Source organism: Megascapheus bottae, unplaced genomic scaffold, assembly GCF_031878675.1.
Source record: "Megascapheus bottae isolate mThoBot1 unplaced genomic scaffold, mThoBot2.hap1 HAP1_SCAFFOLD_91, whole genome shotgun sequence".
NCBI classification, from domain to species: Eukaryota; Metazoa; Chordata; class Mammalia; order Rodentia; family Geomyidae; genus Megascapheus; species Megascapheus bottae.
The window spans coordinates 292580-364668 of NW_028327688.1; the positions used below are offsets into that span (position 1 = coordinate 292580).

A 72089-nucleotide genomic window follows, 5' to 3' on the forward strand; every position below is an offset into this window, starting at 1 on the left:
ATAGTTGTCTTGCCCATGGATTCATCCTCTAGTTTTCTGACCTACTTGGCACATGCCATTCTTTCTGTACAGTAACACTAACATTTTTTGGCCAGTCCTGGGCTTGAGGTCAGGGCCTGAATCCTGTCCTTGGATTTTCTCAAGTCTAGAGCTCTACCACTTGAGCCTCAGCACCATTTCTGGCTTTTTTTTTCTATGTGTGTGGTACTGAGGAATTGAAGCCAGATCTTCATGCATTCTAGGCAAGCACTCCACCACTAGGCCAAACTCCCATCCCAATGCTAATTTTTTGACAAATATGAATCCAGGGTTTATGAGTTGATGCATAGAGTATAGACATCATTTATCTTGGGCGAATCATTAAAGTCTTGGGATCAAGACATGATTTTAATTGCTGAAGTGAAGAGTGACTGGGTGTTCCAAAGAAATCACATACTCAACCAAAGAAATTATGGATTGTGTAACCTGTATGTGTGTGTGTGTGTTTGTGTGTGTGTGATATGTGTGTTTATGTGTATTCATATGATTATGCACTGGTATTATGACATGCCCCTCTGCTCTTGTGCTCTAATATAACGCATTATCACTCAAACTCCACATTTGTAGTCCAATGTTTTGCTGCAGGATTGGAAATAGCCATTCAAAGCCATTTCTACTCTGAGTGCCTTTCACTTGCTATCATCAGATCTTCCACGAAGTGTTATTCAGTGGTTCACCAGTCCATTCCTGGCCACGCTAAGAGAAAACAGAGGTTCACATGATGAGGCAGCATTGCCAAAACTCGAATCACTCCTATGCAGCTTCATCTAACCCAAGGTTCTGAAGTCAAACCTCAGTACTGCAGAGAGGCCTGGCAGGGATAGCAGAGGTGGAGGTAGAGCTCTAATATCAGATCCCATGCTTGGCATGGAGAAGACCATGGTTTCAATACCCAGCAATGAAGATATTTTTCTGTACTGTTCTGGCTCAATTTTTGTGTATGTGTTTGATTTCTTCACAGTGTGGAATCTGACACCCAGAGGGGAAATGTATCCCAGTCCTGGCCGGCCCTCAACATATGGTGAGTCCATGTACTTGTCAACTGAGTGATAAACAATGTAAAGTGTTGTAACCGTAGACAATATATATGACAGTCAATCAGTATCAGTACATCCTTGTTTTAAGTTTTGACATAAATAAGACTTTCTTTGAAAGTCAAGTAGTAGGATCTATAAAGGGAAATGAAGATGGTCACAGTTCATGTAGAAAACTCACACCAATTGAATGTATTGGAAACAGATTTCACATAAAAAAACACTAATGGAACCTGAATCACTTCTTCATACTCCACTCTCTGTTACCTTGAAAGGCATACTATCACATTGGATGGGAGCCTACAGATCTTTCTATCAATCAAGGAGGCTAGAAAGACAGCCAACAGTAGCACCAGCAAGTGGGAACTGAGGGAGTCATGGAAGCAGCAGTGTAGATGGTATATCAGGTTGATTTCCTGCATAGCAAGTGAAATGGAAAATATGGAAAGACACAAATCCACAATATATGTCCATAAGGAAAGAATTCTTTGTCAATCATTTTATAAAAGATTTCTTTACCAGAGGTCAACATTTCTTTGGACCAAGAACCTCATTTCTAGGAAATTCCCCCTTCCAAAAATAGTATATTTTGTGATTGCTTTTGATGAATTGTACCAAATTTGGGTGAAAAATAGTTTTAGGAATTTCCACAGTGTTTTACTGTGTATAATTTAATGATTCAAAGCAGATCACACGTATATCTAGAGAGGTTAGCATAAAAGGACAGATACCGGAATATGGATATACATGTGTACAAAGATGTTCAGAGACTGAGCACAAAGAATGTGGAGAACTACTGGAGTGTCACGGTAGTGCGATTTTGTCTGTGCCATTCCATCCTTCTGAAAATTGGGTGAAGGACTCAGACTCCAGAAGAAAGTGAATTCTCCCGGGCCTTGTGAACAGTGAAGGGAACTCTTAGAAAACTCTGATCAGACCACCTGGGCATGAGACACAGATCGAAGGGTTTGTACACATTTTCTAGGACTGCAGTAACAAAGGATCACAAAGGAAGAACTTGTGCACTAACAATTTACCTCCCACGACTGGGGATTATAGGTCTGAAAGTGGCTGTGAACATTTGTCTCTTGTTCGAGACAGTAGAAGGGAATGTCTCCACAAAGTCTCCCTTTTGGTTTGGACAATTGTTTGGCCCATCCACTCCTCCTTTAGATTTCTATCCTATTTGGCAGATGCCATGTTCTTCTGTACAGTTAATGCAACCTTTTTCATAAATGTGAATCGAAGGATTCTGACTCCATGAATAGTGCACAGACGTCATTTATTTGGGTAAAGCCTTAAAGTCTTGGCATCAAGACATGATTGTAATTGTTGAAATGAATGAACAATTGCTGGGTTTTCTCACAAGATCACATTCTTCATCAAGGAAATTACCAATTGTGTGTGTGTGTGTGTGTGTGTGTGTGTGTGTGTGTGTGTGTGTATGTTCCTGTGCCATGGGTGTTGCTTCCACTCTTGATCTGTAGATTCCCTCATCAGCATTTTGCTGCTGAACTGAATTAGCCTTTCAGACACATTCTTTTCCTTAGTGACTTTGTTTTTGTCATCTGTCTTCAGTTCTCTCAGTACATGATCCAGTAGATCACAGAGGTCTGACAGTGGTTCATCTACCCATGCCAGATCATCCTGAGAGCACAGCCAGCAAGGGATGATTGAGTCAGCATAGACAAAAGCAATCTTCTGTCCTCAGAAGCTTCATTCAGCACTGGGCCCAAACTTTAAGCTGCAGGTTCAGAGACAGGGATTGAAGCTATAAAACAGTTAGATACACAACTCAAATGCATATCTAGCGAAAACCATAGTTTAAACCCCCAACCTTTTAGGGAAATGCATTGTTTCTTCTCCCAGTGTCCCACTTAATTGTCTCTATGTTTTGTATTTTGTTATAGTGAGCACCACACATTAGAGGTCCTCCCATCTGAACTGAGCGCAAATGTTTGGTGAGTTGATTTGACATCTCAGTGTACAACCGTTTTGGAGTCTGAGGACAATACAGATTGTACAGACAGCCTAGGAATATCTTTATGAAGTCATTTTGAATATTGACACAAATAGAGGATGATTGAGTTGGTCAAAAAACACTGGTGGATTGGTTGCTCTGTAGTCTAGGAAGCAACCAAAATTTTCATAGTGTCAGTGCTTATATGTTGCTTTCTATTAGCCAACAGAGGTGACAATCCTACTCAGAAGTAACCCCATGGTGAAATGTTGTGTAGAGCTTAGTATTAAAGTTCTTATTGAGTGTGGATTGACCCTGCATTCTCCAGAATGGTGATACTGAAAAGCCCACCATTATATTGATGGAATTCCTGCTTCTGGCCTACTGTCCATTGTTCCTATCTGAGAGTTGAAATCAGTAAAGATATCCCAGATTATTGAAGGAATGGAGGAAGCAGAAAATTAGGGAATTCAGGGTTGAGTTCCTTTGACTTGCATTGAAAGTTACACAAGATGGAATTAGGCATTGTGGTAGATGTACTGAGAAAAATTCTTCCATCTTGGATGAAACCTTTAATTTTCTGAGGTCCATATTTAATATCCCCAAGAGATACAATTCCATTTCTATGGCAAAATGGAATACTGCTTTTCATTTAATAACATGCCTCTCAGTTTTGCACTGCAGTACCAGAGAAAATCACTCGAGGGAACACAAGAGCTGGAGATGTAGATGTAGCTCAAGTGACAGAACATTTTCCTAGCAGGAGCAAGGCCATGATTTCGATATCCAGCTTGTATAAAACATGTTTGAGTTCCTCTACATGGTCCAACTCAATTATCTGTTTCTAATTTTATTTCATTACTAGTGATGTCACGACGTTTCCAGCCACTGCGGGTTGTGACTCAAACATTGACATTTGGTGAGTTGTCTATCATCTGAAAGTTAAACTGATTTCAATGTAAGTACAATGCCCAATCAATATGGCAGCTTATCAGAGAGTTCTCATGTAATCCCTGTGTGTATTGAAATAGAGAATGATAGCATAAATGAACACACACTTGATCATGGTCTGCTTTGAAGTGAAACCTAGCAACCAAATCCTTATTTACATATCAGTGCCTGCATGCAGCTTTCACAGAGCCAACAGTGGTAAGAATCCCAGTTAGAAACAGTGAGAATGCAAAGCCATATAATGAATGATTGTTGTCCTTAATGTACTATGTTGTCTCTCATCTCCTTTGCTGTACCTTGGTTATCTCATATTGGTATAGTATCTCACTTTGTTATCTGATATATTGAAGTTATTTGTATTTGGATATTTGAAATTTGATAGGGAAGGGGGGAAAACCAAGACCGGTGGGGGGTGTGGGGGGGGAGGGAAATGGGTACCAAGACATGTGAAAGGGTATCAATGTATGTGAATTAATGCACCTTGTATCTAGCAAATATCATGTAACCCTTTTACTAATTACAATAAAAAAATAAAAAGAAGAAACAGTGAGAATGGTCTTAATGGTTTTTCAATGAAAAGAACAACAGATCTTTTTCATTCTCCAGAATTCTGATACCCACTATCAGAACTGATGAGAATCCTTCTTCTTAGGCTACCGTTCCTTGTCCATTTGTGAGAGGCAGTTAAAAAAACAACCAAATAAATGAAAGAACAGAGGCAGTAGAGTAGACTTAGAATGCAGAAAATTAGAAGTTCTAAAGCACTGAGTTCCTCTGAAGTGAGTTCCAACTAGCATTAAACTGCATAATATCAATAGCATTGTGCTAAGTTTACTAGGAAAGAAAAAGACTTTAATCATGCATAAGTTTTCTTTTACAAAAGAAATTAATTTTCCTTTCCAGGGAAAAATGGAAATACCTTTGTTCATTTTGCTAAGTTATGTATTATTTCTATTCCTATGAATTTATTTGTGTTAGGTAAACTGTAGCCAATTTGAATAAAAAACTAAGACTATGAGTTCACATGGCATTTGACTCTATCGTTTAATCCTCTAGCACGGATGGAAAAGATCCAACAGAAGTTGGGACAGAAGAATTGACAAAAAGGTCAGATATCTATATGTAGATAAACATATGTAAATATACATGGTTGTTAGACAGAGTGTTTCTGGGAATTATTTTCAAAATGTTCTCAGTGCAGCTTTTTCTGTAAAATTACTCCTTTTCCATGGCTGTTGAATAACTGAGAAACAAGTCTCACAAAAGTGTTTTGCTATTTTAGTAAGCAGTGAAGCAAAATTCCTAGACAATCCACACCTTGCTGATATATTAGATCCTACTAGAATTAAATTTGTTCCTTTGGTGTTACAGCAGTGACACACAATTCCATCCATTTGTTCTGATCGAATGAATTTTTTCAAGGTGAAGAAATAAAGTGTCATACCAAAGAGACTACAATTTTGTTTCGTTGTGAAACGGGTAAATAATCTCTTGTACAACTCTTTTCCATATTTTTGCTGGTTATGCCCAGTTCTCTGATGGGTGTGCTCTTTCTCTAGATCCAAAACTTAATTGATGCATAATATTTTCATTGTCCACTTTAAGTCACATTTTAAACTCTGTGGTTCTAAGGTTGGTGACACTATGAATATAGACAGCATTTATACTGGTGAAAGAGATGAATCCATGTCATTATGATTTTATTTTACTTCTTACTGCTCACATGTGAATACAGGGATCATGAAAAAATTCACATTTCAAATAAAAGAGTTTGGAGACAGATTGGGTCCACCAGCATGTGGGATGGGGGTACTCTGATACTATGGCTTCTAGTCAGGGCTTCAGGAATATTCTGCTTTCTTGCTTATACCTGAGGCTCTGCTTCTGGAACCACACATACAGTGCAACATTTTACTGGATCCTTGGAGATGGACAATTACAAAAATAAATTTCTACCCTGGATGTTTTCATATTGCTATCCTCTGATCTTTGTCACCTGTGTAGATATAATTATACATATGAACCAAAAGCATGCACATCCATCGTACATTGTGGTGAAAGCCCAAGTGGAAAGATCATTGATCAAGCAAGCCTAGGCACAAAGATTCACCATACCATGAACAAAGAGTATCACAGGTAGTGCTCTGAGTTCAGACCTGAGTACTGGAGATAAGGGGTGTTAGGGATAGAAAAGCTAGAGATACAGCTCCATTGGCAGATACTTGGGTGGCATACTCAAGGTCATAATTTCTATACCTAGTAGTGTCAGAAAAAATGTGTGATTTTTTTCCAACATGGTGCAACCTGATTTTTGTATATGTTTAATATGTCCACAGTGAAGACAATGACTTAACAGAGGTTGTTTTTCATTCTAATGAAGACAACAGTAATGGGTGAGTTGATTTTTTTTAGTAATATATCATTCTGGAGGATAATGTGTCTTCAGACTACACAGGACTGCCTGTCCATATCTGCAGGTAATCATGATCTGGTTTGAAACTTATTAGAAAATGATAGAGTAGATCAAAATACACTGGCTCATGGGGTGCTATGAAGTCAAGTACTAGCATCTCAAATCCTTAGATCACCACAGTGCCTGTCATCTAGTCACATGAGCCCAGGCAGTTGGGAATCCCTTTCTGAAACAAAAAAGTAATCCCAGCGGTCTATATGGCCCATAAAGGAAGACTATATCCTTCCTTCTATAGATGCCTGCAACCACAATCAATGGTAGCCCTGCTTCTAGACTTCTGTTCCTTGTTCCTATCTTAGAGGCAGGAAAGTCACCAGGGAATAGAGGACACCGAGAATACTGATATTTAGATGATATCTAAGTCTTGATTTCCATTGAAATTAGTTGAACTGAAACCAGAAGAGGTTATTCTCCATCAGATCAGGTAGATTTATTGGGTCATAATATTCTTAACTTTTAGGGAAAAGTCTTACCTTTTGCAAGTAGAAGAGTTTAATTTCTCTAAGATGCCTCCAATTGAGTTTCCTAGCATGTATGGATACTGAACATACCTATCCAGGTAGACAAATGTGGAGACTGAGAATTGCGATGTTCATGGAGGTTTCCAGCACTAGAGAACACCATTAACCTAGTTTCTATCTGATCTGAATACAGTGTGTACAGGAGTCTTTCTAACTTTGTTTCTTTGGATAAAACAGAAACTTATCTGGATAAAAGAGAAACATGTCAGGAAAGCAATGTTTCGTGTCCCTGTTGTGTTTAAGACACTGTAAAAACACCCACACAATCTAAAAGAACATTTCATTCAAAATGCTTTGGTATGAGATTTTTCAGATTGGGTGAAGGACAAAAGAATCCTGAAAGAGCAAGAAACAAAGAATTTGGAAAGAGCCAGGAACAGGCTGCAATTGGCAGGGCGTAGAGGAACCTTCACCAGCAGGTGAAGCTGGTTCTACAAGTACCCACTCATCATCACTGTTGATGGAACCCGCCTCACATTTATACGTGTTTCATGTTTATTCTGGTGGATATGGATGGATGTAAGAAGTTAGTCTAGGGACTTAATCAGGAATTTCTTGGTTGCAATGAAGATGTGTCCCTCTAGAGTGTAATTGTACTTAAAAAAGGGGACTAGGGACTATGCATTGGTATTAAGATGATAGGTCCTTCAATATGAATCCATCAGCTTTTCCTTTGCAGAAGTGTAATGTTCAGGTCACTATCACAGGAAAACTCATTTCTAGTTAAAGATGTTAGATATGAATTAGGATGATATAGATGAACATTCATGGTCAGTTATTACCAGACTCATCAAAGAAATGCAGTGATTGGCTTTTCCAAAGTTATATTTAATAACAGTATCTATGTACTTTTGTCCATATTGATAGCAGACACCTCAATCCCAGTGTACATTGTTCAGAGGCCCAGCTGCAGGTCTCTAGTTTATGGCCCTTGGGTTACAGCGTGAAGTCTCTTATGATGATGAACTTTCGGTGTTAGTGACAGACACTGGGATCAAGAACTTAAATAGTATACAAGAGATGTATACTAGGAGAACAAACTGAATCGGGAGGTAACAGAAACCATCACCAAATACTGTATCCTTTTTTGCATCTGAGAAGAAAGGCACCTATATGCAATAGGTGTTTAATAGATCATAAATTTATACAACTCAGTAAATTGTAAAGTCATATACAAACTTCCAAGTAATTGATTTACTTGGGCGTAAGGTTCCTGTAGCTATAAGCTTCAGAATCATTTTATACAATATTTAATTTAAGAATATATATCAGATCTGATATGTGATCAAATGTATGTTATCACAAGTGTGCATATATACATATATTTATAAGGAGTGAACACACAAAAACACATGAGTTAATGATAGCTAAGTGTGTAGAGCACATGATTGGAAGTGGGCAGGATGAAACAAGAGGGGAAAGGAAGAAGACATTCAAATTTGTAAAACGACCCTCTTGAGGGTTTGGAATTGCAGTGTCATTTTAACTGTGTCATGCTTGTCACTGATGTGTCAGGGGATGACATCTGTCTTCAGATGAAACTGGGTGAGGGAAGAACAGGTCATGAGCAATATGCTTCATCTACATTGCTCACATTAATAACATATTCCTTCAGAAAATATGAAGTATATTATCTATGGGTCTGTGTTGGGGTCCTTCTTGGACATCTAGGAGGGGGGTAAGATGGCGACGGAGCCCACAAATAATCCCGGGAACACAGACTCTGGAGACCAGGCTCCAGACTCTCGGTGCAGTTCGCTAAATACAGATGGAGTGGTGGCCGCCACATCAGCAAATGGGGACCTCCCTGTGTATGACCGTCAGCCAATGATGTCCTGAGACACGCCCCACTTGCTAGGAGTACCCGAGAACTCCTATTTCTGGTGGGAGGGGCCAGGTGCCCTCTGGCTCTGGACTGCTTGGGTCACTGAGTGTGTACATGCTGAAGCACAGGTGGCAAGCAGCGGGGCTCCTAAATCACTAGCTAGGAGTCCCAGCAGTTTCCCCTTTTTCTTTATTTGTGGATACTCATAACGGAATGTAGGATGGGGCCCAAACCTTGTGCAAAGATATTAGCTAGATGGCATCCAGGCAAGCCTGGATAAACTCAACCAACTTAGCTAAAGCAAACATGGGTCCTGCTGCTGTGGAAATGAGTGTGGTGGGCCAGAGAGAACTAGGGCTAGGTGGGTTTAAGATGGGACTGGCGTTAACGGGAGTCACAGCCCCCATTGACTCCCCAGCATGGTTTGAGGGAAGACAATAGGGTTGCAGTTCCTCTGATTGTATTGTTCATAATCATATCACGGTCCCATGCCAGGGTAGACATAGGATGAGGTAGCTTTGAGGAGAGTGTGGAGGCAGAGTCTGTGGCATCCACAGCCAGCAGAGCAGTCATCCGGGGTGGTTTTTCTGGATAGGTCGGTGTCCTAGGTCATACTGGTGAGGTCGCAAAGGTGGAGGCAGAACTCAGGTCAGCTGGCTGCGGCTGTGGCTGGCAGCCTTCTTCCAGGGGGGTGCTGGTCTCCTGAGTGGCCCCGGAGCTGAGGTGACTGAACCCTGGAGGCAACTCAGAATAGCGACCACGATGGGGAAGAAATGAGGCAAATCACCAATGTGCTCCCCTTTCTGACCTGCCGGACTACCCTTTCCCACATGGACTCATCCCGTATCCTACCTCCAATCCCTCACAGAGAGAGAGACAGAACAATTTCATAAACTTGCTCAAGCTGTCTATCAGAAAAGTGAAGGTGCCTGCTCTCCAAGATCCCTTTCCACATAATTGCTTATAGAGGTCCACTTACCTACTAGTTATGCCCCACGTCTGGGCACCAGTTTTTGGGGTCTTTCTCAGACTTCTAGGAGGGGGTAAATGGTGACAGAGCCCACGAATAATCCCAGGAACACAGAGTCTGGACACCAGACTCTCAGTGCAGATCTAAGTTTCTTTTGAAAACGCGATGGCTAAATACACATCAAGCGGTGGTTGTCATGTCATCAAATAGGGACCTCCCTGAATGCGACCATCAGCCAATGGTGTCCTGAGACAGCCCCCACTTGCCGGGAGTATCAGGGATCTCCTACTCCAGGGGGGAGGGACCAGGCACCCTCTGATTCTGGACTGCTTGCATCACTGAGACTGTACATGCTGAAGCACAGGTGGCAAGCAGCATGGCTCCTAAACCACTAGCTACAAGTCCCCACAGGTCTGCAGTAGATTGCAGAAAGAAACAGACATAGAGGCTAGTGAGCAGCAGAACTATTTGTATGAAAGATCAAGGTCATGTAAGTATCCCTTATAATATACAGCCCTGTCATCATGTGAAGCTAGTGTTTACAATGCCCCTGGGTCTAGCTGTGCCCCTCTGCCAGCTTGTTCTGATCCTAATCTCTAACAAACTGAAAAGACATTTACCCTCATACCACACTTTCTATTGTTTTATAACAATGTAGATATTTTTAATGGTGAATATAAGAAATTGCTATGAGAAGTGGAGAATCTGGAACTTAGCTGTGAGAAAAGAAGAAATTTGGAATGAGAAAACAGGGCCATTCGAAGCTAACAGCACTGCTTTTACTTAGTTGCAAATAATGAGCATAAAAGTTTTGTTGTATAGATATGGCTTTGTTGTGTGGAATTGTCCCAGACCAAATATGTCCCTTCCCAAACTACTCTCTCTTCTTTATATGGAAAGGTTGTTGCCAAGTCTCAAAGTGACTGGATTGATATGGTAATAATGTTCATTCTTGGCATCACATACTCTGAAGATTATCCCAACCTGTGAATGGAGGATATTGCAGTATCGTTCAGAGCAAGTAATGACTCCATGGTTACTTTCTCTCCTCTGTCTTCAGTTACTTGGGAAAACTGGAGGTTTTGATTACATGTGATGAAGATCATGGATAGATGACTACCCTGCCTTCTCCTTAGGAAGTTGTGGCCTAGTGTCTTGGTGACTCAATGAGTAATGTGTTCTCTTTATCTTTGGAGATGACCTTGCACCTGTCTTCTTTTCTGACCCAGTGAGCTAGATACACAATTACTTTAGAACGCTTATTGTTAATATTTTATCACCAAGTATATTTCTTTGATAATCTTAAACTGTAATGTTGTGCTGATTTGAAATCAAGTGTGAGAAGAAAATCTCAGTTATAGGGAAGAAGCATAGTCCACTGTTTTGTGACTTGCAAAATAATTTGACCCAGAATATGAAGTTTAATTATTCATGTGATATCTGACTATATGTGTTTTTTGTTCCTATAGTACATCTGCATTTGAATTTTGTTCAGCACACGATGATGACAGTGTGACTGAAAGGTAAGCTATAATCCAAGCCATATAATAGAGTGCTAGACAAATGTATATGTAGAAGTTTATGCACATATTTTATATGAATGTATGTACAGACACATGGACACATAAGTATCCACATTCATAAGGCTGGAGCTGAGCCCTTGTATTTGAAGAAATACAAACAGCATGAAAGGAGTGGTGACATGTGTGATGCAGTGCAATTCAGAAAGTGAAAGATTCTGTGTTGGATCACCAGTGCTGCTAGGAAAATGAAAGAAATATGCATCAGGAAGGGTCTGCCCATCACACTGACTGTGTGGTATGTGGAAATTGGAGGTGATCCTATGTAGAAGCCAGCATGGAAAACAAGTTATTGAGACCCTTATCTCAAGCAGTGAGCCTGTCCTAGGAGCTCACAGCTGTATTCCCTTCTCCCAGGAGCACAGATAACCAGGTGATGATCTGAGGCTACTTCCAGACCTAGACAGAAGGAAGACCTTCCTGGAAAGACATCTACAGCACCAAATGACTTAGGCCATTACTCAGGTGGTGGAGTGTTTGCCTAGCAGGCAAACAGAATGCCCTGTCATCACACTCCAGTGTGACAAAAAGGGGAAGCATTCAGTAACTTTCCAACAAGCTCCTACTGGGCTCTGTAAAACATTAGGTGTGACTCCTTCTGTGCTAATACACCACTGACTCTGTACCCACCTCCAAAACTCCCCACCCTGTGACTACTATTCTACCTCACACTTCTTGACTATCATGTTGAGCTGTCACATTAAAGTTAGTATGTTTTTCAATATCATCACTTTGTTTTCATTTGCTTCAAGACACTTTAAATTTCTTTCTTGGTTTATCAGTCCCCCGATCATTCAAGTGTCTATCAGTTAACTTTCCTGCGTTGTTTTTGTCCTCTCTCTTTTTGTATCTCTATTGCTTTGTAAAAATAAGGTACATTGGTATATCCAATTTTTGTTTCAGTTTCTTCTAACCTGGTTATTAGCTTAACATGTGATTTTCTGGTAGAATGTATATTCTTCAGTTAGAAAATGAAATGTTTTAAAGTGTCTTCTAGACAAATTTGAAATGTGATAAACTTTGATGTTTTGTGATTGACATTTTTGTCTGAACGATCCTTCCTTTCTAGCAATGGATATGATGCATGTAATATACTCTTCAAGTATATGTCTCCTTGTAGGTCTCATGATGTTGGTTTTATAGAAAAGCATTTTCCTGCACTATATACCTCTATCTTTACAATAACTATTCCTGGTTGTTTATTTGATGTATTTGCCATAATTTCCTGCTCTTCTTGACATCTTTTTCCAGTGATTGCTGTAGTCTGTGTTTTTTTTTACATATCAAGAACTGCTTGTTATTACTTTCATTTGATTTTTTCTAGACATACACTCTTCCTTTCCATCCTCACTCTTAAAAATGGGTATTCAGCAGCCAGCATATCATTGGGGCAGGGGTTTTCAAACTTACTCTACTACCATTGGCACTTTCATTGGATACAATAATGCATATTCCCCTAAGTTTCTGATTGATCAGAAGAGACATATTGCTCCCATTCTCATTTATTTCTGTCATATATCCTTTTTTCATTGCTTCTTTGTTATTTGGTGGCTGCCAACCCAGAGAAGGATTGATTCTCTTCTTCTTTGTGTATTAGCCTAAAATTGTACCCTGTATGACTGGCACTAAGTTGACTTAGTGAGTGTCAGTAAAGATATGATTAAAATACTTGATTATCATCAAAGTACATATTTATTTCAGCTTGAAATAAATGCTTTTGTGGGGTCTGTGGTAATATTAACAATCTATTGTTAAGTGAACGGTAGTTATACAATCAGTAAATGTTAATATATCATTTTATTATAATCAAAATGATGACCTAGTTTCATCTATCTTCTGATTTTATCTATCATTATGTATGGTATCCTATGAGGTAGCAATTTGCTATGAGCTATGAGTAGTGAAAATTGATCATTTGTATAAAGTAGATTGTTCTTTGACTGAACATGTATGCTAAAGTTATGTGTCATGCCTGCCTATATATTCCAATACACTTCTATCCTGAAAATTGGCTGTAGGACATAATGTGTGATCTAGGATGGAAATGTGAGTTAATATCCTTGAAGGCTCTCAATGATCTGATGGTATTTACATATATACATATCTATGCATATTCCTAATGTCAGAATGAAGGCAAGAAATATGTGCATACACAAACAGATGTCAACATGTTAAACAAGAAGTAGCAGAGCAATATGGTATAGGCATGAGATCCCAGCTGTGAGACATAGGTAAGAATACTATAGTCTGCTGTCAAACCTAAGCAGTGAAGGAAACTCTGTGGGAAATGTATGAGAGGTAAGAGATTTTTCCCCAAAATGAAGAACTGTCATCTGATACTACAACTGAACTTCCTGAAAGAAACAAAAATGAAGGGTAGGGTCTAAATATACATACACTCTCACCTATGTGTATCTATGCATATTTGCATGTTGGTAAGTCCAGACACACGTGAATGGATAGTTACAGAAAAGAAAGTGATAGAGATTAAAGAATTTAATTTTAAGTATTGATGACACTGCAGAGCCTTTGATATTTTTCTAAGATCCTTGGGCTCTAGTATCAGTAGAGACCTTTCTAAAATCTTAGGTATTTCCAAGAAGAAATACCATGAATTCTTCTCGTTCCTAATCTATTGTAGTGGCCAAAACCAATTCAGTGTTATGCTGTAAGACTCAGCAGGTTAAGAAATTTCTCTCTGGTGACTCCATTTTGTCTAGCTAGAGGATAAAGCAAGTTACAGGGGTTTTGTTGTCTGTCTGACTGACTGTCTCTGTTTCTCTCTCTCTGTCTATTCTCTGTGTCTCTCCCTGTCTCTCTCTATGTCTCAATGACTGAGAAAAGGTTGGTCATTAGGGGTTTTTAAATTTGATTTGTATTTTCCAGAAATGCCTTACTGTTAAGGTGTGTTTTCAGCCCCAAACAAAAATTTGCCTAATTATGTGCTGGATGTCTATCTCAAGAGATGATGATGAAAAGACCAGAGAATCTTTTCATGCCCATGATCATCCCTGATATGACTCATTTCATTGCTGTGGGAAGGAGGCTGGCTAAAATAGAATGACTTGCCTAGGATTTCACATGTTCTGGGGAAAACAGACAGCTGAAGACAGCTCCCTCATACCATTTGTGATATTTTTAGTGGATGAGAAGTCTCTTACCATCAAGTGATGGTTGGAATTTTATGTGAAAGGTAATACCCAAAGCATGTCTGTGTGTTTGTTTGCACATATATTCTGTAGATTAAGATAAATAACTCATGAACTACAAATCCTTTTATGAATCAGAGAGGCTGGACAGACAGAGGACAGTAGTGCTAGCAAGGAGGGGAGAGAGGAAGCAGAAATGTAGATGCTTGATCAGCTCCATTTTCTTCATAGCAAGGGATATGGAACATAAGGAAACCCACAAAATCACTGCAAAAGGTGGTTTAGGGTCATGTGAAAAAAACTCCTTTTACACCATGCATAAACCTTTGTTTATCACATTTCATTGGAGAGAGAGGCCTCATTTCTAGGAAAACACAGGAAATAACCCCTAGCATATAAAGAGTATTTAGAGTTAGTATTCAGCTAGTTATAGCTGTTTGGAAAGAAAAAGTAGTTTTAGGAATTTCCATAGTATTTGACTGCGCAGAACTTAAGAGTTCATGTTGGTAATGAAGAGCAGAACACTCAGAGATCTACAGAGGACAGCCATAAGAGGTCAGATACCCAAATACAGTCAGACTTGTGTAGAAAGCTGTACCGAGATGAAGGAACATGTTAGTGGGAACCATTTGGAAGGTCAGGGAAGTGCAATTTTGTCTGTGCCATTCCATCATTTTGCAAATTGGGTGAAGGACTGAGACTCCAGTAAGGAGAGGGAGTTCTCACTGTCCTGGTGAGCAGTGAAGAGTTCTCTGCTTCTGGCCTGCCACCCATTGGTCCAATGTGACAGTAAGTCAATAAAGACATCCAGGATTACTGAAAGTAAGGAGGGAATAGAAGGAACAGAGGAAGCAGAATATTAGGTAGGACCTCAGGGTTGAGTTCCCTTGAACAACATCATATTGAAAGTCATACAAGATAGCATTAGGTCCAGTGTTAGGCTACTGGGAAAAATTCTTCTACCTTGGATTAAAACGGTCCATATTTAATTTCCTGAAGAGATTCAACTGCATTTCTGTGGTAAAATGAAAATACTGCTTTTCATTTGGTTCTGGTCTCTTAGTTCACCCCAGAGTACTCGAGCACAGTGCTAGATGGAACAAAAGAGCTGGAGATGGAGCTGCAGCTCAAGTGGCAAACATGATCCTAGCATGAACACAGACATGGTTTAAGTTCCCAGCCTCGTAGAAAAGTTTGATTTCTGCAGTATGTTCCAAATGAGTTTTCTGTGTCTTATTTTATTTTATTGTTTAGAGATGACACAACATTAACTGCAATTGCAGTTTGTGACTCAAGAATTAACATTTGGTAAGTTGTGTTATCTGTCATCTGAGTGTAAATTCATTTGCAGTGTGAGTTTAGTGTACAATCTATGTGACAGCTTATCAGTATCCTCATGTAATAGTTATTTTTGTACTGAAACTAAGTAGAAATTGATAGAGTCAATTAGTACATACTTGGTCATGGTCTGCCATGAAATGAAATTAGCAATCATATCCTTATTTACCTATTATCAGTGCCTACGTGCAACTTGCACTGAGCTAATAGAGACACGAATCCCAGTCAGGAACAATTAGGTTGTCTCAGTGGTTCTGAGGTGAAAAGAGTTGTTGGGCCTCTTTCCTTCTCCAGAAATCTGTTTCTTAGACAGGCCCACTGTCAGTTCTGATGAGAGTCCAATTTCTCGGCTGTTGTTCCTTGTATTTTGTTGATAAGCAGTTAAGAAAAGAGCCAAGTTAGTGAAAATAAGAAGGGAGTAGAGCAGACTTAGACAGCTGAAAATCAGATTGCATAAAGGATTGAGTTTCTCTGTAGTGAGTTGCATGTACAATTAAACTACATGATACCAATAAACATTTTGTTAATTTTAAGAAAGAAAATTTCTTTACTTGTGCATAGAAACTTTCTTTTGAAGAGATAACAGTGTCAATTCCCAAAGAAATTAATTTCCTTTCTAGGGAAATGTGGAGACAGATTTCTGATGTTCACGGAAAATTTTCCAACAAAGGAAATGACATTAACTAAGTTTCTATATGATCTCGATATTGTGTGCCTGGGAATCTTTCTAATTTTATTTGGACAAAACAGAAATATATAAAAGATATGTTTCATGTCCCTGTTGTGATTGAGATACTGCAAAAACACTAGCACAATCTAAAGGGCATTTTACAATCCTTGGACACACACTACCAAATCCCCACTGTTGACTACACTTCGGTCTTATACATCTGGAATATCAACTTGAGCTACCACATAAAAATTAGTGTGTTTTGCAATAGAATCATTTATTTTTCTATTTGCTTGAAGTAATTTTTACTTTCTTTCTTGGTTTATCAGACCTCTGATTGATCAAGTACTTATCAATTTACTTTCATGTCTTATCAAAATTCCTAAAGTCTTTGGGATATTTGTAGCTCTGTCTTTATAAAAATAAAAGATACATAGAGCCTGTATCCTAGCTACTGAAGAGTCTGAGAACTGTGGATCGTGGATCAGACACAGCCCTGGCACTAAAGACCTAGATATTCCTACCTCCCATTAACAACCGAAAAAAACCCAAAGCGGTGCTGGGGCTCAAGAAGTAGAGTGGTAGCTCTGAGCTGAAGAGCTCAGAGACAATGCCCAGGCTCAGAGTTCAAGCCCCTTGAATTATCAACCAAGTGATACAATCCTTTCTGGACGAAGCAGTGGAGATCTAATTAGTAATATCGGTGAGAAACTCTGGAATTCTTATCCAGTTAACTTCCTGAAAGCCAGAAGTATGGCTCAAGTGGTAGAGTACCTTCTTCAGAGAGAAAGCTAAGGGAGAGCACCCAGGCCGTAAGAGGAAGCCCAATAGTACCTGCACATAAACACAGTAAGAAAGAGAAAGAAGGAAGTCCACCTCCCTATCAGAGACAGTCACAGGCCTGATGTGAATGGATGGAAAGAGATATTCCAATATGGCACCCAAAAGGAAGCAAATGTTAATGTACTCCTATCTGGCAAAGAAAACTTGAAAGTATTACAACATGAAAGTCATTTCATTTTGCTAAAGACACTGCAATGATTAACAACAAAAAGGCAACTAATCCTCAATGCACCCAATTTGACACAACAGACATCGCTGAACATAAATGAGTAGATGGATCCCAACCATGTTAGATCCTTTCCAAAGAATCCGCAAGAAACCAGATTCAACTGAAGGCCAAGAGCCAAAGACAGCACATATCTGTAGAATATTCCACACAACATTCTCAGAATAAATATCATCCTAGCAACCCTCAAGCTTTCTACAAAGGAAATTAATATTTAGAGCATAGAGGCAGCATTATTCTCTTTTTCCCTTTCCCTTCCTCTAATATTCCTATAAAGTAAATATTCAAAGAGGTTTCTTGGCAGAGTATAAAGGAAGTCTTAACAATCACATATAAGAAAAGACAATGTTACTGTTTGCTATCATACTATGATGGAATTCAATTGGAAATAGACAAAAGATAAAAGACAGAAAATATTGAAATACATAGAAATGGAACAAAACGCTTTGAATGGTTAATTGATTATTGAAGAAAGAAAGGATGGATATGTATTCAAGTCTATAATAACCATTATAGAGTCTGACTATGACATTTGGTTTCATCCTATAGGGACACCTCATCCTATACCACAACCAAACTTGACGAAACAAACAACAATGAAGGGTAAGGTCTAAATATATATATACTCTCATCTATGTGCATCTATGCATAATAAAATGTATGTAAGTACAGTCATACATAAAAGGATAGTCACTGAAAAGAAAGTGATTAGGATTATTGAACTTTATTTTAGGCATTGATGACACTGCAGGGCCTTTGATATTTTTCTAAGATTTTTGGGCTGTAATATCAGTAGATAACTTTCTAAAATCTTAGGTGTTTCCAAGAAGAAATGTAAAGAGTTATTGTTCCTAATCTATTGTGGTGTTCAAAGGCAATTTAGTGTTTTGTTGTAAGGCTCAGCAATTTAAAAACTTCTCTCTGATAAATAGAGGATAAAACAAGTAACAGTTGCGAGCTCTCTCTCTCTCTCTGTCTCCTCCTCTCTCTCTGTCTGTCTCTCTCTGTCTCTCTCTCTGTCTCTCTCTCTCTGTCTCTCTCTCTGTCTCTCTCTCTCTGTCTCTCTCTCTCTGTCTCTCTGTATCTCTCCTTGTCTAATTATCTCCATGAATGTGAAAAGGCTGATTATTAGGGGATTTTTAATTTGATGTGTATTTTCCTAAAATGCCTTACTGCTAACGTGCGTTTTCTGCCCCAAACAAAAATTTGCCTAATTATGTGCTGGATGTCTATCTCAAGAGATGATGATGATGATGATAAAAAAGACCAGCGAATCTGTTCATGCCCATGTTCATCCCTGATGTGTCTTATTTCATTGCTGTGGGAAGGAGACTGTCTAATATAGAATGACTTGCCTAGGATTTCAGTTGTTCATGGGAGAAGTGGCAGCTGAAGAAACCTCCTCATACCATTTGTGATATATTTAGTGAATGAGAAGTTTTTTATCATCAAGTTAGGTTTGAAATATTATGTGAAAATCAAATATTCCTAAACAGCCAAAGCATGTCTGTGTTTTTGTTTCCACATATATTGTGTAGGTTAAGGTGAATAGGTCATGAACTAGAAATCCTTTTATGAATTAGAGAGGCTGGAAAGACAGAGGACAGTAGTGCCAGCAAGGAGGGGAGAGAGGAAGCAGAAATGTAGATGGTTGATGAGCTCAATTTCCTTCAAAGCAAGGGAAACGGAACATCAGGAAACCCACGAAAACAGTGTAAACAGTGCTTTAGGGTCATAGGAAAAGAACTCCTTGTGAATCTTGCATAAGTTTTTATTTAGCACAGGTAGTCATTTCATTGGAGAGAGAGGCCTCATTTCTAGGAAAGCACAGGAAATACCCCCTTCCATATATAGTATATGTAGAGTTTGTTTTCCGGGTATTATAGCAATTTGGGAAGAAAAAGTCTCTTTAGAAACTTCCATAGTATTTGACTGTTCATAATTTAATGGTTCATGTTGATAATGAGGAGCAGAACATACATAGATTGACAGAGGACAGCCATATGTGGTCAGATACCCAAGTATAGACAGAGTAGTGTCCAAAGCTGTACAGAGAACAAGCACCATATTTGTGGGAACAATTTAGAAGGTCAGGGAAGTGTAATTTTGTCTGTGCTATTCTGTCTTTTTTGCAAATTGAGTGAAGGTTTGAGACTCCAGTATGGAGAGGAAGTTCTCCTCGTCCTGCTGAGCAGTGAAGAGTTCTCTACTTCTGGCCTGCCACCCATTGGTCCAATGTGAGAGTAAGTCAGTAAAGACATCTAGGATTACTGAAAGTAATGAGGGAATTGAAGGAACAGAGGAAGCCGAGTATTAGCTATGACATCAGGTTGAGTTCCCTTGAAGAGTATTTTATTGAAATTCATACAAGATGTCAAGAGGTACTGTGGTAGGGGTACTGGGAAAATTCTTCTACCTTGCATGAAACCAGTCCATATTTAATTTCCTGAACAGATTCAACTGTATTTCTGTGGTAAAATGAAAATACTACTTTTCATTTGGTTCTGGTCTCTTAGTTCACACCGCAGTACCAGAGCAAAGAGATAGAGGGAACAGAAGAGCTGGAGATGGAGCTGTAGCGCAAATGGCAAACATGATCCTACATGAACAGAGTCATGGTTTTAGTATCCAGCCTTGTAGAAAAGTTTCATTTCCTCTGTATGTTCCAAATCAATTGTTTGTGTCTTACTTTATTTTTTAGAGATGAAACAACGTTAACTGCAATTTCAGTTTGTGACCCAACCATTAACATTTGGTAAGTTGTATTATCTCTCATCTGAGTGTAAATTCATTTGTAGTGTGAATTTATTACACAATCTATATGACAGCTTCTTAGTGTCCTCCTGTAATCATTTTGTTTGTATTGAAAGTAAAAGAAAATGATAGAGTCAGTTAGCACATACTTGGTCATGGTCTGCTATGAAGTGAAAAGTAGCAAGCATATCTTTATTTACCTATTATCAGGGCCTTCATGCCACTTGCACTGAGCCAATGGAGGTAAGAATCCCAATCAGGAGCAATGAGGTAGTCTCAGTGTTTCTGAGGTGAAAAGAGCCGGTGGGCCTCTTTCATACTTCAGAAATGTGATATTTGGACTCTCAGTTCTGATGACAGTCCAGCTTTTGGACTCTCTTTTGGTGAGAAGCAGTTAAGAAAACAACAAGTTAATGTAAGTACGGAGGGGTAGTGCAGACTTGGAAAGTTGAAAATCAGATTGCATAAAGGATTGAGTTCCTCTGTAGTGAGTTGTATGTACAATGAAAATACATGATACCAATAAACATTGTGTTAGGTTTACTAAGAAAGGAAATTTCTTTACTTGTGCACTAAAGCTTTCTTTTGAAGAGATAAAAATGTAAGTTTCCACAGAAATTAATTTCCTTTCTGGGTAATAGGAGAATTCCTCTGTTTATTTAGCTAAGTATGGAAAAATTTAAATTCTACAAATTCACTAGTGTTTGGTTAACTTGCTACCTTGAGTAAGACTATGAATGTACATGGTATTTGATTGAATATAATTTAATTCTCTAGCTTGGATAAAAATGATTCAACAGAATTTGGGACAGAAGAATTCAAGCAAAGGTCAGATATCTATCAATAGAAAAACGTACATAAATACATATGTTATGAAACAGACTGATCATTTCTGGGTAGTTTCCAAATACTTTCAGTGTACCTTCTGTCTGTCATATGACTCCTTTTCATTTTGATGAGTAAATGAGAAAGGAGGTGCACAAAGTGTTTTGCTATTTTAGAGAGCAGGAAAACCCCCCAAACCCTGCATATTGCCAGTGAATGAGAACCTACTACAATTGGTTATGTTCCTTTTTTCTGACGGCAATGATATACAATTCTATGTATTTATTTCCTGCCATAACAATTTCTTCACAGGTGAAGAAATACAAGTGTCAGTTCAAAGTGGCTATACAACTTTGTTTGATCTTTTCCGTAGTTTTTTGGCTATGTCTGATTCTTTGATGGGTATTCCCTTTCCCTAGGTCTGGACCTTAATTTTTACATATACCTTTCATTGTGCACTTAATGCCAACTTTTAAAAACTGTGGTTCTAAGTTTTGTGTAACTATAAACACTGTCTGGGTACCATTTATATTGGATAATCAGATGACTCGGTGACATGACAAGGTCCTTACTACTCACATCTGTGAATACATGGTTCATGAATAAATGTACATTTTCAATGAAAGAGCTACGACACAGAGAGTTAGAGAGAGAGAGTCCATACGTGTGTGGCTGAAGGAGGATACTCTGATATCCCTTCAAGTCAGGGCTCCAGGAATGTTTTCCTTTCTTACTTATCACTGAGGCTCTGCTTCTTGATACACACGTGCAGCACACCATTTTGCTGATTCATTGGAGATGGCATACCACAGAAAGGAATTTCTACCCTGGATGGCTTCATCTTGCCATCCTCTGGTGGTCTTCCCCCCACATCTACCACACCCCTGGAAAACAGAATCACATATGTGAAGAAAGGGCTTGCCCATCCATCTCGAGTTCTGGTGAAAGACTAAGTAAAAGTGTCATTAAACAGGCAAGCCTAGGCATGAAGGCTCACCAGGCCATGACTAAAGGTGTAGCAAGGACAGGGCTCTGAGTTGAGACTTCAGTACTGGATGAAGGTTTGGCAGAGACAGAAGAGCTAGAGACATAGTACATTTGACAGACGACCTATGTAGCACACACAAGGCCATAGTTTTCTAACCAAGAAGTGTCAGAAAAATGCATCGCTTCTTCCTACATTGCCCCACTTAATTTCTGTGTGTTTCAATATATCCACAGTGAGGACAGCAGCTTAACCAAAGTTGTTGTTCATTCAGATGAAGACATCAAGAGGGGGTGAGTTGACTAATTTTAAATTTTATTTTATTTTTGATTGTTGGGGTAATGCATAGAGGGGTTACAGTTACATCTGCCACATAGTAGATGCATTACTTGTCACACAATGATACCCGTTCTCATGTTATTGTGCCCATGTCCCTTCCCCCTCCCAATCATCTTGTTTTTTTCTACTTCCTTTTTCTATTTCAAACAAGGAAATAAACGTATATACTGTATGCTAGGTTACAAAGCCAGATACAGTAACAATACGAGATTAAACATAAGGGGGAAAAAAGAGAAGAGAAATAACATAGTACATTAAGAATAGCAATCACACAAGATAAAGCTCTTGTTTCCATATCCTAGAGTTCCTTTCATTTAGTGTGAGTTGAGTTTTTGGTCATCTAAATGATAAACCATTTTGGACAATGATGAATTTTCACAGTACACAGGACTACCTATCCATAGCGCATGGAATCATGATATGTTTTGAAACTAAGGAGAAATGATAGAGCAGATCATAAGACAGTGGCTCACGGAGTGCTGTGAAGTCAAGAACTAGCACCCAGAATCCTGAGATTATCACAGAGCCTATGAGCTACTCACCAGAAGCCCAGGGACCTGGCAATCCCTTTCTGAAACCTAAAGGTAGTCCCAGGTGTCTGAAGGGCACAAGAGGAAGAAGCACATTCACACTGAATGGGAGTCCTGCTTTTAGACTGCTCTTCCTTGTCCCTAACTGAGGGGCAGGAAATAGAGCTGGGAGTGGAAGGCAAGTGGCATGCGGAAATTAGATATAACTCTTGAGTCCCTTTGAATTGAGTTGGGTGCAAGAAGATGAGGCTGTTATCCACCAGGTTAGGTAGATTTATTTGTTTATAATGTTATTAAACCTTGGATAAAAATCATCTTTTGCAGGTGTAAAAGTTTAATTTCTGCAAAAAGCCTCACTTCAGTTTCTTTGCATGTGTGGATACTGAACATACCTAATAAGTAGAGAAATGTGGAGACAGATTTCTGATGTTCAGGGAGAGTTTTCCAGCACTAGAAAATGACATCAACTAAGTTTCTACCTCATCTCGATATTGTATGCCTGGGAATCTTTCTAATTTTATTTGGACAAAACAGAAATATATTAAGATATGTTCCATGTCCCCATTGTGATTGAGATCCTGCAAAAACACCAGCACAATCTAAAGGGCATTTCACAATCCTTGGACACACACTACCAAATCCCCACCATTGACTACTCTTCTGTCTTACACATCTAGAACATCAACTTGAGCTACCACATGAAAATTAGTGTGTTTTGCAATAGAATCATTTATTTTTCTATTTGCTTGAAGTAATTTTTACTTTCTTTCTTGGTTTATCAGACCTCTGATTGATCAAGTACTTATCAATTTACTTTCATGTTTTATTATAATCCCTAAAGTCTTCGGGATATTTGTAGCTCTGTCTTTATAAAAATAAAAGATACATAGAGCCTATAATCCTAGCTACTGAGGAGGCTGAAAACTGTGGATCGTGGTTCAGCGTCAGGCCTGGCACTAAAGACCTTGAGACCCCTACCTCCCATTAAGTACCCGAAAAGAACAGAAGCAGTGCTGGGGCTCACGAAGTAGAGTGGTAGCTCTGAGCTGAAGAGCTCAGGGACAATGCCCAGGCTCAGAATTTAAGCCCCTTGAATGAAAAAATATCAGATATACTTTTGATTTCATTTTTTCAGCTTCTTGAGATCTGGTTATTAGCATATGATCTTCTGATAGAATATATATTCTTCAGCTAGAGGAACAGGTGATGAAGAGAATTTTTTCTAGTCAGTATGTCAGCTGCACTTCACAAGATGTTACAAATGCAGTCAACCAAAGGATAGAATCCTTTCTGGAACAAAGAGGTGGAGGTCTAAATAGTAATATCGGTAGGAAACTCTATGAGATTCTTATCCAGTTAACTTCCTGAAAGCCAGAAGTATGGCTCAAGTGGTAGAGTACCTTCTTAATAGAGAAAGCTAAAGGAGAGCACGCAGACCCTAAGAGGAAGCCCGATAGTACCTGCACAAAAACACAGTAAGAAAGAGAAAGAAGGAAGTCCACATCCCTAGCAGAGAAAGTCACAGGGTTGTTGTGAATGGATGGAAAGAGATATTCCAAGAATGGCACCCAAAAGGAAGCAAATGTAAATGTATTCCTATCTGGCAAAGAAAACTTGAAAGTATTACAACATGAAAGTCATTTCATTTGGCTAAAGGCACTGCAATTATTAACAACAAAATCCTACTAAGACTCAATGCACCCAATTTGGCGCAACAGACATCGCTGAACATAAATGAGTAGATGGATCCCAACCATGTTGGATCCTTTCCAAAGAATCTGCAAGAAACCAGATTCAACTGAAGGCCAAGAGCCAAAGGCAGCACATATCTGCAGAATATTCCACACAACAGTCCCAGAATATGTATCATCCCAGCAACCCCCAAGCTTTCCCCAAAGGAAATAATATTTAGAGCCTAGAGGCAGCATTATTCTTTTTCCCGTTCCCTTCCTCTAATACTCCTCTACAGTAATTATTCAAAGAGATTTCTTGGCAGAGTATAAAGGAAGTCTTAACAATTGCATATAAGAAAAGTCAATGTACTCTTTCCTATCATACTATGGTGGGATTCAACTGGAAATATCAAGATAAACTGCAGAAAATATTGAAATAGATAGAAATCGAACCAAACACTGTGAACGGTTAATGGGTTATTAAAGAAAGAAAGAAGGGATTTGTAATCAAGTCTACAAATCCATTAGAGAGTCTGACTATGACGTTTGGTTTCATCCTATAGGGACACCTCATCTTATACCACAACCAAACTTGACGAAACAAACAACAGTGAAGGGTAAGGTCTAAATATACATATACTTTCATCTATGTGCATCTATGCATAATTAAATGTATGTAAGTACAGTCACATATTAAGGATAGTGTCTGAAATGAAAGTGATTAGGATTACAGAACTTTATTTTAGGTATTGATGACACTGCAGGGCCTTTGATATTTTTCTAAGATTCTTGGGCTGTAATATCTGTAGATAACTTTCTAAAATCTTAGGTGTTTTCAAGAAGAAATAACAAGAATTCTTTTTGTTCCTAATTTAGTGTGGTGGCCAAAAGAAATTTAGTGTTTTGTTGTAAGATTCAGCAGGTTAAACATTCTGGTGACTCCGTTGTTTCTAGTTAGAGGATAAGACAAGTTAAAGGTGGTCTCTCTGTCTGTTTGTCTGTCTGTGTGTCTGTCTGTGTGTGTGTCTGTTTGTCTCGCTCTCTCTCTCTTTCTCACACACTGTCTCTCTCTGTCTCTGTCTCTGTCTGTCTGTCTGTCTGTCTGCCTGCCTCTCTCTCTCTCTCTCTCTCTCTCTCTCTCTCTCTCTCTCTCTCTCTCTCTCTCTCTCTCTCTCTCTCTCTCTCTCTCTCTCTGACAATGTATGAGTAAAGGCTGATCATTAGGGGCTTTTTAATTTGTTATGTATTTTCCTAAAATGCTTTACTGATAAGGTGCGTTTTTGGCCCCAATCAAAAATTTGCCCAATTATGTGATGGATGTCTATCTCAAGCGATGATGATGATGATTAAAAGACCAGCAAATCTCTTCATGCCCATGTTTATCCTTGAGGTGTCTTATTTCATTGCTGTGAGAAGAAGGCTGGCTAAAATAGAATGACTTACCTAGGTTTTCAGATGTTCATGGGAGACGTGACAGCTGAAGAAAGCTCCCTCATAGCATTTGTGATTTATTTAGTGAATGAGAAGTCTTTTACCATCAAGTCAGGGTTGGAATTTTATGTGAAAGGCAAATATTACTAAATAGCCAAAGCATGTCTGTGTGTTAGTTTCCACATATATTCTGTAGTTTAAGGTGAATAACTCATGAACTACCCATCCTATTATTAATCAGAGAGGCTGGACAGACAGAGGAAGCAAGGAGGGGAGAGAGGAAGCAGAAATGTAGATGGTTAATCAGCTCAATTTCCTTCATAGCAAGGGAAACGGAACATCAGGAAACCCACGAAAACAGTGTAAACAGTGCTTTAGGGTCATAGGAAAAGAACTCCTTGTGAATCTTGCATAAGTTTTTATTTAGCACAGGTAATCATTTCATTGGAGAGAGAGGCCTCATTTCTAGGAAATACCCCCTTACATATGTAGTATATGTAGAGTTCGTTTTCTGGGTATTATAGCAATTTGGGAAGAAAAAGTCTCTTTAGGAACTTCCATAGTATTTGACTGTGCATAAATTAATGGTTCATGTTGATTATGAGGAGCAGAATACACATAGATTGACAGATGAGAGCCATTTGTTGTCAGATACTCAAATGTAGACAGATTTGTGTAGAAAGCTGTACAGAGACTAAGTACCATGTTCGTGGGAAACCTTTGGAAGGTCAGGGAAGTGAAATTTTTCTGTGCCATTCCGTGTTTTCACAAATTGGGTAAAGAATTGAGGCTCCTGTAAGGAGAGGGAATTCTCAATGTCCTGATGAACAATGAAGTGTTCTCTGTTTCTGGCCTGCCACGCATTGGACCAATCTGAGAGTAAGTCAGTAAAGACATCTAGGATTACTGAAGGTAATGAGGGAATAGAAGGAACAGAGGAAGCAGAATATTAGCTATGATCTCAGGTTGAGTTCCCTTGAAAAGTATTGTATTGAAATTCATACAAGATGTCAAGAGGTACAATGGTAGGGGTACTGGGAAAAATTCTTCTACCTTGCATGAAACCGGTCCATATTTAATTTCCTGAACAGATTCAACTGTATTTCTGTGGTAAAATGAAAATACTGCTTTTCATTTGGTTCTGGTCTGTTAGTTCACACCGGAGTACCAGAGCAAAGAGCTAGAGGGAACAGAGGAGCTGGAGATGGAGCTGTAGCTCAAGTGGCAGAACCTGTTCCTAGGATGAACGCAGTTACGGTTTTAGTACCCAACCTTGTAGAAAAGGTTTGATTTCCTCTACAGTTTCCAACTCAATTTTCTGTGTCTTTTTTTTTTTACTTCACTTTTTAGGGATGACACAACCTTAACCGCCATTGCGGTTTGTGACTCGAGCATTAACATTTGGTGAGTTATCTGTCATCTGAATGTAAATTCATTTTCAGTGTGAGTTTAGTACACAGTCTATATGACAGCTGAGCGTTGTCTTCATTATTCCTCCTCCTGTATTGAAACTAAATAGAAAATGATAGCATCTGGCAGCAGATACTTGGTCATGGTCTACTGTGAATTCAAACATAGCAACCGTATCTTTATTTACCTATTCTCTACCTTATTTACTTATTGCCTACATGCAACTTTTACTGAGCCAATGGAGGTAAGAATCACAGTCAGGCACATTGAGGTGGTCTCCGTGTTTCTGAGGTGAAAGAGCTGGTGGGCCTCTTTCATTCTCCAGAAATCTGATACTTGGACAGGCCCACTGACAGTTATGATGAGAGTCCAGCTTCTAGGCTGTTGTTCCTTGTCCTTTGGTGAGAAGCAGTTAAGAATACAGCCAAGTATGTGAAAAGAAGGAGGGAGAAGAGCAGACTTAGAAAGCTGAAAATCAGATTGTATAGTGATTGATCTCTTCTGAAGTGAGTTACATGTACAAATGAACTAACGCATACCAATAAACAGTGTGTTAGGTTTACTAAGAGAGAAAAATTATTTGAACATGCATAAAAGCTTTCTTTTGTAGAGGTAAAAATATAAGTTCCTGCAAAACGAATTTCCTTTGTAGGGAAAAAAATGGAAATGCCTTGTTCCTTTAGCTAAATATGTAAAAGTTTCAATTTCTACCAATTTGCCAGTGTTAGATTAACTTACTACCTAGAGTAAAAAAGTAAAACAATGATTGCACATGGTATTTGACTGTATATAATTGAATTCTCTTTAGCTTGGATAAGAATGACCCAACAGAATTTGGGACAGAAGAATTCAAGCAAAGGTCAGATATCTATAAATAGAAAAACATACATAAATATATATGTTATGAAACGGACTGATCATTTCTGGGTAGTTTCCAAATATTGTCAGTGTACCTTCTGTCTGTCATATTACTCCTTTTCATTTTGATGAGTAAATGAGAAATGAGTTGCACAATATGTTTTGCTGTTTTAGGGAGCAGTGAAGGAAAACTCCTAAACCCCCCACTCACATTGCCAGTGTATAAGATCCTACTACAACTGGTTGTGTTCCTTTGGTCTGGTGGCAATGACATACAATCCTTTGCATTTATTTCATGCTATAACAGTTTCTTCACAGGTGAAGAAATACAAGTGTCAGATCAAAGTGGCTACAAGTTTGTTCGGGCCTTTCCATATTTTATTGGCTATGTCCAGTTCTTTGATGGGTATACTCTTTCTCTATATCTATTCTTTTCATTGTGAACTTCATGCCAACTTTTCAAAACTGTGGTTCTAAGGTTTGTGACACTGTGAATACTTTATGGACACCATTTATATTGTATAGACAGATGACTCCACGGCGTTATGACAAGCTCCTTACTGCTCACACCTGTGAATACAGGGTTCGTGAATAAATTTATGTTTGCAATGAAAGAGCTAGGAGACTAAGAGAGAGAGTGTGTGTCCACATGTGTGCTTTAGGTAAAGGGGCTCCAAATCAGGTTTTCAGGATTAATCTGTTTTCTTGCTTATCATTGGGCCTCTGCTTCTTGATCCACACATGAAGTGCACCCTTTTGTTGATTCAGTGGAGATGTACTTCTGCAGAAAGGAATACCCTGGATGGCTTTCTATTGCTATCCTGTCATATTTTCCCCATCTGTAAACCAAAGGTCTGCACATCTATCTAAAATTCTGTTGAAAGCCTAATGGGAAGGGTCATTGATCAGGCAAGCCTAGGCATGAAGGATCAACATGCCATGATCATGGGAGTAGCAAGGACAGTGCTCTGAGTTCTGACCTTAGGAAAAGAAGGGTTGACAGAGACAGAAGACCTAGACACATAGTACATTTGACAGACCACCTGTGTAGAAAAACAAGGCCACATTTTTCTAACCGAGTAGTGTTAGAACATTGTATCATTTCCTCCCACATTTTCTCACTTAATTTTTATATGTTTTGATATGTCCACAACAAGAACAGCAACTTAACAACTGTTATTGTTCCTTCAAATGAAGACATAAGTAGTGTGCGAGCTGATTTTTTTTTTTTGGTCGTGACAAGGTATAGAGGGGTTACACTTACATTCGTCAAGTAATAGGAAGATTACTTGTCACAAACTGATTCCTCTTTTTCATATTTTCCCCATTTCTTTTCCCCACCCCCTCCCAATCATCTTGTCTTCCCTCCTTTCCTTTCCTATTTCAAATAACCAAATAAGAACATATACAATATACTAGATAATAAAGTCAGATACAGTCCCAATAGGAAATTAACCATAAAGAGGAAAAAGGAAAAGAGAAATAACATAGTACCTTAAAAACAACAATCACACAAAATAAAGCTCTTGGTTCCATTTTTTTAAGTTCCTTTCATTTAGTGTAAATTGATTTTTTTGTCATCAAGTGATAAATCAGAACTGGACAGTGGTGACTTTTCAGGATACAGAGGACTACCTATGAATATCATATGTAATCCAGATGTGTTTTGAAACTAAGCAGGATATGAAGAGCAGATCAAAAGAGAGTGGTTCATGGAGTGCTGTGATGTCAAGAACTAGCACCTAGAATCCCTAGGTGCTTGTCAGCTACTCACAATGAGCCAAGGTCGCAGGGAATCCTTTTCTGAAACAAAAAGGTACTCTCATTTGTCTGTAGTTCCCAGGAGGTAAGACACTGATAAAACACCAGCACAATGCAAGGGACATTTCACAATCCCTCTACCCACACTGGCAACGCCTTATCTCTGACTACTATTCCATCTTACACATCTGGAATATCAGCTTTATACCATATCAAAGTTAGTGTGTTTTGCAATAGTATCAATTTTTTCCCATTTCCTTTCTTCATTTATCAGTCCTCTGATTGATCAATTATCAGTTAATTTTCATATCTAATATAATCTCTAATACCTTTAATATTTTTGTAGCTCTATGTCCTTAAATAAGATACACTGCTGCTGTCATTCTGGCCACTCAGCAGGCAGAGATCTGAGGATCACAGTTCAAAACCAGCCCTGGCCTGTGAGATTCTGTGAGTCTCTTACCTCCAATTAACCACTAGCAAAACCATAAGTGGTGCTGTGACTCTAGGGACAGGGTAGTAGTAGTCTTGAGCTGAAGAGCTCACGGAAAGAGCCGAAGCCTAGTGTTGAAGCCACATGAATTGAAAAAAGTAAGATACACTTTTGAGTTCAATTTTGTTTTTCGATTTCTTCAGACTAGGTTAGTAGCTCAGCATATGATCTTCTGATAGAATATATATTCTTCAGCTAAAAGATGAAATGTTTTCAAGTGTCTTCTAAACAAATTTGGACTGTAGTAAACTTTGATATTTTTGGATTGATATTTTTTGTCTAACTGATCTTTCCTTACTAGCAATGGATAGAATGCTTCTAATGTCATTCAAGTGTATGTCTCCTTGAAGATTTCATGCTGTTGGTTTTATAGAAGAGCAGTTTCCTGCACTATATACCTATATTGTTACAATGACTATTCATGGTTGTTGTTTTTTTGTCGGTCCTGGGGCTTGAACTCAAGACCTGGGCAATGTGCTTGGACTTTCTCAAGGCTAGAGCTCTTCCACTTGAACCATAACACCGTTTCTGGCTTTTTTCTATGTACATGGTACAGAGGAATCGAAACCGAGTCTTTCTGCATGCTTGGCCAGCACTCTACCAGTAGGCTAACCTCCCTTCCCCCCCTTTAATACACTTATTTGAAATAGAGAAGAGGAGGGGAAAAACAAGATGGGGTTTCTATTTTTGTTAGTTTTATATATTTTAACCTGAGTTCTCCATAAAGAAAGTCTAGAGACAAGAACTTACGACTAATTTCCTTCTTTGGGAATAACACCTCAGAAAAGCAGAAATCAGGAGATATCTATGCTGCCACGGTTGTTTATTTGATATAGTTCACAAAATTTCCTGCCAGTCTTGATACTTTTCCACTGTTTACTGTGCTTTTCTTTTAACTGTGTAACAAGAATTTTCTGTCATTGCTTACATTTGATTGTTTTCCAGAAATAAATTCCTGCATTCCATACTCACTCATGAAATGCGTGTTTAGTGGGCAGTGTATCATTGAGTCAAGGTTAAATTCATTATATTTAAATCATTGGCATCTTTCATTAAAGAGATTAGTCCGTATCACCCAAATTCTGCTTGATCATAAGGGACATATTGCTCACATTTCTTTTTCTTTACTGTATCCTTGTTTCTTTCCTCCTTTGTTGTTTGGAGAAAGTGTAAAGAAAGTTTTATTCTCTTCTTCTTTGTGTATCTGGCCTATCAATTAACTCTTTACTACTGGCAGTAGTTAACTTAATGAGCAACAGGAAGCATATGGTTAAAAGACTTAATAATCAGTAAATCTGTGTGGGTGCAGAATTTACACTCTAACTTTCCAAGTGATACATGCCTTCATGTGCATATATGGTAATACTAAGAAACTGTTGTTAAGTGGGGGACAGTTCCACTATTAGTAATCATTAACAACATACTTTCATTCGAATCAAACTGATGACCTAGCTTCATTTATCTACTGATTTTAATTACTTATATGTATACTGAAGTATGAAGTATCAGCGTTTAGCAGTAGAGAAAATTGATCACTTCATGTATAAAGTAGGTAGCTATTTGACTGAAAATGTGTATAGTATAGTTGTGCCTTCTGACGAGACTGTCTTATCCTGGAAGAAGTGTCTGTAGAATGTTATGTGGGATCTAGCATTGAAATGTGAGTTCAAATCTAGGAAGACTCTCTGAATATGTATATATATACACACATATACATATATATATCCACACATATTTCTAAAGGCAGCATAAAGGAAAGAAATATATTTGTGCGTACTCCAACAGATGTCAAAATGTGAAATAAGAAGTATGGGAAGCAACTAAGACACAGGCATGACAGCCCAGCTACTGAGAGACAAATGCACATCTTTCTTCCTTCTTTATAACAACTAGAGTAAGAGAGGAATAGGTCATGAGGAGAATTTCTTCTAGTCATTATGTCAGCTACACTTCCCAAGATGTTACAAATGCAGTCAACCAAAGGATAGAATCCTTTCTGGAACAAAGCAGTGGCATTTTAAATAGGAATATCGGCAGGAAACCCTATGAGATTCTTATCCAGTTTACTTCCCGAAAGCCAGAAGTATGGCTCAAGTGGTAGAGTATTCATCTTAATAGAGAAAGCTAAAGTAGAACACCCAGGCCCTAAGAGGAAACCCAATAGTACCTGCAGAGAAACATAATAAGAAAGAGAAAGAAGGAAGTCCACCTCCCTAGCAGAGACAGTTACATGCTTGATGTGAATGGATGGAAAGAGGTATTCCAAGAATGGCACCTAAAAGGAAGCAAATGTAAATGTACTCCTATCTGGCAAAGAAAAATTGGAAGTATTACAACATGAAAGTCATTTCATTTTGCTAAAGACACTGTAATGATTAACAACAAAAAGGCAACTAATCCTCAATGCACCCAATTTGACACAACAGACATCGCTGAACATAAATGAGTTGATGGATCCCAACCATGTTAGATCCTTTCCAAAGTATCCGCAAGAAAGCAGATTTAACTGAAGACCCAGAGCCAAAGGCAGCACATATCTGCAGAATATTCCATCCAGCAGTCCCAGAATAAGTATCATCCAGGCAACCCCAAGCTTTCCCCAAAGGAAATAATGTTTAGAGCATAGAAGCAGCATTATTCTCTTTTTTCCTTTTCCTTTCTCTAATACTCCTCCGTAGTAATTATTCAAAGAGGTTTCTTGGCAGAGTCTAAAGGAAGTCTTAACAGGACATATAAGAAAAGGTAATATTACCATGTGCTATCATACTATGGTGGAATTCACCTAGAAATAGACATGGAAGTAAACAATAGAAGAAATTAAAATACATAGAAATGGAACAAAAATCTGAATGTTTAATGGGTTATGGAAGAAAGAAAGGAGGAACATGTAATCAAATGTAGAAAATCATTGGAGCCTCTGACTATATATTTTGGTTTCATTCTTTAGCGATATTTTATCTGATACCTCAACTGAACTTGACAAAGGAACCAACAACGAAGGGTAAGGTCCAAATAAACATACAATGTCACCCATGTGTATTTATGCATATTTACATGTATGTAAGTACAGTCATCCATGAAAGGACAGTCACAGAAAAGAAAGTAATTGAGATTAGGGACCTGTAAGTATAGATGACAATTGAAGGTCTTTGATATTTTTCTAATTTACTTTGGCCATAATATCAGTAGTTTCTTTCTAAAATGTTAGCTATTTCTGAGAAGAAATATCAAGAATGTTTCTTGTTCCTAATCTATTTTAATGGCCAAAAACAATTTAATGTTTTGCTGTAAGATTTAGCAGGTTAAGAAACTTCTTTCTATTGAATTTGTTTTCTCTAGCTAGAGGATAGTTATCTCCCTCTCCCTCTCTCTCTTCCTCCCTCTCTCCCTCCCTCCATTCCTCCAGAATGAATGAGTAAAGGCTGGTCATTACTGGGTTTTAATTTGCTATGTATTATCCAAAAATGCCTTACCTCTAAGTTCACGTTCAGGCCTAAACAAAAATTTACACAGTTATGTGCTGGATGTCTATTTCAAGAGATGGTGATGAAAAGACCAGAGAATCTTTTCATGCCGTATTCATCCCTGATGTGTCTCCTTCAATTGCTGTGGGAAGGAGACTGGTTAAAATATAATGACTAGGATATCAGATGTTCATGGGAGACGTGACAGCTGAAGACACCTCCCTCATACCATTTGTGATTTATTTAGGGGATGAGAAGGCTTTTACCATCAAGTGAGGGTTAGAATTTTATGTGAATGTGAAATACTACTAAATAGTAAAAGCATGTCTGTGCGATCATTCCAACATATATTCTGGATATTAATGCGAATAACTCATGAAATACAAATCCTTTTTATCACTCAGAGAGGCTGGATGGATAGAGAACAATAGTGCCAGCATGGAGGGAAGAGAGAAAGCAGAAATGTAGGTGGTAGATCAGCTTGATTAATTCCATAGCAAGGGAAATGGAAGATAAGGAAACCCACAAAAACAGTGCTACCAGTGGTTTAGGAAAAGAATATTTCAGTCTTGCATAAGTGGTTGTTTAGCACAGGTGAACATTTCATTGACGTGAGAGGCCATATTTTTAGGAAAGCACACGAAATACCCCCTTGCATATACAGTATATGTAGAGTTAGTTTTCAGGCAGTTATAGCTATTTGGGGAGAAAAAGTAGGTTTTGGAATTCTCACAGTATTTGACTGTGTGCAATTTAATTATTGATGTTGATAATAACTAGCAGGATGCACATGGATGCACACAAGACAGCCCTAAGTGGTCAGATACCCAAATGTCGACAGACTTGTGTAGAAAGCTGTACAGAGACTAAGCACCATGTTTGTGGGAACCATTTGGAAGGTCAGGGAAGTGCAATTTTTTGTGCCATTCTTTCTTTTGGCAAATTGGGTGAAGGATTGAGACTCCAGAGGAGAGGGAGTTCTCTCTGTCCTGGTTAGCAGTGGAGAGTTCTCTGCTTCTGGCCTGCCACCCATTGGTACTCTCTGCAAGTAAGTCAGTAAAGACATCCACGATTGTTGAAAATAAGAAGGGAATAGAAGGAACAGAGGAAGCAGAATGTTGGCTGTGACCTCCGGGTTGAGCTCCGTTGAATTGCATTGCATTGAAAGTCATACAAGATGGCATTAGGTACTGTGGTAGGGGGAACAATTCTTCTATCTTATGTGAAAACTTTACTTTTCTAAGTTCCATGTTTAAGTTCCTGAAGAGATTCAAATCCATTCTATTGTAAAATGGAAATACTGCTTTTCATTTAAGTACAGGTCTCCTACTTCACACCATAGTACCAGAGCAAATAGCTAGAGGGAACAGAAGAGCTGGAGATGGCGATGTAGCTCAAGTGGCAGAGCATGTTCCTCAGATGAACACAGTTATGGTTTTAGTACACAGCCTTGTAGAAACTGTTTGGTTTCTTCTAAATGTTCCAACTGATTTTCTGTGGCTGATTTTCTATTATTTTATTTTTTAGAGATGACACAGCATTAACTGCCATTGCAGTTTGTGACCCAAGCATTAACATTTGGTGAGTTGAATTTTCTGTCATCTGAGTGTAAATTCACTTCTAGGGTGAGGTTAGTACCCAATCTATATGACAGCTGATCAGTGTCCTCATGTATCCTTCTCTTGTATTGAAACTAAATTGAAAATGATAGCGTCAGGCAGCAGATACTTGGTCATGGTATACTGTGAAGTAAAACATAGTAACCGTATCCTTATTTACCTATTCTCTACCTTATTTACCTATTTCCTACATGCAACTTGTACTGAGACAATGGAGGAGAGAGTCCCAGTCAGGAACAATGAGGTGGTCTCAGTGTTTCTGAGGTGAAAATGTTGGTGGGCCTCTTTCCTTCTCTAGAAATCTGGTACTTAGTAGACAGGCTCATTTTCAGGTCTGATGAGAGTCCAGCTTTTAGGCTGTAGTTTCTTGTCTTTTGGTGAGAAGCAGTTAAGAAATCAGCCAAGTCAGTGACAGGAAGGAGAGAGAAGAGCAGACTTAGAAAGCTGAAAATCAGATTGTATAATGGATGGAGTTCTTCTGAAGTGAGTTGCATGTACCATTAAACTACATGATACCAATAATCAGTGTGTTAGGTTTAGTAAGAGAAAAATTCTTTGACCGTGCATAAAAGCTTTCTTTTGAAGTGATAAATATATAAAAGTTTCCATTTCTACAAACTTGTTAGTGTTAGTTTAACTTACTACCTTAAGTAAAAAAGTAAAACTATGATTGCACTTGGTATTTGACTGTATATAATTTAATGCTCTTTAGCTTGGATAAAAATGATCCAACAGAATTTGGGACAGTAGAATTCAAGCAAAGGTCAGATATAGACATATAGATCAACGTGTATAAGTATATGTTAGGAAACATATTGATCATTTCTGGGAAATTTCCAAGTATTGTCAGTATCTTCTGTCTGTCATATTATTCCTTTTTCTTTTTGATGAATAAATGAGAAATGAGTTGCACAAAAGTGTTTTGCTATTGTAGGGAGCAGTGTATTAGGTTTACTAAGAGAGAAAAATTCTTTGACCATGCATAAAAGATTTATTTTGAAATGATAAAATGTAACTCCCCTACCCCAAATTAAATTACTTTGTTCATTTAGCTAAATATGTAAAAGTTTTGATTTCTACAAATTTGTTAGTCTTAGATTAACTTACTACACTGAGTGAAAACGTAAAACTATGATTGCACATGGTATTTGATTATCTATAATTTAATTCTCTTTAGCTTGGATAAAAATGACCCACCAGATCTTGGGACGGAAGAATTCAAGCAAAGGCGAGATATCTACAAGTAGATAAACATACATAAATATAAATGTTATGAAACAGATTGATCATTTCTGGGTAGTTTCCAAATATTGTCAGTGTACCTTCTGTCTGTCAGATTGCCCCTTTTCCATTTTGATGAGTAAATGAGAAATGAGTTGCACAAAAGTGTTTTGCTATTGTAGGGAGCAGTGAAGGGAAATGCCTAAAACCCCCCACATTGCCAGTGTATGAGATCCTACTACAACTGGTTGTGTTCCTTTGGTCTGATGGCAAAGACACAGAATCCTATGCATTTATTTCCTGCCATAACAATTTCTTCACAGGTGAAGAAATACAAGTGTCAGATCGAAGTGGCTACATGTTTGTTCAGTCCTTTCCATATTCTGGTGGCTATGTCCAGTTCTTTGATGGTTATAGACTTTCTGTAGGCCTAGACCTTAAATTATACATATTATTTTCATTGTGCATTAATGCCAACTTTTCAAAACTGTGGTTGTAAGGTTTGTGACAGTGTGAGTACTTTATGGGCACCATTTCGATTGGATAGACAGATGGCTCCACAGCATTATGTCTAGCTCCTTATTGCTCACATCTGTGAATACAGGGTTTGTGAATAAATTTATGTTTACAATGAAAGAGGTAGGAGACAGAGAGAGAGAGAGATCAATCATGTCCACGTGTGTGTGGCAGAGTGGCAATATTCTGATACTATGGCTTCAAGTCAGGGCTCCAGGAATATTTTACTTTCTTGTTTATCACTGTATCTCTTCTTCCTCATTCACACATGCAATGCATTTTGCTCATTCAGTGGAGATGGACTTCTGCCAGAAGGAATACTCTGGAAGGCTTCATATTGCTATCCTCTGCTCTTCACCCCACTGTAGACAGAATCACACCTGTGAACCCAAGTCTACGCATCCATCTACCATTCTGGTGAAATCCTAAGGGGAAGTTTCATTGAACAGGCAAGCCTAGGTAGGAGGGATCACCATGCCATCACCATAGGAGTTGCAAGGACCGGGCTCTGAGTTCAGAGTTCAATACTGGAGAGAAGTTTTGGCAGAGACAGGGGACATAGAGGCATAGTACATTTGACAGAGCATCTGTGTAGCATGCACAACTATAGTTTTCTAACCTAATATTGTTATAAATACAACATTCCTTCCCACATTGTCCTACTTAGTTTTTATATGTTTCAATTTGCCCACAGCAAAGACAGCAACTTAACCACTGTTGTTCTTCATTCAAACGAAGACATCAGTACTGCGTGAGTTAATTTTTTTTTTATTTTGGGGATCATGTATAGAGTGCTTACACTTATTTTCCCCAGATAGTAGGTGAATTTCTTCTCACACATTGATACGCCTGTTTATGTTTTCATCCCATTTCCCATTCTCTATACCTTTCCAATCAACTTGCTTTATCCCCTCCCTCTCCTATTTCAAATAAACATATGTAATATTCCAGGTAACTTTTCAGATACAATAACAATATGAGATTAACAATTAAGGGGGAAAAGGAAAAGAGAAATAACATAGTACATTAAGAACAACTATCACACAAGTTAAAGCTCTTGTTTCTGTATTCTAGAGTTTTTTTTCATTTACTGTAAGTTGATTCATTTTTCATCTAATTGATAAATCGTTTTGGAAAATGATGGCTTTTCAGAGCACACAGGACTGCCTGTTCATATCACACAAAATCATGACATGTTTTCAAACTAAGTAGAAAATGATAGAGCAGATCAAAAGACAGTGGTTCTCGGTGTGCTGTGAAGACAAATCCTAGCACCCCAAACCCTTAGATTAGCATTTCTCATTATAGGCCCAAATTGTCACCATACCATGAGCAAAGGAGTAGCAAGGACAGGGCTCTGGGGTGAGATCTCAGTAGTGGCAGGAGTGGCAGGGACAAAAATGGTAGAGATGAAGCTCTGTTGGCAGCATTTTTCTGTTGCATTCATAAGACCTTAGTTTCCTAACTTAGTGTTCTGGAAAAAAATGCATGATTAATTCCCACATTTTTCCCAGTTAATTATTGTGTATTTTTAATATGTCCACAGTGAGGATAGTGGAGTATTAGATGATAATTAGATGATATGTAAGTCTTGAGTTCTTCTGAAGTGAGTTGAACGTGAACAAGACGTCATTATCTACTAGAGTAGGTAGATTTGTTGGGTTATGGTATACTTTTCTTTCTCCCTCTCTCTCACTTTTTATTTTTTATTTTTTATTTTGGTAATTCATTGGCTTGAACTGGGTGCTGTCCCTAAGTTCTTTAGCTCAGGGCTATTAGTGCTCTACCGCTTGTGCCACAGCGCCACCTTGGGTTTTCTGGTGGTAAATTGGACAAAAGAGTCATGGATTTTCATGGCTGGGTTGGCTTTGAACCATGGTGCTCAGATCTCAGCCCCTGAGAGATTTGTGGATCACTTTCTTTTCTAATACCATTGAAGCGTTGGAGAAAGACTCAGTCATGACAATATGCTTCAAGTACATTGTTAACATTAGTAACATATTCCTCTAGAAAACATGACGTTTCCAACTTGTGAGTCTGTAATTGATTGGACCAAAGGAGCAGATCCTATGTGCAGAAATGTAAAAGAAACAAAAATAGAGGCTACTGAGTCTGCACAGAACTGCATGTATAAGATCAAGATCATGCATGCATCCCTGATAGTTCAGAGCCCTGTCATTGTGAAATTAGTGTCTACAATGGCACTGTGTCTTGCTCTGCCACCATGCAAGTCTTGTTCTTATCCAAGTCTGTTACACACTGAAAAGGCTCGACCTCGTGCCACACAAAATATTAGAGCAAGGTAGATATTTATAACGATGGCAATAAAAAGTTGGCACAAGGAGTGGAGAACCTGGAACTTAACTAGGAAGAAAGAGGAAATTTGGACTGAGAAAACAGAGGGCCATTAGGGAGAAAAAACAAAAAGCTAAGAGCACTGCTTTCACTTAGTTGTAAGTCATGAACATAAACATGTTGTTCTATCTAATTGTCTCAGATTAAATTTTTCCCTTCCCCTAATACTCACACTTATTTGCATGGAAAAGTGGTTGATAAGTTTCAAAGTGATGGATTGACATGGGAATAACTGTAGTTACTTGGAAAAACTGGAGGTTTTGATTAGATGTGAGGAAGGTCATGGATAGTCGATGAGCCCGCCTTCCCCTTAGTGATTTGAGGCCAAATATCTTTGGTGGCTTGGTGAGTAATGTGGTTGTTTTCTCTTTTGGAGATGACCTTGCACCTGTTCTCCTTAATGACACACTGATCTAGAAACACACTCACTCCCAGAATGCCAGTCATGCTAACTGTCATTTTTGTGTCATCAAGTGTATTTCTTCATGGTCTGAAACCATAAGTTTGTATTTATTTCAAATCAACGTGAGAAGAGAACCAGTTATAGGGAAAACAGTGCATGAATGTAGGACCTGCATCAGAATTTGACCCAGAATTTGAACTCTTCCGTATTCATGTGATATGTGACCATAGGTGTTTTTGTTACTTTAGCACAACTGCACATGATCCTTGTCCAGCACCTGATGATGGCAATGTGACAGAAAGGTAAGATATAAACCAAGACAAGTGTAGAGGTGGAAGTTTATGTTCATATTATATATATATATATATATATATATGTACAGACACATGTAGTCATAAGTATGCACATACACATGGCTGGAGCTGAGCACTTGGACACAAAGAAACACCAACACCATGAAAGGACTGGTGGCAGGCGTGATGCAGCATATGGCAGAAAGTAAAGATCCTGTGTTGGAACACCACTGCTGCTAGGAAAATGAAAGAAGCATACATCAGGAAGGGTCAGCCTGTCACACATGCCTCTCACATGGCTGTGTGGTGAGTGGAAGTTGGATGTGATCCCATTTAGAAGCCTGCTTGGGAAGGCACTTATCTCAAGCCGTATCATTTTTATTCCAATTAAATGGTGACCGAATTCACTTATCTTCTGATTTTAGCTACTAATATGTATGGTGTCATATGAAGTAGCAATATGACAAGAGCAGTGAAAATCGATTGGTTCATATGTAATCAGTTTTTTGACTGAAAATTTATGCTAAAGAAAGAATCCTTTGTGGAGCAAAGTCGAGGATCACACATAAGCTCTTCTTTAACCAGTCCTAGGTCATCTTGTGAGCCTGTCTGCCTAATTCCACATTATGGTGAGATTTTTATGAATATGACGATACTTTTTCTTCCTATGGCATTTTGTCATCAGAGTCATGTAGTTTGGTTTCTCTTCAGATTGTATAAATCTCTCACTTTTTAATAAAGATATTTTTATAATACTATTTTCTGAGGTCCTCATTGCTAGCCTATAAAGTCCTATTGTAGTAAAAATAAGAAGTTCAACAATACATCTTTCGGCATTTTGCTGCTGTTGTTAATCCATGGTCTCAAGGTACTCTGAGCTCTCCTGGAATGATCTTTCTTCTCCTGCGTTCAGTGTGCATTGATTACAGGCATGCAGAACTATAACCAGGTTGAAATCTTCTGTCTTCACAGGCCTGATATGATCAATTAGAATCATTTTCTAGAACAGATGACATGGTAGATTGCTACGTGTAAAGTTTAGAAGATCAGCTTGCTAGTTAAACATTAATTATACCTAACTTGACCCAAACTGACATGGTTTCTTTTGCATTCCTTTTTATTCTTTAGCAAAACTGAAGTAGAAACCAAAAGAGTACCTACAAGTGGATTACCAATTAAAATGTAAGATAGAAAGTACAGTGTGTGTGTGTGTGTGTGTGTGTGTGTGTGTGTGTGTGTGTGTGTGTGTGAAGAAGCAAACACGGAGATCACTGTATTGGCATCCAAGTGTCCATAGATTTCTTTCAACACTGTTCTTAAAGTCTTCTCACAATTAAGATTTTTTTAAAGAATTATTCTTTATTTTTCAAAGAATTTTATTTTGAAAAGGTATACAGACTTGTTTATTTGCCTCATATTCAGAACAAAAAGAGCAAGGGCCCCACCCACTGATGCTGGCTGAGATGGAAGTGTAGCATTCCTGCCATTCTTACTGGCCCACAGCAATGGGAGAAAAGCCTGCTGTCAGGAGCAATAGCTCCTTAGTGTTCTGAGGCATGTAGTGGCATAGGCTTTCTCATGTTTTCTGGGGTTCCGTGTCTTCACACTTGGTTATTTTTAAATTAGCTGCACTGCTCCAGAAGCAATCAGAGGAACAATACTGGATCAAGTGTTGGGAGTCCTCATTTATCCATCTGCTCATCTGATTCGGGTTCTACCAAAGTATTTTATTGCTGTTCTTTTGCTCTCAGAAACACATATGAGTCTGGATCTAGTTTGGTAACTGCCCTCTAGAGGTCCACCTTCTGTAAGTTGGGAGGCATGTGCTTTAAGGTGACATTTTTAAGATAAATGTCCTTGTGAGCCATGTGCTCTTTGGTGAAGGGAAATTCCTCTGGAGAAAGGCTGCAAGGTTCCCCTTCAGGATCCTGTCTTCTCCTTCTCTAGAATGTGAGGGAAAAACTTCTCTATCATTGTGAGTCAATACTGCAAGCAGCTGCTAAGGACATAACGGATTCTCTCCATCTCCATTTGACGTATACTAACCTTCAGATCTCCCTTTTTGACTCTTTTGAGATTTTCTTCCATGTGATCCAGCTGTTCTGTGATGCCTTCTACAAGGCATCCGGAAGTTCAGGAGCAAAGTTTGCATCCTCCAGGCCTGCTCCAGCCTTTCCATGAGCTCTGCAAGAGTTAGGACCACCTCCTCACTGAGTCTTGCCCTATGAAATCCAGTTCCTCTGTCATCTTCTCTGAAACCAGGAACCTCACCTCCCGCCATCCAACTCCCCCACTCCTGCACCAAGATTTTGTTTTTAACTTTAGACTCTAGATATATTTATGACTATTTTCCCCACATATTTATATATCTTAGTTTACTCTAGAAGATGACAAGACAGCTTCCCCCCAGTAAAACCCTGTCCTAGGTAAATTTGCTTTACTTAGGTAGCAAGAGGATAACATTAAACATGGAAGCTTTAATTTGTGGCACTGAATGATGGCCTAAACAGGGCACCCTTCAGAAGGCACAATTAATGACCCACCTAGCTTTTCAGCAATACAAGCATGTTGAGGTCTTCCAGCCCATTTGCTTGACATTCATGCTTTATGCCTTGAAGCTTCTTTGTAATGGCATGGAGTTCACACAGATCATTTGACTTTTTTTTCTCCCACAAAAATATCAACTCTTTTAGAATTTGTGGTTTCAAAGCTTGCATCATACAAAGCATAGTGACAACCTGTTTCAAGAAGCACTCCCCCAAAATGCTTGAAAGGATCAGTTATGGTAACACCAACATCTCCATCCAAAATTACTTTGCCTTCTTCAACAATGATGTAAGTTTTGTCCGCAATGAGACAAAAAAGGACAATCTTCTTCCTTTTCTTGCTTTATTCTGGTGTGGAGAATTTTTAAACTTCCATGTCATAGAAAATGTGACACACTTCAGCAACTTGCACTCTAGAGGCCATCTTGGCTGGGGTGGTCACAGGGACTGGAAGGGCTGGGAAGGGAGACGGCCAGTGTCTAGACTTCAGAGCATTTTCCTCACTGAAGCAGGACAGACTATTCCTCTGTCTTTGGTTTGAGATAGGATATGTGTAGCAAGTCATTTAAGTGTCTAGCATGGGCAAGTTCTTGGGTCCAATCCTCATTACAATGCAAGAGAAAGACAATTGGACAAAGGGAAGACATAAAGGATGAAGACACAGAAGAAAAAGAGTAGGGGGAGAGAGTGGCAGGAAGAGGAGAAGAAGGGGGAGGAGGGAAGGGGGGAGTGATTTTCTTCTTGAGGGAATCATCATTCCTACATTTGTCACTTAGATACTTCATGTGGACTCTCTCAGGGAGATTAAAGTTCTCTTAAGTTTTACAAAGCAGTAGTGATTTAATTATTTTATTTGGAGGTAATAGGATGTAGGAGGCTCCACTGTTTTCTGAAGACTCTTTAGCAGAAAACAATGAAACTAAAATCCTAGAAGTATTCATTATCCTGCCAGAGTGCTTCTGCTATGGTGCTTCTACCAAGTGAAGTGAGGGCCACAATTCTAATCCCAAGGATCGAGCTCCTGCCTCAGGACTATGGTTTCTGAATCCTATCTGAGACAGAAGCTTCAAGATGATGCTGAAGAATGGATGAGATGAAGGAATCAGCAAACTGGGTGGATTGAGGGCATTTACACCTCCAAACTGCAGCTGATTGAAAAGATAAATCAATGTTGTCACTGACATTTGATTTGATTGTGAATGCCACAGCTCAAGTCTTGAGTCATCTCACTTTACAGTTAATATATTTCATTAAAAAATTATCAAGTATCACTGGGTGCCATTGGCTGACCCCTGCAATCCTAGCTATTCAGGAGGCTGAGATTTGAGGACTGCAGTTCAAAGTCACCAAAGCACAAAACTCCAGGAGACTCTAATTAATCATCAGAAAACTGGAGTGCAGCTATGGCTCCAGGAGCATAGCACAAGCTTTGAGCTGAAGACTTCTGGGAGAGCAGCCAAGCCCTGAGTATAAGACTCTGGACCAACGCCCACCGCATTCTCCCCAAAAATCAAGTATCAAGCCAGGTGAAGGAAAAAGAAAGAAAGAAAAAAGACAGACAGAGAGAGACAGATAGAGACAGACAGAGAGACAGAGACAGAGAGATGGAGAAACGGAGGGAAGAAGGAAGGATGGAAGGAAGGGAGTGAAACTAAGAAAGAAAGGAAATAAAAGAAAAAAATAAACAACTGGTCTGAGTGGGTGGTCTACTATTAGATTGCCTATCTAGCACACAGGAAACCCTAGGTTTGATTCCTAGGTACTACATGCACATAGAAAAACTCAGAAGTGCTGCTATAGTGGTAGGTTGTGATAGAGTGATAGATTGCAACAGCTCAAGGACAGTGCCCACACCCTGAGTTCAAGACCCAGGACTAGAAGGACAAAACCAACTAAACAAAGCAAAACAGCAGAAAAACTCAATGTTCAGTGTTTCATCTCTGTGAAGACATATCAAGACTTTATAGGGCTGTGAGAGAAGCTCCATCAGGAATGATGAAGGAACTTGTGAAGGCCTGGGGCACCCACCTAACATAGAGACAACACTACCTGAGAGGGAAGAGCACTTGTAGGATTCTTAGCTTCACTGAACTTTCTGAAGGCACCTCTGCTTCCTGCCTACCACTACCTCATGCTGTTCCAAATGCGATTGTCTTTATTTAGCCACCCCAAGAAGAGTCTTATATCTAAACAAATGATAAATTCCAGGAGACAGGAGACTCACCTAAGAATTCTCCATGTGTGTGTTTTTATACATACATATATATATATATATATATATATATATATAGGCACTGCTTTGCTGAAATTATGGAATCATGTATACTATGTACCTCATGAATACTATACACCTGGTACTTTTTACCTCAGTCAAGGTAGACGACACAAATTCTGGGCAATGCTGTCTCATGCCTGTAATGGTCAGTACTGTTGAGATCTCATGAAGACCATGGTTCAAAGACAGCATAGGCAGGAAATGTATGAGATTGTGATTTCCATTTAACTTGCAAAAAGCTGAAAGTATGGCTCAAGTGGTAGAGTACCAGAATTGATAGAGAAACCTAAGGAAGAGCAACCAATCCCTAAGATGAAGCCCTAGTAGTTTCAGCACAAAAATATTCCAAAAAGAAGTTAACCTCCTTAGCAAAGACAAGTACAGGTTGAAGTGAAAGGATGGAAAAAGGTATTCCCAGAATGGAGCTGAAAAGGAAGAAAATGAAAATGTATTTCTATGTAACAAAGAAAACTTGAAAATAATACAAGATGAAAGTGACTTCATGTGGCTAAAGATACTGCAATGATTAGCAACAAAAAGGCAGCTAAGCCTCAATGCACCCAATTTCACACAACAGACACCGCTGCACATAAATGAGGAGATGGATCCCAACCATGCTAGATCCTCTCTATAGAATCCACAACCGATTCAACCGATGACATATAGCCAATGGAAGCACATATCTGCCTATTATTCCACTCAACAGTCACAGAATAAGTATCATCCCAGCACTCCCCAAGCTTTCTCCAAAGGAAATATTTACAGCACAAAGGCAGAATTGTTCTTTTCCTTCTCTATTACAATGTAATTATACAAATGGTTTTCTTTGTAGAGTATAAAGGAAGTCTTAATAGATACACATAAGAAATGATTGGGGGAGCTCTGTTTAGTCTTTTGAAGAAATGCCATACTGCTTTCCATAGTGGTTGAACGAATTTGAACTCCCACCAACAGTGGAGTAATGATCCCTCCTGTCCACATCCTCTCCAGCATCTGTTGTTATTAGATTTCTCAATCACGGCCATTCTAACTGGAGTGAGGTGGAACCTTAGAGTTGTTTTGATTTGCATTTCTTTTATGGCCAGAGATGTCGAGCATTTCTTCATGTGTCCATAGGCCATTCATATTTCTTCTTCAGAGAAGACTCTTAAGTCTTTGGTTCGTCTGTTTACTAGATGGTTGTTTCTTTGGAGATTAGTTTTGAAGTGATTCATTTTATTTGAGCTGTTGATACATTTTAGATGTGAGGCCTTTGTCTGTTGTATGGTTAGTGAAGATCTTCTCCCACTCTGTAGGTTGTCTAGTTAATTTTCTAGCTATGTCCTTTGCCATACAGAAGCTCTGCAGTTTAACGCAGTCCTACTTATCTAGACATAGAGCTCCCCTATGATCCAGCAATTCCACTACTTGGCATCTACCCAATCGTCCAGAAACAAGGACATACTAAAGCCACTAGCACAACGATGTTCATTGCAGCACTAGTTACCATAGCAAAGAATGGAACCAACCCAGATGCCCCTCAGTTGATGAGTGGATCAACAAGATGTGGTATTTATATACAGAATGGAATTCTATGCTGCTGTCAGGAAGAACAACATCGCCCCATTTGGAAGGAAATGGAAACACTTAGAAAAAATCATATTAAGTGAAGTAAGTTAGACTCAAAGGAACATAGGCTCTATGGTGTCCCTCATTTGTCATAATCAGTAGAAACCTTGAGCTCCCCTAGCAGAGATATACAATAGAACAAAACCTAGATACATAATCCCATGTCGTATGACACTAAATGAAAGGACCTCCAGGATATAGAAACAAAAGCCATATAATGAGTGATTGTTGTCCTTAATGTACTGTTATCTCTCATCTCTTTTTCCGTCCCTTGGTTATCTCATATTGTTACAGTATTTCACCTTGTTATCTGATATATTGTATATACGTATATTTGGTTATTTGAAAACAGATAGGGAAGGGGGGAAAACAAGATAATGTTCCGGGGAGAGGGGAGCGAAATGGGGACCAAGACATGAGAAAGGGTATCAATGTATGTGAAGTGATGCACCTTCAATCTGGTGAATATAATGTAACCCTTCTATTAATTACAAAAAATATATGGGAAAAAAGAAATGATTGTATTACTGCATGCTCTCATCCCATGATGGAATTCCAGTAGAAATAGACAGCTAGATAAACTACAGAATATATTGAAATACATAGAATTAGAACAAAACATTTTTGAACGGTTGGTTGATGGTTATTGGAGAAATATGGGGGGATATGTAATCAAGTCTAGAAGATACCTGACAATGTGTTTTGTTTTCATCCTGTAGCGATATCTTGTCTGATACCACAACAAAACGTGATGAACTTAACAACAATGAAGGGTATGTTCTGAACATATATGCACCACTCACCTAGGTATACTTATAGATATTAACATGAATGTAGGTACAGACACACATGAAAGTATAGTCAAAGAAAGGAAAGTGATTTAGATTAGAGAACTTTCTTGGAAGTATTGATGACAATACAGGATTTTTGATATTTTTCTAAGATGCATTGGATGTAATATCTGCAGCTACCTTTCTAAAACCTTAGCTGTCTTAAGAATAAATATCAAGAATTCTTATTATTCCTAATCTATTGTAGTGGCCAAAGCCAATTCAGTGTTTTGATGGAAGCCCCAGCAGGGTAAGAAACTACTCTGCAGATGCTCCATTATCTCCAGCTAGAGGATACAACACCAGCATTGATCCTCCTCCTCCTACACCACCACCTCCTCCTCCTCCTCCTCTTCCTCCTCCTCTTCCTCCTTCTTCTTCCTCTTTCTCTCTCTCTTTCCCTCCCTCCCCCCTCCCTCCCCCCTCTCTCTCTCCCCCTCCCTCCCCCTCTCTCTCTCCCTCTCTCCCTCCCTCCCTCCCCCCTCCTCTCTCTCTCTCTCTCTCTCTCTCTCTCTCTCTCTCTCTCTCTCTCTCTCTCTCTCTCTCCCTCCCTCCCCCCCTCTCTCTCTCAGAATGAGAAAAGACTAGTTTTAATTTGAAATATGATTTCCTATAACGGCTCACCTCCAAATGTAAGACCCCCGACTCAGCGGGACGTCTTCCAGACGGAGCCCCCTTCCCAAGGAACAGCGAGTCCACGCAGTCGGATGCAAACAGCAAGAGGTTTATTCGGGTACATGGGCGCCCGGGGCGACAAAGTCTCCCTGAAGACTTGTGCGCCAAGGCTGGGGAGAGGGGAGTATTTATGGGTAGCTGAAGCGGGGTTACAGAAGCAGAAGCATGGTTACAGTGTAGGGATTGGTTAATTCAAATAAGGCGGGGGGTTTATTCTAGGCAGTAGTGGAATTTTCCTTTTTGGCTAGAGAAGGGCTTACGTGTCCTTCTTCTGGTCATAACATGTTTTTCACATGCTCCTTATCTTACTCCTTATCCTGTTTATACAATTTCAGATCTCGGTCACCCTGACCGTGAGCATCTTGCTGGTTATTTTTCAATTTCTTTTTATAGCTAAACAGCAGCTGCTACACAAAATGGAGTCACTTCTGCTATCCTGGGAAATACAGTTAAGGCTATACACTTCTCACAAGGTGTATTTCAAGCCTTAAACAAAATTCTGCCGAACTACCTGTCAGATGTGTATATCAAGAGATGATGATGAAGACAGGAGAATCTTTTTGGGCCCGTGTTTATCCCCGATGTATCTCATTTCATTGCTCTGGGAATTGGGTTGGCCAATATATAATGACTTGACTAGGTTTCCAGTTGTTCATGGAGAACTGACAGCTGAGGACAGGCCCCTCATATCGTATGTGCTTTATTTAGTGGATGAAAAGTCTCTTACCATCAAGTCAGGGTTAGAATTTTATGTGAAAGGTAAATATTACACTAAAGATTCAAAACTTGGTGTATGGTATATGTATGTTTGTTTCCTCATATATTCTGGATGTGAAGGTGAAAAACTCATGAAACATAAATGTAAATATTTTAGTTGTTTATTAAAAGCATTTCATTATAAAACTGGTGTAGAATATCCCTTTAAATTGATATTATACAGGACTTTGGCTTTGGTTCAACTTGTACAATGCATGTACTTTTGTTTGGATTTGCACCAAAGTTTCGGTTCCTAAGACCAACAGATTACTATTTTCCTAAAAAGGTAAAAAAGCCATATCAAGAGAGACAAAATGTGACTGATTTTATTTTTATTCACATTTTACAGCAACCACATGAAGAAAATTGCAAATAAAATTCTACTGTCTCTATCATTCAGGTGGGTAAGACTGTAGAAATACAAACAATGAAGTATGTATATAAAATATAACATCAATATTTGAAGTGAAAAGAATCTAAGAAAGTCCAAACTGAGCAACAAGAGTTTCTACTGTTAAGATGTTGAAAAATAACCCGTGTGTGTCTTCATTCTATAAGCCAATTGATCTTGGAAAATTGTCTTAAGCTGGTCTTATAACTCAGAAAAAAATGGCATTTAAGCAAGTCAATGTAATGACATATGGCTATGTGTTTTTCTACTCATGAAAGTAAGTAAATATAAGTTGGGTGCTGGTGGCTCACATCTCTAATCCTTGCTGAAAGCTGAGGATTACCACTGGAAGCCAGCTTGGACAGGAAAGTTCTTGAGATTCTTATCTCAAATAAATGACCCAGAAAAAGCCAGAAGTGGCATTTTGGCTCAAGTGAGTTTTCTAGTCTTGAGCAAAACAGCTCAGGGACAGCACCTAGAGTACAAGGCTCAGGAATGGAAAAGGAAGAAGGAAAGACAGGAATACTGGAAGAATGAGAGGAGGGGTGTGAGGGAGAGGGAGAGGGAGATTGCGAGGGGGAGGGTGTGGGAGAGGGAGAGGGAGTGCAAGGAAGGAAGGAGGGAAGCAAGGAAGGAAGGAAAGTAGGAAAGAAGGAAAGAGGGAAAAGTATGGAGGGAGTGAGGAAAGAAGGAAAGCAAAAAGAAAGGAAAGAATAACAACGAAGTGTTAAACTTTTGAAAGTATAGGTTGTATTCTAATAACTCCCTTATTTATGTGATTCCTCCATTCTGGAAACACGTTCCTTAGGCTTCCACTCTACATATGAGAATAATTTTATACTGTGCCTTAGAGTACATAAAAATTAATAGTATTTTCATTTGAGATTCAGTTTTAAAGACTTTGAAATCTTCTCAATTCATCGTCATAACGACATAAACGATACAATCAACCAATGGGTAGTTCGTTTAAAATATGTGACAGAAAGGCTTCAAAGCACTTAGAGTTCAATTCCATAAATATGTATGGAATTGAATTCTTTTTCATGTGTCCATAGCTGCGCAAGGAGTACCCCCAAATAAATAATCATATACATGTTAAAATCCTCAATAAAAATCTTAGGATCCAAGTGGGCATTAGTCGTTTTAGGGCCTCATGCTTCCTGGACAGGCATTTTACTGACTGAACTAGACTTCTAGCCCTTCCTACTTTCTTATTTCTGAGATAAGGTTTGGCTTTTTGCTCTGACTGGCCTGGATTTCAGTAGGAAGACTGAAGTTGCCTTACTGACCTGGCTGGGACAAGAGGCTCACATCATCACACCTAGCTTGTCTTGTTGAAGTGGGTTTGTGGAATTTCTTTGCTGGGGCTGGCCTTGACCTGGTATCCTCCTCAGTCTCATGAGTAGCTAATATCATAGCTGTGAACCACCACACACAGGCAGGTAGTCCTTCAGGTCAGTTATGCCTTCACTGAGCTTTAACTATTACAGTCTGATAAAGATTCAGATTGATGACTTTTTATGTGCTAAAAGAAACTGATAGATTCATCTTCAGAATTTATCAATATTTAAAGAGTTTATACCGACAGACTAGTCATTTCATTTCCATTTTTGTTCTAGCTTGCAGTTATTGTATGGTTTCTACATACCCTCCAATATACTGTTTAGGAGGGAATGTTGTTCACTATTCAGTGCTTCTATTGGATAAAAAACTGAATAATGTTTTTAGATAGGAATGCACTAATTCTTCATACCACTGGCCACTATAATCTTAAATAATGTCTTTTTAGCATCTGACATATAGTTTTAGGAATTGTTGAAACGTGGTGCCAAACTCTCATTGTCTTTATTTATTTTAGGATTTTGGCAATACTACTGATTTTTGTCGATCTTGGTCTAATGGTAACAGATATTATAGTTACGACCAGCAAACTACATATTCCATTAGAGTACAGAACACTTTCCCTTGCGATTGCTATATTTTTCCTTTTGGATGTTGTTCTACAAGTATTTGTGAAAGGGTAAGTTTTATTCTCTCTGAAGCCTAAATCTGAAGAACCCTACTGAGACTGACTCCTCCACCAAGTAGCTCAGGCTCACTATTTCCCTTAACTGTGTGCTTGAAACTCCCATTTGTCTCCTTGATTTACATAAAATAACATTTATTTGCCAGTCCTGGTGCTTGAACTCAGGGCCTGAGCGCTGTCCTTGGACATTTCTCAAGGCTAAAGAACTACCACTTGAGCCACAGCACCACTCCCAGTGTTTTTCTATATATGTGGTGCCAAGGAATTGCACCAGGTTCTTGGTGCATGATAGCAAACATTCTACTAGGACAAACTCCCAGCCAAATTTTTTTCAGGATACTAAATTAATTAGAAGATCAATCCAAACAAATGTGTGCCTCTTGAAAAGCATTCTTGAAGCCAAGGCCCAAACCCAGATTTTCATTGAATAGCTTTAATTAGTTTTATATTGCTTGAGACACTCTCATGGAGTAGTTGAGAAAAGTCTTTGAACAGATAAAGCTTAAAGGGATTTACCAAAAGGGACCAGGTAATTAATATGTCAATGTGTATGTTAAGAAGGAGAAGTATGAGTGCCAGGAGTCTGTCTTAATGGTGGAATGCCTGCCAAGCATGCAGAAAGACCCAAGTTCAATTCCTCGGTTTCACATATAGAAAAAGCCAGATGTGGTCAAGTAGTAAAGCTCTAACCTTGAGAAAGTCCAAGGACAGTGTTCAGGCCCTGAGTTGAAGCACCAGGACTTGAGAAAAAAAAAGAAGAAGAATCTGGGCCCAGTGTCTCATGGCTGTAATCCTAGCTACTCAGGAAACTGAGATCTGTGAATCACAGTTCCAAGCCAGCCCAGGTGCTAAAGTCTGTGAGATTCCTATCTCCAGTTAACTACTAGAAAACCAGAAGTGTTTCTCTGGCTCAAGCGTTGCATGGTATCTTTGAGCTAAATAGCTCAGGGACAGTACCCAGTCCCAGAGTTCAAGCCCCATGACTGTTAAAAAATAGAAGGAGAAGTATATACTTGAGGTCTATAGATCAATACTTTGATTCTGACTGGAATTTCAAGTAACGTTTGATAGTATGTGTAATACTAGATACTGCACTCTAAATAGTCCTGAGTTCATTGAAAGGAAAAGTTTCAATGAAAGCATCTGCAGGTGATGTGGAGATTGCTTATCTCATTAGTGAGATGTAGCAAGAAAGAAATAGATTGCTTCCCTTTCCTGCTTGCTGGTTTTCTGAAAAGTAGGATGGGTGAGGCAAGCCTTGGGGATGGGCTGCTGGGCGAGTCAGGCACTGGGTTTCCTAGCCTCCCTTTCTCCAAGTCATTTCAGAAGGCAGTGTATGTTCTTTCCTGAGGACTTGTTCTCCTTCTTCTCTTGAGCTAAGCAGAGTTATTCACTGCCAGGTTAGTCTGATCCTGACAGACTGCCTCAGAGTGTGAAGATGCTTTTCCTGGAGGACTAGTGCTCACCTCTGCAGGAGTCAGTGGTGGACTGGTAGATGGATGTCTGTCTTTGTCCTTTTAAGGACACAGCAGCCCCTTGGGATTCCATTGTGGGTGCAAGGACAGATTATGAGGTCAGAAGCGCAGTTCCTACCCATCTCATATGATACTCACATATTGATCTGGGGATAGTATGATGTACTGAAATTGTTGCTCAACAGAACTGTACACTTGCACGTGTCTTCTTCCAACTCCATTGGAGAAGGCAGTGCATGCCTCTTGTCCAATGGCTGGGGTAGATGGCTTATTCATTAAGCTTTGATTGTCATCAGGTATGCAAGTATGTAATAATACAAATTTACTACTTGAATACCTTCCACCAGTATTATGTTTTCTCTTTCCCAAATCCAGTCCATCCATTTCATAGAATCTATTACAATAACAATTTTAATGAAGTTGAGTCAAGTACTTTTTGCTCTAAAGATTTTCCTCTATCCTCTTAAAGAAGATAACCATTTTTTTACTTTCTCTTACAGGAAAAAGCATTATTTTTCAGATTTCCTCAATATTACAGATGCTGCCATCACTCATTATTTTATTTATGGACATCACATACATATTCTTTAATGCTACATTTTTTAAAGATATCCAAAGGTAGGAAACCCATGACTTAACTGTCACACTTTTCTTTCAATTGTTCCTTAATTTGTACTTATTCTTGTCTTAAATTGTGTATATTGAACTGATCTCTGTTTAAGTTCTGAACCTGATACATTTTTTGAAAATAAAATATTAGGGATGATGACATGTATTGAGTGGTAGAGGCCTACTTAGCAAGTGTAAGAACCTGATTTCAAGGGACTGTAACACAAAAATGGAAGAACAAATGAAGGGAAAATGATACATTTTCATACCCTTGAGATCTAAAAACAGACAGCATTTAAAGCCAGTTAAAGGTGTCTACACTAAAGTACTTCCATTGGATATAGGAACTGGAACATCATTTTGAAATCCCCCCTTGATGATCTACTAATCTGCTTTTCCTAATATTGCAAGTGTATTGACTTGAACATGTATGAAGTTTCAGTGGCTCTAGTTATACTTCTCTAAAAAATAGCCGATGGAAACCAGGAAATCACGTATATGGCAACCCAGATAATGGATTTTTGCAATGGCAGTTTGGTAAAATGAAGAATGTTAAGGCAAAGTTAAAGCAGTAAGGGATTACTAAGTAATATGTGTATGGGTGTGGCTGTCTGTCTGTATCTGTGTCTGTGTCTGCCTCTGACTCTATCTCCCTTTCCCTAAATGAGATAGAAAAATACCAATGTACATTGGAGGGCTAATGTTAGGAGGCTTTTATCTATATTCATTAGAAGTCAACGAAATATATTCTTTCTTACCAAAGTTTCTGAGAGGTCCAGTGTGATCCCCAAGTAAATATTGCTTTGGCTAGGGTTTGGATCTTGAAAATAACCTCAATCAATATGGTCCTTCAATGGGCAACCTCAACACCACTTGAGACCTTGCTAGCAAGACAACACTTGAGGTAGCAGCTACAGTAGCTGAATCAAGATGGATCAGAGTCAGAGTCATGGTCATGGCCAGAGGTAGCAAGAAGGATGATAAGGACAAGAAAAGGAAATATGAAGCACCTGTACCAACTAGAGTGGAGAAATAGAAGAAGAAAACGAAGTGACCAGATGCTGCCAGCAAACTGCCACTGGTGACACCTTACACTCAGTGTCGCTTGAAATAACTGAAGTTAGAGATAATTAAAGATTATCTTCTCATGGAAGAAGAATTTCTTAGAAATCAGGAACAAATGAAGCTATTAGAAGCAAAGCAAGAGGAGGAAAGATGGAAGGTGGATGACCTGGGGGGGACCCTGATGTCGGTAGGCACCTTGGAAGAGGATCACTGATGACATTTGTGCCATGGTGTCCACATCTGTGGGCTGTGAGCACTGTGTCATCATCCTTTCCATCCTGGACAAGAACCTGCTGGAACCAGGCTGCTCAGTCCTTCTCAACCACAAAGTGTATGCGGTGATAGGGATGCTAATGGATGACACGGTCCCCCTGGTCACAGTGATGAAGGTGGAGAGGCTCCCCAGGAGACATATGCAGATATGGGTGGCTTAGACAACAAAATCCAGTATATTAAGGAATCTGAGGAATTGCCTCTCACTCATCCTGAATATTATGAAGAGATTTGTATAAAACACCCCTCATTCTCTATAGGCCACCTGGCACAGGTAAAACTGTTGGCTAAAGCAGTAGGAAATGAAACATTGGCCACTTTCTTGAGAGTGGTGGGCTCACAACTTATTCAAAAGCACCTAGGCAACGGGCCCCTACTTGTATGGGAATTGTTTCAAGTTGCAGAAGAACACGAACCATCCATTGTGTTTATTGATTAAATTGATGTCATTGGCACCAGAATGTAAGATTTGGACTCTGGAGGTGAGGAGAGAAGTTCAGAGAACCATGTTGGTGCTGTTAAGCCACTTGAATCGTTTTGATTCAAGGGGGGATGTGAAAGTGATCATGGCCCCAAACCAGATAGAAACTTTGGATCCAGCACTGATCAGACCAGGCTTCATTGACAGCAAGTATGAGTTCCCCCTGCCAGATGAGAAAAAAAATAAGCTCACCTTCCACATTCATAAAAGCATGACTGTCCTGGCAGACAACGTGACTCTAGATGACTTTATCAGGGCAAAGATGATCTCTCTGGGGCCAACAATAAGGCAATCTGTACGGAAGCTGGGCTGATGGCCTTGAGGGAACGCAGAATGAAAGTAACAAATGTAGACTTCAAAAAATGTAAAGAAAACCTTGTTTATTCAAAACAAGAAGGCACACCTGAGGGGCTCTATCTCTAGGAACCACAACTGCCTCAGGAAAGTGATGGGAGTTTTCCTGGCTCTCCACTGGGAAGCCATTAGTGCCTGCCCAGTGGAAACCATGGGTCAGATGATTTTACTAAAAATTCCCCTTTGTCTTAGGAAACGTGGTTTGTAGGTCTCACATCTGGCAATCTCTGTTGTCTATGCTGTGCAGCACTCTGCTTCCCAATAAAGTGCGTTTTTCAGAAAGAAAGATAGAAAGAATGGAGGAAGGAAAGAAAGAAGGAAGGAAGGAAGGACAGACGGACAGAAAGGAGGAACGGAAGGAAGAAAAGAAGAAAGAGAGAGAGAGACAGAGAGAGAGAGAAAGAAGAAAGGAAGAAAGAAAGAAAGAAAGAAAGAAGGAAATAAAGAAAGAAGGAAAAAGAGAAAGAAAAGATTAAAGAAAGAAAGAACACATCAGCCTCCACCCTAGACCACTTAATTGGAAACTCTGGGATCTGTGAACCATGGTTGAAGCAGTTCTGCCAAATGAATCTTGTTGGACATGACCACACCTTTGTGTTTCTGAATGGAAGAGAAACACCAGCCAGTATGGTTGGGAAGTATTGCAACCTGTTCCCTGCCTGATATGCATGTACTAGCTGTAAGGGGGCCTCTGTTAAGAAAAGGAATAACACCAATGTACAAACAATCAAAGTTCATTTGGGGGGGGAAGATGAAAACTAAAGTAGTCTATAAATCTGAATGAACTCGTTACTGTTTGTCCAGACAGTAATTTCTCAATCTTAGCATTACTGATATTTTGAGAAGATAGTTATTACTTGGGTAGGGAAGAGAGGACAAAAACATCCTATCATTCTTCTTAGATTCATATTTATTGTAGAGTGTTTAGCAGCAGTCCTAGATGTGATTAGTACCTGCATCCATTTGGTTGTGACCACCAAGTATGTCCATATGTTACCCAGTGTCCTCTGGGATGAGGGGTATAGCTGACTGTTAGAGCACTAGAGCAGAACGTGGAGGCCATGGGGGTGGTGCAGAGCAATGTAACATATGTACACAGATTTAAACGTATATATTGATGAACTCTTCTCTTTCTGAACTAAAAGTATGTATCTATAAATTTTTAGAATGATTGTATTCTTTCGGCTTCTGAGGCTGATAACACTTATGAGGATCTTTCACCTTGCAACTCAGAAAAGACATCTAGAAAAATTAATCAGAAGACTGGTAAGTGGGCAGGACATGTTTGCTTCCCATCCTTGTAAAAGTTTTAGGTAGCAATATCAAATTCTTTGTGGTTGACTTCTGTTTTACAGCTTCATCATTTTTGTTCCTCCCAGGTGTCTGGCAATAAGAGACGATATGCCAAGGATGGATTTGACCTAGATTTAACTTACATCACTGGTTTGTGAAACTTAACTGTTGATTGACTTCTCTTAATTATAGTACTGTTTTTTGAAACTTGTCATGTGATTGACTTATGTTTAATCCACATTTTCCTTTGAAGTAAGAATATTCCCTTTGATTTTCCCAGACCACAATGTTTTTTATCTAAGGCACATTGCTTTATGCTTTTTGTTTTTGATTTGTTACTACGTTGGCTTCTTTGGTGGTTCTGGGAAAAGAACTCAGTCTCTTGCTTGCTTGGGAGGCTCTCTTACTTCTGCCACACCACTAGCACTTTTTATGTAATTGTTATTTTCAAGGTAAGCTCTTGCTTTCTGTCCCAGCTTTTCTGAGCTACAGTTCTTCTACTTGTATGCCATTATACCAAGCCATTTATTGAGATGAAGTCTTTTCATGTTTCTCAGATCTTTGCCTCCTGAATAGCTGATTTCCAAGATTGAGCCAAAAATACCTAGCTTTTTTGCTTTCTCTCTCTTCTTTTTTGTTTCTCTTCTTTCTTCCTTTCTCTGTCTCGCTTACCTTCTCTTCTTTCTTCTTTCCTTCCTTCCTTTCCATACTCTCAAAGTATTTTTCTCAATGATTTCATAGGCTACTGTGTTATGGTAATAGATTGGTAGATTACATCTGGGCACAGGTAATCTCATTCATTTCAAACCAAGACTCCCTGGTGGTTAGACAGTAAATACGGTGCAATTTCAAGTGGCTCCATTAAAAATTCACTTATTATTTATTCAGTTTTGTTAGCTATCTAAGCATCCAAGAGAAAGAGACCTTAATCTTCTAAAATCCCAGAGAACAAGTTCATTATCCATGAGGTCAGGTTTGCTAAGGGAAGAGGGCTTCAAACACTAAGTTCCTGTTGAGCCTAAGGATATTATGATATTGCATAGCTTATTTATTTACTTTTGTATTGTATTGTCAGTCCTGGGGCTTGAACTCAGAACTTGATAACTGTCCTTGAGCTTCTTTTGCTCAAGGCTAGCACTTTACCAGTAGAGCCACACTGCCACTTCTGGTGTTTTCTCTTTATGTTGTCCTGAGGAATCCAACTCAGAGTGTTTTTACATGCAAGTCAAACGCTCTGCCACAAAATCACCTCCCTAGACCTCTATTGCTTCATCTTAATGCATCATCTTGGTTATGTCACTATCATATCAACTCTTCTTGTACTCTGAGAAAAGAACCTGGATAGATGTACAAATAATTTTTGTTATTATTGTTGTTCCCATCTGTACTGACTTTCCTAATAGGGATTCTTTTGCTTTCCAGACCGTCTTGTCGCCATGTCATTTCCATCCTCTGGGATACATACATTCTATAGGAATCCAATGCAGGTAAGCATATTTGTGCAGCACAGAGTGAACTCTATAGACTCAAGAGCTTAGTGTTGACCCAGGCAAAGCAGTGTTCTACCATTTTATTCTTTCTGGTGAAAAATCATAAAAGCATGGTATCAACTTGCTTTTGTTTATGCGAAGCCCTGGAGGTCCTACTGATTAGTAAGAGCACCATTTATTTATCTCAAGATAGAGTGGTTTGAACATTTGGATGGGGCTTAATGGAGTGGTTCCAATGATTAGGTACAGGACTGGCTACTTCACTGGGCTGATCTGGGCATCTCTGATCAGTTGCCGCTCCTCTGAGGACTAGCTAATCTGAATTGGCTTTTCTGATTGCCTCTCTGTTATTATGTCTCTTCTCCCAGGCAGCTAGATCTTGGGGACCATTGAGATGGCCTTAGGAACAGCAAGCAAATGAATGTAATTACATTAAGACTAAGTCTTCAAGTGAGTGTGAGTGGCCTTGAATTCATTAGCTAAGACAAAAATGAATTACATGAGCAGTCTGGATTCAAGGATCAGAAAATAGGCTCCATCACAGGAGGAGAGGAATTGTGTCCCCATATGTAGTCTTTCAGGGAGAAGAAAGCCATGTCTAAAAATATATATGTTCTTTCACATAGATTCCCTGATAATTAAATAAGGGAAATCCCACTTTTGGCTCTGTAAGTGACTAACTTAATTTTAAGCCCCTTGAAGCTCCTTACTAAGAAAGTACATAAAATTTTGGGTTACGGATATATGTACGTATGTATTCACATACAGTGAATTCCTGTAGTAATTCCTACTGTTTTTCCTTAATGAAATATAATTGGAGATCTGTGTATGGGTTCATATATAATGTATTTACATTCAGTGGTCAATGACAGGAAATGCTCTGATGGGTGATCACTCAGTGTGTGAACATCAATGAATGTACTTGAAGTAAGTTCCTGGAATTCTCAGCAGCTTCATCCCATAAGAGTACTGTTGTGTAAGCTGGGCATCAGTTATCCAAACATAGCCTCAGGACTAAAGGTCTCTTTCCCCACACAAGGCAAATAATAAATGCTCCACAACTCTTATGAGACAAGCGAGCAAGTCCTGGTAGTGGAGTGCTTTCCTAGTATGCATGAAGCCCTGGGTTCCATTCCTTGCTATCATATTCACAGAAAAAGCCAGAAGTGGTGCTGTAGCACAAGTGGTAGAGCCCTAGCCTTGAGAAAATCCAAGGAGAGTACCTGGCACTGAATTCAAGCCCCAGGATTGGTAAAAAAAAAAAAAATAGTGTAAGAGAAAATGCAGCAGGCCCCCAGCACAGGTAGCCGCAGCCCCCGCCCCCGCCCCGCCCCCCCCCCCCGCGGAGGGCACAAGGGGCGTGGCCCGGGGATGGGGCGTGGTTTGGGAGTCCCGGGGTGGGGGAGCCCGGGAATTCCCTCCTCCTGAAGTCAGGCTTCCCGGGCCGGCTCCACAGTCCTGGCTGCAGCCTGCCGCCCCGCGCCCCATGCCTAGCGCCCCACGCCTCGCGCCCTCACGCCTAGGAGGTGGTCGGGGGGGAGGAGGGAGAGCAGGAGGGCCTCGGCGGGCGTCTGCTCCGCCCGCTGCCCCCTCTCCGTCCGGGCCAGAGCCTCAGCCACAGCAACCCCTGCGAGCACGGCTGGAGGGCAGGTAAGGACCCCTGCGTGGCACGGCGGGCCTGGACTGCCGACCCCGCTCCAGCGGCGCTAGGCCCGGGCGCCCTGCTCTGGGAAGGCTACTCCGCGATCGCCGCTCTCCACCGGCCCGGAGTTGGGAAGTTGGGGAGAAACTTCTCCCCTCCCCCGGCCCGGTGGGCGCGTGTCCTCTGCCCGCGCTACCTGCTCGCCCTGGCCGCGGTCCCCGCCCCACCCCGGGCTTCCCAGTCCCTGCCCGTGTCCTCCAGGTCGTCTTGTGCCCACCCGACGAGGTGTGCGTGTTGGTGGGGGAGGGAGGTTGGGTGGGAAATGTGTGTGTGTGAGTGGGGGGGGCGCGTTGAGCCTTCATTCGGATCCCCGAGCCCGATCAGGGGTCGCGGGGAGCGGCTCCTTTCTGCCCTGGAGAGTGGACGGAGGTCCGCGGGCCGCCGGGCTCAGGGGGCCACTGAGCCGGGCTGGGAGGACCTGGGCGCGGGGACGAGCAGGGGTGGGGGGAGCTCCGGGCGGCCCGGGTTTGATAGAAAACCGCAACCTGTGTGAAGTTTTCCTTTGTTTTGCCTGGGGGGTGGGGAGATCCACCCTTCCGCGACCACTCATGGGGCACCGGGCCGCTCCGCCGCCTCCCCTTGCTTTCGGTTTCGGTCCACATGGGCTCAAGGAAATTTTGTTTTAAAAGTGTGTGTGTGTGTGTGTGTGTGTGTGTGTGTGTGTGTGTGTGTGTGTGTGTGTTTTCTTCTTGGTAATCGCTTCCAGCTTTTGCTTTATTGGGCAGAGTTGTTTTAAGGAGCTCCTGGAAAATCGTGTCTGGTTTGGAGGGATCGCTTTAGTTTTTGTTTTGTGAGTGGAGTGGGACGCGGCGCAGTTCAGCCTGGGTTATTTTCTGCAAAATTCATGGAACCAGTCATGGAATGACGTGCAGGCTGGTCACCTTGTAAGTTGCTCAGTGAAAAGTCTTCTAGGAGCACTGAAGCTAGCACATTCATGCCATTTAGTTTGTCTGCTGATGGGGGGAGGTTGTCATAGGTAATTTCAAGAATGTATGCCGTGGTCGTATAGACGTGCATGGTTGTGCTCAAAGTGTTTATACCATTCACTTCCTAAGAGTTAAATTACACACTTAGGAAAATACTGCTAAATGTGTGCATGTGACTGCATTTGCGAGAAAATACGTATTAAATCTAGGATATCAACCAACACAGTGCCTTGGCACACAGCAGACAGGAAACATTTTGAATGGAATAGGTAATAAAGGAATGTCTTGAACTAGAAGCCAGGGTTCTTCTGTTCTTCACATACATTCGTACATTATACTTTGAGACAAAGTTACATTTCACCAAGGCCAATTTTTTTAAAAAAAATTATGTGCGAACCCTGCCATATCAACATTTAGTTTTAGCAGAATTTTTAGACACTAGCTGAACCTCAGTGAAAAATTGATATGCTTGTTGAGGACACAGAGGGTCCTAAATTTAGAAAAAAAAATAAAACCCAAACCAATTGCTTTTGGTCGCAATCTTAAACACAAGACTGTTCATATACATGTTTCAAGGATAAAAGATGAAAGGGCTCCTAAAATATGTACTTAGTTATAACTACCGTAATATTATAATAACTGTAATTTTCCACTTAGTTTTGCTGCCTTCATAAACCACAAAATTGACTCCTTTCTGTTTGACCGAAAGTGAAATTACAGCTTTTATCTGTCTTCCTGGGATAGGTGGAATTTGTCTTATGGTTAGAGTATATATAATATTAATACATTGTTGGGGGAAAATGTCTAGTTCAGGAATCCTGAAACTGAAAAAAAAATCAGTGTTCATATAAATTAATTTGTATCTTATTGTATGTAGTAGTAAAAGAATAAATATACTAAAAGAAAAGCAGTGACTGAATAAGATACTTATTACCAATCCAACTTGTTTATTCATGGTTCATTTTCGTGGATCTTAGGTTATACATACTTTTTATATGAGTAATTTTTTTTCCTTAAAAATATAATTAGCTCTTACGTTGGGCACTGGTGGTGTAAGCCTTTGGTCCTAGCTAGTCAGAAGGATGAGACCTGAGGATCAGAGTTCAAAGCCAGCCAAGGCAGGAAATTCTGAGCAGACTCTTATCTCCAGTTAACCAGTAAAAGCAAGAAGTGGAGGCATGGTTCAAAAGGTAGAACACTACTCTTGAGTGAAAAAGCCAAGTGAGACCTTGCCTGAATTCAAGCCGTAGCAAAAAAAAAAAAACCCACACAAATATATTTAGGTCTTAATCTAGTCAATCGGTTCCGTGGACATCCCTTATTAGTCCAGTTAAGAAAGAAGCCTAGTAAAACATTTTGAAAAGCATTGTTAAGATTTGCTGTCTAGGAATATACATCTGTCTGTTAAAAGATACAATTTCAATGAAATTATGCCTTTATAAGTTAAATATTTGCTGTCTTGGAATGCAAACTTGGGTGGCAAGACTACATTAAGAAAAAAAAGTCTGCAGGAAACTTATTTCATCAACAGATAGGTTAGGAAGGAGAAGGCTGTGATTGCTATCTTGTTTCTGAAGTGGCAGGGTGTTTTTGTTTTTCCACCGTTTGTTTTTTAACCTAGTTGTGGTGCAGTGGAGTTGGCCTTTGTGTAATGCATTAAGCCGAATACCTCTTATCTGTGCTTTTCTGTATCTGGGCTTTATTTTAGGTGGAAGTTTTCTTTAAAGAATGTGTGTAATGTATATAAGATACTTGGATTAAGAACTAAGTGTTTGGTGATTGGATTTAGAACTTTGGTGGGGCTTTACTTTGCCTTAGGGGTAGACTTAAAAAAAAATGGTTGGGGTGGGGTAATGTATTGAGGGGTTACAGTTAGGCCCCGCAGGTAGTGGGTATATTACTTTTTGAATTTTGATACCTCTTCTCATGCTTTTCTCCCTCTTTTGCTCCCCAACCCCCTCCAAGTCATCTTGTTTTTCCCCCTTTCTTCCCTATTTCAAATAAATGCATACAGTAACAACAGGTTTATTTAATCTTAATTTTTATATACCACTTAGTGTGTATAATTGCCTTGAAAATGCTATGTACTCACTTCCAAATGTATAATAATTAGAGAATTTCAGAAAAGATATTTGCAATAAAGTTCTGGGTTCTTTTAGGATGATAATTCTTTGACTATTTTGAGAGTAGACACTAGGTTTACTTACTTTAAATGTAAGTGAAAAATAAAATAAATACTGTTGTGTTGTCAAATACCCTGTTTTTCAGAAAACTGGTCAATAAATCAACACGGCACTTTGGCATCACGGGAGTAATTTTTTTTTTACTTTTGTCCATTTTTAGTTTTCTAGAGCAGAATGCTTTTAGACCAATAAATCCAGCCTTACATTTGACATTTGACATTGATTGTTAGGAAATTCTGTGAAAAATAAGTTGTCATTACTTAAATTTTATGGAAGTGTATATCAGCGCAAGGAAGATATACATCTTCCTTCAAGGGATATGTTTCAGAAGGAAGCAAATGACTGTATGGTGTTAGAGTTTAAGAAATGCAGATGGAAAGACTTAGAAAAAAATCATATTAAGTGAAGTAAGCTAGACTCAAAGGAACTTAGGCTCAATGGTTTCCCTCATTCGTCATAATCAGTAGAAACCTTGGGCTCTCCTAGCAGAGATCTGCAATAGAGCAAAATCTTGATACATAAGGCCATATAATGTGAAGCTAATTGAAAGGACCTCCAGGATATTGAAACAAAAGCCATATAATGAATGATTGTTGTCTTTTTCTTTCTTTTTTCATATTTTTATTACAATTAATAGAAGGGTTACATTATATTCACCAGATAGAAGGTGCATTACTTCACAGACATGGATACCCTTTCTCATGTCTTGGTCCCCATTTCACTCCCCCCACCCCCATTCCTTCTTTTTTTAATGGTTGTTACTTTTGTGTTGCTTAAGAAGTTTGGGCCTACTGTCAGGCCACAAAGATGGTTTGAGTTTATTCAAAGAGCTTGATTATCTTACTACTTCATTCTGGTACTAGGGCTTAAACTCAGGGCTAGAGCTTTCATTTGGCTTTTAAACATTTTTTTATTGTTATTATTAAGGTCATGTACAGAGGGATATCTCACGTGTGTGTGTGTGTGTGTGTGTGTGTGTGTGTGTGTGTGTGTGTGTGTGCGCGTGCACATGCATGCGTACGCTGCTAGTGGAGCTTGAACTCAGGGTCTTGGCATGTCCACTAGCATTTTTGCTTAAGGCTGTGTAGGGAGCACAATAATGATACAGATAAGCTGAGATGCATAAAGGTGTTTATTTCTCCAGTGCTAGTTCCATAGTACCTTGTTCCATTACCATCCTGTAGGTGGCGCACCTCACCCACCCAATGCAAGGCTACCTAGCCTCCTCCTACCTGCCTGTCCCAGCCAGGGCCACTCACTTGGTCACACAGGTTGGCCTGCTACCACTTGATCCACAGCTTCACTTCTGGGGTTTTGCTTGTTAACAGGAGATAAGAGTTTTATGGACTTTTCTGCGTGGGCTGACTTTGACCTTGAATCCTCAGATCTCAGGCTCCTGAGTAGTTTAGGATGAGAGGCAGGAGCCATTGGTGCCCAGCTCAGAATTGAATACTTTGGAGTAGTTTTAAGTTCACAGTAAAATTAAAAGAAAATGACAGATACTTCCTATGTCCCTACACAGGCCCAGTCTCCCCCACAACCAACATTCCCTACAGAGGGGTACACTGTGAGAATCAGTGACACACACCTCCCACTGGCACCCATGTCTCCAGAGACTGCAGAGTGTGGCTTATTTGCCCTGTTGTGTCATATGTGCACTGTGGTCCTGGGCCCAGGCACAATGTCGTGTGCCAGTTGTGTTATGTTTCATCAGCAGTAATGCCAATGTTATACAATCCTTTTCTCCAATATAGATTTGGCCTAATGTCTCTACATTTTGTTCTATTTTAAATCTCTGCTAGGAGAGCCCAAGGTTTCTACTGATTATGACAAACGAGGGAGTCTATTGGGCCTATGTTCCTTGGTGTCTGGCTTACTTCACTTAATAGGATTTTTTCTAAGTCTTTCCATTTCCTTACAAATGGGGTGATGTCGTTCTTTCTGACAGCAGCATAGAATTCCATTGTGCATAAATACCACATCTTGTTGAGCTACTCATCAATTGAGGGATATCTGGGTTGGTTCCATATCTTTGCTACGGTAAATACTGCTGCAATGAACATCATTGTGCTATTGGATTTAGTATGCCCTTGTTTCTGGATGGTTGGGTAAATGCGAAGTAGTGGGATTGCTGGGTTATAGGGGAGCTCTATGTTTAGTCTTTTGAGGAACTGCCATACTGCTTTCCACTCCCACCAACAGTGTAGTAGTGATCCCTCCTGGCCATATCCCCTCCAGCATCTGTTGTTATTAGTTTTCTTGATCCTGGCCATTCTAACTGGAGTGAGGTGGAATCTTAGAGATGTTTTGATTTGCATTTCTTTTATGATCAGAGATGTCGAGCTTTTCTTCCTGTGTCTCTAGGCCATTTCTGTTTCTTCTTCAGAGAAGACTCTCTTTAAGTCTTTGGCCTGTCTAATTGTTACAACTGAGGGAAACCATGGAGCTTATTTTTCTTTGGGTCTGGCTTACTTCACTTAATATGATTTTTTTCCAAGTCTTTCCATTTCCTTACAGATGGGATGATGTCATTCCTTGCTCACACTTTATGAATGAATGAATGAAGGAAACACTTTCCCCTAATGACCTACAATACATAGTACCATGAAAGAGAGGTGCATCAGAACATCCCTGTCATTCAGCTTACCTTTTTCTTAGAAACATTTCATAAAGATTTCCATGTAGTTGAGAGTTGATCCTTCTGCAATAATATTGCTGGCCTCTGCAGACCAAATCAAGGGTATTCTGGATGCTCTGCCACTGACTTGATACAGGTAGCCATGTTAACAAAAGGGTATCACTCCAACATGACTCAAATTTCCTGTACCTGCCCATCTTGAATTCCCTTTGAGAGTTCAAGCCTATTTACTGGGACTGGAACCTGTGGAGAGTGAGATGGTATGGTTTGTGAGTGGTGGTGGGTGGAATACTAGCGTGGGAGGAGCAGGAAATTGGAGACCCTGGGGATGAGATTGTAGCATTTTCAGTTCCAAAGCTGTGCAGCCAGGATAGCTTTGTGAGCTCTGTGGGTGAACTCTATTATCTGGTTCTTCCTGGAAAATCCCTGTAGTTACAGAGCTGGCAGAGCAGCTCTTCCACCATTATTAAAGAAGCCAGAATTACATCTGTGTGTATGTGTGTGTGTTCCTCACATTAGTCACTGGTGAATGCTAATGGTCTTTCCAGTCTCAGGCCTTCAGAGAGGGGGTACAAATGTGTTTCTTGGTGACCCTTAGCAGTGTGGTAAACTAAGTGGTGGTGGGTCCTTTCTTGTCTCATGAGAATGTCCATCACTGGATGACTTGCAGTTGTTGGAAGCATCATTTTAATGATGATATATAAGGAATTATTACTATTTTGGGGTGTGTGTATGTGGCAATCTTGGGGCTTACTCAGGGTCAGAACAGTTTTCCTTAGTTTTTTTTTTCACCCAAAGGCTAGTGTCCTACCAACTAAGGCAGTCCTCTTCTCCTGTTTTTTTTCCATATATTTTTATTGTAATTAATACAAGGGTTACATTATATTCTCCAGATAGAAGGTACATTACTTCACAAATATTGATACCCTTTCCCATGTCATGGTTCTCCTGGGTTTTTAATTGGAGCTAAGATTCTCATGAACTTTTCTGTCCAGACTGACTTTGAATCCTGCTTCTCAGATCTCAGACTCCTGAGGAGGTAGAATTCCAGGCATGAGCCACCAGTGTGCCTGGATTAAGACTTGTTATTAACCACATTAGAAATGAGCTCCTCAGCCCTCTTCTCTAGGTGAGAATGAGTTATGGAACAGGAAGCTTTCAGAGGCTGCAGGAATTATACCCTGGTTTGAGGTTGAGAGGTCACCAGAAAACAGGGCTATCAGAGGTAAAGGAAGGTGGATAACATTTCTCAGCAGAAATACAAATTTAGTTACACCACATTCTTGACTTCAGTGTATTTATATATACTGGACATTTAGAGTTTCAGTTAATAACATTGATTTGGCATCTCCCATGGAACAGGAGAATGGGGTTGTAAAGGCTAATGAAGCTAGAGGACAACTGAGCAGTAGGCCACCTACCTCATCTAGATGATTCATTGCATTGCAGTAAGGTAAACAAGTACCTGTAAGTAAGTACTGAAGCTCCCGGGATTTCTGCACCTGGCTCTGCCTTCTGCTGGTTTCCAGCACAGTGTCCTCTCTCTACCCTCACCTTAAGGGTTAGACTACACTGGGTCCTTGCAATTCAATGCTTGGAGCATCTGAGATCCTGATCAGAGGCCACTGGTGACCAATACCTGTTCTGCAAGGGGTGAAGTGATTCCTGGCTTCATTTTACTGTTTCTGGGTCTCCAGTAAAGTGGAACGGCTGAGAAGCAGGGCACGGGACAGCTGACCTGAGGTGTTGCCAGCACCAAATGACAGCTTTCTAGAGAGGATAGTGGTAATGCTGCATCTGGAAAGTTCTCAGCTGAATTTCAGCTGAACAGATGCCAAAGGCCAGCCAGTTTCTGGATGCCCTCTGGGGAAAGGGCAGCCAGTCAAATTATAAAGAAGAGACAGGGCATGAATGAGCACAAACAAGAGTAAGCCATTTCCACGAAGTCAGGGGGATGCCAGGAGAATAGAAAAAATGGTGTTGGGGGCAGAAGGCATGGAACTGAGTCTCATAGGCTTTCCTTATCCTTGGCTGGCTTCGAACTGCAGTCCTCATATCACAGCTTCTTGCTTAGCAAGGATTACATGTGTGAGCCACTGGTGCCTGCCTTACGTTGTATTGTCTATTAAATGCTCTAAGTGGCTTTTCTCATGTCTTCATTTTTCCCAGTTCATGCATGTTTTGGCTCTGTTTATCCCATATCCTCTACTAAGGTGTCATTGATATGTTGGTCAAAGGGAGTAATAAAGACAGATGAGAGGATTTTTTTAAACCAAACTTTCAGGCACCCAAAGGTTCTCATATTTCCTTTGACATTTGATCAGTTTATATTCATATTAGTTGGAGCTCAAATATTAGGTCACAGCTACACTTCAGAGTAGGTTTTCTATTTTCTCCATTTCTAAACATCCAGTTTATTAATATCCATAGGCTCTGGTTTTCTCTAATGACAGAAAAGCTGCATAGCAGGGGCAGTGACCTTTTAGAATGGACACACACGTAGTTTGACTAAGATACTCTTTCGTGGAGCAAGCATGGATCTTTAAAATTGTTTGCACAGCTATGTTGTAAAATGGTAGTAGACAGAGCTGTCTTCATTGCATATCAGATTTGACCTGATGTGTGTGTGTGTGTGTGTGTGTGTGTGTGTGTGTGTCCCTTGTGTGGAAATAAAATTTAAACATCCCTAATTCTTTTTTTAAAGCATCATTAATTCTTCATTCTAGCATTAGAACTAGGTGGGCACCTGGCTTCCCAGCCCGTGCCAATATTTCAGCCTCTCCTGAAGCTAGATGTGACCAGGTGACTACGTTTCCTCCAACAGAATGTCATTGAAACGTTCACAACCTCTGCGACAAGTCCTTGGAAGGAAATTGCTTGCCTTCCCTTTCTTTTTTTTTGTTTCCTTTTGCTCCAGTTGGGATGTCTGTTGGCCAGCTTGTCTCAGGGTAGATGAGGAGCATATTGCAGGGAATGAAAGGGCCACGAGAGGGGTGGCCTCCCTTGGGGTTCTTAATTACCGTTCCTATTGGTGATCACCCTCGTCATCACGACCATCAGATCAGAGTTACAGGCAGCCAGATAGGAAGATGGCAAAGGCCTTATCTATCCTGCCTGTTCTCTCTTAAATCTTTTTCCAGAATTTGTCACTAAATATTCCCACTTCATTGATCAGAGTTTAGCTGTATCTAGTTATACAGTGACCCAGATAAAAGTAAGAATTGTTTTTAACTAAGGAAAAGAAAGAAGTGTTGAGTGGACTTCTACTTAGAAAACTCCTATCTAGATCAGCAGTGAAAAACAATGGCCTACAGACCAAATCTACCCACAATCTTGTTTTATTATTATTGTTGCAAATACATTGTTATTGGAGCAAAGCCATAAGCACTCATTATACATGTCATCTCCAGCTAACTCCAGGCTAGCAGAGTTGAACAAGTATTCCAGAGAGCAAACGGACCATGGGCCTAACCTGCTTACCATGTGCCTAGAGTGTCCTGGAATCACAAACCTCTCCATCTTAGCCTCGTGTGCTAAGATGATAGGCAGAAGTCTCCACAGTCAGCTATGTATTAAAGAAGAGGTCTCATAAACCTACATACTCAGAATAGCTGCAAGCTACCATTCTCCCAAAGTCCACCTCCCAGGTAGCTAGCAATACAGTCATTATAATGCCTCAATTCAGCTGATTTTAACTTAACTGAGTAACTAGTACCTCACTCCACACATAACCCTTGCATGGAGAGTCACTGCTTTTGCACCCTCTTACAGGAATGCTCTAATTGAGTTATTTGTGAACCAACATGGTTGCCATCCCTCCACATGTCTTCATCATGTCATTTCCCTATGCACAGGTGGCTTCTTTCTGCAAATTACTGTCACTCTTTGCCTGTGGACATTTTTTTTGCCTATAGTAGCATGCTCAGCCTATGTAAGGGGCAATCTGAAAGTCCCTTAGGCATTAAAGCTCCATGACAGCCCTTAAACAATAATGAATATGAGCTAGTGCATAAAATATCCCAGCTTCCTTACTCCTCTAATGGGTCAACTCTGAGATATGTCCCAGAATAATTCTTTGTCTCTCTTTCTCTGTCTGTCTGTCTCTGTCTCTGTGTCTCTGTGTCTGTCTGTCTGTCTCTCTCTCTCTCTCTGTCTCTCTCTGTCTCTCTCTCTGACTTTCTCTCTCTCTCTCTCTCTCTCTCTCTCTCTCTCTCTCTCTCTCTCTCTCTCTCTCTCTCTCTCTCTCATTTTCTTCATTTCCTTCCCCTTAGTGATTCTTGGAAGGACCTACTTTTAGTCCAGTTCTTACATCTGAATCTATTTCTCCATGGACAAAACTGAAGCAGGGATAGGAGTTTGGTCTAGTGGTAGAGTGCTTGCCTAAGCATGCACGAAGAACAGGGTTCGATTCCTCAGTACCACATACATAGAAAGAAGGTGGAAGTGGTGCTGTGACTCAAGTGGTAGAGCTCTAGCCTTGAGAAAGCCCAAGGACAGTGCCCAGGCCTGCCCCCCCTGACAAGAGAAATGAAGGCAGTAGCTTTTCACATTTTGTGTCAAGGAAAACTGATATGACTGATGATTTGCATCTGTTTCAGGGAAATTGGATAAGCCTTTGTTCAGAGTCCATCTGCCTGAGTTAAATACTGAGCAGGAGCTGGTGTTTTTCAGAACAAACCCCAAAGTAATAGATGGTAAATTTTGTTATATCTTCCATCCTGTCAGATGGAAGACTGTCTCTGTAACATAGAGATAAAAGAAGAAAAGCACAAGAACCAGAGCAGAGAACAAGAACTGTAATTAAATGTGAACATTCAAATCTAACTTAACTTTCTAAAAAACCCCTCCAGTCCCATTAGTATTTTTACTTTCTGGCATGTACACAAATATTCAGTGTAAATAAATCATATACAGAGCAAGGGCCCATGCTTCTTGAAATTCCAATCTTCAGTGGTCTCCAGTGTCTTGGTACTGCTCTGTGAAATGGTGTTTGCATGACCTTGACGCGAATAATGGGCCAATGAGTCTGCATGTGTATGTAAGAATGAGTTCTGAGGCATTTTCCTCCACACCACAGCTCTGCAGTGTGTGGTTTCCATCACTTGATGAGTCTCAATCAAGCCTCATGGCAGAGGCTTGGATTTTGGTGTAGCCTAACAAAGATTAGAAAGGCTGAGGGTCGCGAATTGTCCTTTGGTGAATCTTTGAAGAACAGAACTATGATTTTGGGAGTGGAAGAGCCAAGTGCACAAGTGGTGATGACCTGTAATAGAGTCCAAAATGTCAGGTGATAGTGTGGTGGGTACAGTTGTCCTGTGATGGCACAGGGTGCCCGAGGCACTCAGGGAGTCCAAGGAGGGAAGGGGGAGTTTGGCTAATGCAAGTAGCCTGGGCACAGCAGGGTGGTTTTGTAGGTGGAGTGTGGGTATCCTGGGCTGGAGTAAAAGAAGGTGCAGGGTGGCCAGGGCCACTCAAGTTATCATGGTCAGTAGGATCCAGGGAGGCATGCGCACGTGGAGCTCTCCTTAAGCCTTGCTTCCCCTCCTCTTCCTGTGGAAGAGGCTGAAGCTGGATCTCTGCTTGGCAGGTGTCCTCCGGGGGAAGGTGTACTTCCGCAGCACCACATGGTAGACGTCCATAGTCTTCAAGGTATAGAAAACGTTGGCATCATCAGGAATCCTCAGCTCTGGTGGAAGAGGGACACAAACCTTAGCTGTCCAACCTGGGGCTGAGACCACTGCCATTCCCATGCACTTAGAGATCAACTGTGGGTTAGGACCCCGAATGCCTCCAATCTCTGATTCCTGCATGCGAAAGAACTGCTGAAAACTCCTTTCTCAGAGGACAACTTTGGACTTCAGGTCCTGCCAGGTCAGGGTGAAGGAGGCACAAGCCAATCCCTTTCTGACCTCGCTGCTGCCTTATCAGCATCACAGACACAACAGGCTTTGCAATGTGCAAACCAGCTCTACTAAGATTGTCCT

At 39.8% G+C, this 72089-nt stretch overlaps 2 long non-coding RNA genes and 1 pseudogene across 2 annotated transcripts; all 3 read left to right on the plus strand.

Annotated features, from left to right (window-relative positions):
* The first annotated feature begins 18139 nt into the window (after positions 1 to 18139).
* Positions 18140 to 28385, plus strand: LOC150039506 (uncharacterized). The gene is made up of 3 exons (XR_016534348.1): positions 18140 to 18182; positions 27467 to 27520; positions 28335 to 28385. It is a non-coding gene; the product is annotated as an uncharacterized LOC150039506 (long non-coding RNA).
* Positions 28386 to 40460: 12075 nt separating this feature from the next.
* On the plus strand, positions 40461 to 49597 carry LOC150039507 (uncharacterized). Its single transcript, XR_016534347.1, has 4 exons — positions 40461 to 40518; positions 41638 to 41691; positions 47658 to 47711; positions 49549 to 49597. It is a non-coding gene; the product is annotated as an uncharacterized LOC150039507 (long non-coding RNA).
* A 5033-nt stretch (positions 49598 to 54630) lies between these two features.
* On the plus strand, positions 54631 to 55942 carry LOC150039508 (26S proteasome regulatory subunit 4 pseudogene; annotated as a pseudogene).
* The last annotated feature ends 16147 nt before the right edge of the window (positions 55943 to 72089 follow it).